The 60,948-nt window shown below is 33.1% G+C and overlaps 3 protein-coding genes and 1 long non-coding RNA gene across 10 annotated transcripts; 3 read left to right on the forward strand and 1 right to left on the reverse strand.

Annotated features, from left to right (window-relative positions):
* Positions 1-8,733: 8,733 nt before the first annotated feature.
* LOC105777536 (protein TIC 22-like, chloroplastic) lies at positions 8,734-14,220 on the forward strand. Of its 2 annotated transcripts, XR_001128318.2 has the most exons (9): positions 8,734-9,339; positions 9,792-9,866; positions 11,602-11,658; positions 12,118-12,177; positions 12,256-12,336; positions 12,479-12,514; positions 12,620-12,722; positions 13,897-13,985; positions 14,074-14,220. XR_001128318.2 is itself a non-coding variant. In XM_012600864.2 (8 exons), exons 1-7 carry the CDS (start codon positions 8,845-8,847, stop codon positions 12,704-12,706), a joined length of 891 nt encoding a protein of 296 aa, XP_012456318.1. In that variant the 5' UTR covers positions 8,734-8,844; the 3' UTR covers positions 12,707-12,722; positions 13,897-14,220. The 2 variants fall into 2 exon arrangements, 1 of the variants encoding a protein (XP_012456318.1); XM_012600864.2 differs by having other exon boundaries at positions 13,897-14,220.
* Positions 14,221-34,859: 20,639 nt separating this feature from the next.
* On the forward strand, positions 34,860-38,273 carry LOC105776567 (uncharacterized). Of its 2 annotated transcripts, XR_008190037.1 has the most exons (5): positions 34,860-35,564; positions 35,681-36,839; positions 37,116-37,303; positions 37,599-37,801; positions 37,926-38,273. It is a non-coding gene; the product is annotated as an uncharacterized LOC105776567 (long non-coding RNA). The 2 variants fall into 2 exon arrangements; XR_001128021.2 differs by having other exon boundaries at positions 34,860-36,839; positions 37,926-38,268.
* Positions 38,274-45,188: 6,915 nt separating this feature from the next.
* LOC105776559 (pentatricopeptide repeat-containing protein At1g63330) lies at positions 45,189-49,226 on the forward strand. 5 transcript variants are annotated; one of them, XM_052622609.1, is made up of 5 exons: positions 45,189-47,756; positions 47,866-47,956; positions 48,249-48,440; positions 48,718-48,895; positions 49,001-49,226. In XM_052622609.1, exon 1 carries the CDS (start codon positions 45,399-45,401, stop codon positions 47,277-47,279), a length of 1,881 nt encoding a protein of 626 aa, XP_052478569.1. In that variant the 5' UTR covers positions 45,189-45,398; the 3' UTR covers positions 47,280-47,756; positions 47,866-47,956; positions 48,249-48,440; positions 48,718-48,895; positions 49,001-49,226. The 5 variants fall into 5 exon arrangements, with proteins under 5 accessions (XP_052478569.1, XP_052478570.1, XP_012454732.2 ...); XM_052622610.1 differs by having other exon boundaries at positions 45,189-47,192; positions 47,292-47,756; positions 48,718-49,226; XM_012599278.2 differs by having other exon boundaries at positions 48,718-49,226.
* Positions 49,227-49,432: 206 nt separating this feature from the next.
* On the reverse strand, positions 49,433-51,643 carry LOC105776560 (glycerol-3-phosphate acyltransferase RAM2). The gene is made up of 2 exons (XM_012599285.2): positions 50,892-51,643; positions 49,433-50,792 (listed from the first exon to the last, which is right to left on the reverse strand). The coding sequence occupies exons 1-2, from the start codon at positions 51,504-51,506 to the stop codon at positions 49,893-49,895; spliced, it is 1,515 nt and encodes a 504-aa protein (XP_012454739.1). The 5' UTR covers positions 51,507-51,643; the 3' UTR covers positions 49,433-49,892.
* Positions 51,644-60,948: the final 9,305 nt, after the last annotated feature.

Raw genomic sequence — 60,948 nt, forward strand, 5'->3', positions numbered from 1 at the left:
TTGATACGGACTCGATGCAGGAGTAACAAGGATGAATTCTTGTCCCTAAACGACAAGCAATTGTCCAAAAAAGGTTAACTCACAGTCAAATCGCTAAAAACTAACATTCTAAAATTGAAGTAACGTCGAAGAACTTTTAACACCAGAACTTAAATCAAACTTACTGGCCAACGAATCGAACTAGTAAGGAGAAGTCAGACCCCGTATAGAATCAATGTAACATAACATAACACAAAACAAAAGAAACTTGAAACGGTGAAACTGAATCAATGTAGAAGGAAGCAAAAGGTAACATTAGAAATAAAAAAAATGAAACAATGTGAACAGAAACGGAAGTTTTGTTTTGGAAAAGTTTAGTTAACTAAAATAAACTACCCCACCAGGTAGTTTAGAAAAACAATATCTCCATAGCTTTTACCAATACTCGAACACATGACCAAATGGTGTACAAATGCTCAACCATTAAATCAGCAGACTCATTCTTGATATTAATTGCATACAATTATTTATAAACCACATGTTCTAAGGTAAGGGTTTAAGCAAAATAGCAAAATTTCCAAAGCAGGATTCAAACCCAGAACCTCACACACATACTCAAAACACTTAACCACTGAACCAGATCAATTTTCTAGTCACGCGTTTCAAAATTTTAATTCAAACCCAAAACTTAATCATTTTGTGTTTCACTAACTCACTTTCTTCTAACCTGGTTTTTGAGATGTTATAGAGTGACCAAAATGGAAGCACCCTAAAAGTTGGGTGACTAACTAAGTAGTTTACCCTAATTAAAAATGACTAACCTAAATTCATTCTAGACTCATCCATATTATTTTTAATTTTTAAAATATATTATTTATTAATTTTTTTCTTTTATTACTTTTTCTATGAATTTCTTCTATTAAAATTTAAACATAGATAACTTAGCATATTTTTTAAAGCTTACATTTATAGTATTATATATTTAATTTAATTTTATATATATTGCATACTATATAAAAATAAAATAAAATATATATTGCAAAGTAGAAAACAGATCAAGTTAGTCATTGAATATTAGAGCCCAAGCCTAACTCATGTTTTAAATGGGTCTAATTTTTTTCCAAACTCATTTTCAAGTCTTATATTTTTTTTTCTAAACCCTCCTATATATTAGGCATGCCTTTGGAGTTGGGATAGTAATCCGACCCTTGTATACGTCTATCTCTAAAAAAGTTTGTAAAAAACACATATTTTGTGACTAGAGTTTATCAAACAGGTGAAAAAATATTATATATAAGTTTATATTTTAAAAATAATAATTCATATATAAATTTTACATTTTAAGTAATAATCATATTTAAAAAAATATGGATAGCTTTTTTCTTAATAATAAGAAGTTACATTTGACAAAAACAAATGGATATGTTTAATTGACAAAATGATTTTTAGGTAGTTAATTTAAGAGTACTCTATAAAATTAATCTATTTTATAAAATAATTACATCTGAAAAGGGTTTGTGATAGTATGTCGTGGACTTTTTTTAATAGGCACCTGATAATTTTTCACAAGATGGAACAAGAGGAGGATCCACTACAAGTTCCTTTGATTTATTGGACTTTTTGGGTCTAAATTCATAATGCTCCATTAGGGTTTATGCCAGAGGGCATGGCGCGTCAATTCGGTAATTTCATTGGTACTTTTCTAGAGTATGATGCATCTTTGATTGTAAAGGGAGTTAGCAAGTTTACGCGGATAAGGTTAAGGATCGATGTTCGACTACCATTAAAGTGTAATAAAAGAATTATTTTGGATCATGAGCGCTCGATGTATACTCTCTTTCAGTACGAAAAAATAACGTTGTTTTGTTTCCTGTGTGGTAAACTAGACCATGGAGAGGGTTTCTGCCCGATTCGATTTATGTTGGGAACACAAGTACTGGAGTTTGGTTGGGATAATTCCATAAAAGCGACGCCAAGAAGGGGTTCAATAGTAGGTAATAGGTGGTTAATGGAATAAAATACATGGGTGATTTTAATGAGGGTTTTCAAGGGAGCTGGGAAGGTTAGGGAATGAGTAAATCGTCATGATGGGTCTAACGCTCAGCAAGCATATAATGGGAGGGATTTATGGGCAGAGGGGTAGATGGATTTGGGTTTCGATATGGAGGATAATCTGGTGGAGTTGGTTGATGGTAAAAAAAGACAACGTACCCAAGAAGGGAAGTTGAATGTTTCTAGTTCTCTGGAGTTGAAAGACTTGGGTTCTTCAAATGATAGATCAACAGTTGCTAGCAAGTTGGTCGACCGAAAACAATAAAAATCCTCAATTAAAATGTACGTGGATTAGGGCAGCCACAGGCAATAAGGTGTCTCAAGAATAAGTAGAGACAAATAAGGCCCCAACTTTTATTTCTGATAAAAACAAAATTAAATGTGAGACGTATGAGACGAGTTCGAGAAGGGTGTGGTTTTCAGAACGAAATTGAAGTTGTTGCGGATGGTTCTAGAGGTGGGTTATTAATGGGATGGATTGGTGAGTACGTAGTTTAATTAAGAAGTTTTTCTAGATCATATATTGGCATTAAAATTGAGAAAGGTGAAGGATTACCGAAATGGAGATTTACTGGGTTTTATGGGTCACTAGATCAGAAAGTAAGGGAAAGTTCGTGGAGCCTTTTAAAACAATTGAGAAAGGATTGTTCCTTTCCATGGTTAGTAATGGGCGATTTTACCGAAATAATATATTCATTTGAGAAACAAGGGGGACGAGTGCGGGATGAATAGAGCATGTAGAATTTTCATGATGTATTGAAAGAATGTGAGCTTAGCGATTTGGGTTTCTTCAGTCAATGGTTTACTTGGAAAAGAGGGCAGCTACCAGAAAATAATGTGTGTGCGCGACTAGATAGGGGGTGGCTAGTTCAACTTGGTGGGAGCTATTTCCCCATTATTCTGTGAGGCATTTTTCGATTGTTTTTTTTATCATTGTCCGGTACTAACTGATATAGTAGGCAAAAGATGTTTTAGGAAAACGAGGGATGATTTCCAATTAAGATTCAATACGAACTGGATTCTTGAAGAGTCTTGTGAGAGGTGTATTAAGGATTTTTGGGATTTATCAAGGCTGAGTTCGTCGATGAAATCGGAAGGGCTAGGTTTAGAGTTTAATAAATAGGCGAAGAAAAATCAGAGATGCAAAAAATAGAGGGTGGATAAATAAATTAGATATTGGAAGAGCTGGTTTTAGTTGACCCCGATGAGGATAGTTTGATGGAGTTGATGGAAGTCAAGCTTTCTTTAAATATAGAGGCCGATAAAGATGAGTTATTTTGGGAACAAAGGGAGAGAGTCAATTGGCTTAAATCTAGAGAGTCAATTGGCTTAAATCTAGAGATTGTAATACGTCATTTTTCCACAGATCTGCTTCTAGTCGCAGGAAAAAGAATAACATCAGGGGTTTGCAAAACAATGATGGAATATGGGTGTCAAAAGAAAGGGGAACGACTGAGGTTGTTGTCGATTATTTCAAAGAGTTGTTCATGGCTTCTTCGGTAAGAGATTGTGAACACGTACTGTAAAGGATTACACCTAGATTTTGGGACGTATGAATGATGAGTTGTCAGTTGTCTATATAAAGAATAAGGTGTGGGAAGCAGTTAAAGGCATGATGCCACTAAAAGCTTCAAGTATGGATGGCTTTTCAGCTTTATTTTTTCAGAAATACTGGCACATTGTGGGAAAAGAGATATACGAGTTTTGTATTCATATGTTAAATGGAGAAGGGTAGTTAGAAGACATTAATAAAACAAATATAATGCTTATTCCAAAAGTCACCAATTTGAAAACAATGTCACAGTTTCGTCCTATTAGCCTGTGTAATGTTATCTACAAAATTATTGTTACGACAATTGCGAATAGGATAAGGAAAGTGTTGGACGTTTGTATTGATGAAGCTCAATGAGTGTTTATTCCAAGGAAACAAATTTCAAATAATGTCCTCATTACTTATGAATTTTTGCACGCATGAAAAAGAGGCATTCTGCAACCACAAGGTCTTTTACGTTGAAGCTGGATATAAGCAAGGCTTATGATAGGGTGGAGTGCGGGTTTGTGGCTAAGGTGATTGAGCGCATGGGTTTTAATACGAGTTGGATTGGTTTGATTATGCGATGTATAACAATAGTTTCATACTCAGTTATTTTGAATGGAATGAGGGGAGATCATTTTTAGCCTTTTAGAGGATTGAGACAAGGGGACCCTTTAAGTCCATATTTATTTTTTATGTGTGCTGAAGGGCTTTCAAGTTTACTTCATTTGGTTAAACAGGAAGGAACAATTAGAGGAGAGAAAGTGGGAAAGAGAGGATTAATAGCGACACATTTATTTTTTGCTAACAATGGTATACTATTTAAAGAGGCAAAGGAAGAGGGAGCGATTACAATGAAAGAACTTTTATTAGAGTATGAAGGAGTTTCAGGATAGATGATCAATTTTGATAAGTCGGTGTATTTTAGTAATAATGTTGATTATGGGATGAAGGATCGAATTGGGAATATTTTAGGGGTTCATATTTCAAGTAATCTAGAAAAGTATTTAGGGTTACCAATGATTATAGGTAAGAGAAAGAAGAAGGCTTTTCTGGGATATAAGGAGAGGTTTTTGAAACGTATTGATAGTTGGAGTATACGTTATCTATCTGTAAGAGGAAAGAATGTGTTCATTAAATCCATTCTACAAGCAATCCCTATTTATGCTATGAACTATTTTTTGCTTCCAATTACTTTATGTCGTGAATTAGAGAGCATCATTAGCAAGTTTTGGAGGCGAAATAGCAGAACAAACAAGGGGATTCACTGGTGTCAATGGAAATTATTGTGTAAGTCGAAAGCCGAAGGTGGATTAGGATTTTGAGACTTGGGTTCGTTTAACATAGCTTTATTGGCGAAACAAGTGTAGAGGCCAATGATGAGACTAGATTGTTTACTGGCTCATGTTATGAAAGCCAAGTATTATCAAATGAGTGGTTTTATGAGAGCAAAGCTTGGGTCTTACCCTTATATACCTGGCGTAGCATCTTGTCTACTCATAGGGTAACTGAGGAGAGAGGCGGGTGGAAGGTGAGTAGTGGCGTGTCAATTAATATATGGCGAGATCCATGGTTGTCGGGTCCTAGACAAGCAAGAGTGATGGATCAATGCATAAATATTAATTATTCATATGTTTTTGATTTAATTGATGTGGACTCTTATACCTGGAAAGTTGATGTCTTGAATAGATTGTTTGATAACGATCAAGTAATGAGAATTTTATCCATTTTGCTGTCAAGGTTTGCTCTGAAGGATGAGTTTGTGCGGTAGGGAGATAATTGCACCAAATTAAAGTTCATTTATATAATTGTACATTAAATCAAAGTTCATGTATAATTTTGAGATTTATTCCTTTTTAAAAACCAACAAGTTTAGCCTTTTTGGTATTTTTACCAATTGAGTTGGTGTCGTTTGACTTGTGACACCAGACTTATTGAGTCATTTTATATAGTATATATAATTATCTTCTTATCATATATACTTCTATATATGAAATAGGGATCATATACATACACATCCATATATGAACTAACTTAATTTTAAATCGATCACTTATCTTTTCATTTTTTCTCTCATATAATTTTTACATCATAACATATGATGTGATCATAAATTAAACACTTAAGTATAGTGATTAAGATTTAAAATTTTCCATTAATGTTAATAAAAAGAAGTTTAATAAATTACATTTTTTTATTGAGAAGATTTTATATTAATTATATTATAAAAGAGCACTTTTATTTTTCACAATATAATGAGAGAGAGATGAAGAAAAATCACAAATTCTATCCATTTAATTTTATAGGTTATGTTGAAATTTTAAACAACATATAACAGCTCCATTTTAAATCTATTTCTTTCTTCACTTTGAAAACTTGATGTAAATTGGTAATATTATTATTGGTAAGAAAAAAAACCTCCAAACTTTAAGAAAAATCATTTATTTTGTAAAAGCCAATGAGAAACTTTGACATTGACTAACAGCTAAATTAATTTACCAAAAGTAGTGTGTAACAAATGTTGTCTTTGTCCAAAAACGGGGGCTGTTAGGTACAGAACCCAACACCAATATACAATAATTTATATTAATATGTATTTTTTATGCTTTAAGAATATTAGACCATAATTATTTGCGAAAATAAGTTAAAAAATTCTATTATTGTCGATTAAGTCTTAGTTGGATTGATATTGATATTGATATTGTTGTCAGTGTAAGAGAACGTGAGTTCAAGCACGTTAAAGCGTATTATTTTTTTTATTTAAGAGTTAAGTACATACTATAAATAATTTTAAATATTGAATTAAGAAAAACAGATAACGAAATTAGTGTTAAAAAATATTGATATTTAAAAATCATAAAAATAATGAGAAAAATATATGTGATAAAGGAATGGTGAGATGTTGGTAGGTTTCCCACATAGGACGCAATCTCCACTTTACGCTTATATTGCTTTCTTTTTCTATACAAATCCCGTTATTTGGCAACAACCACTACAACCACCTTTCACGACTAAATGACAAATACGCCTTTTTCTTGTGTGAGAATCATACACTTTTGTTTTCAAATTCCATCATTCTAATTTATAATTTGATTACTTCAATACACAATCCAACTTATTTCTATTTTTTATTTAATTTTAACCTTTTTATAACATAAAATTAAATCTTTTAAATTTAAAATAATAAATTCAAAATTTTTGAAAATTTATTTTTATACATGTTTATGACAAAAAAATTAGATGGTTCATTTTATTAAAATAAGTCTAAAATTATTTTAAAAACTAATATAAAAAATGAGATCCAAATCAAATTGAATCGAATTATGATAGACAGTTTAAAAATCTAAAAAATTGATCGAACCGAACCAATATTACCCTTAAATTTGATTATGGTTTTTTTTTTAGTCTCTTGTATTTTTTTATAAGAGAGAGAAAGATGGTTCTAGATCAACTTTATATTTGAGTGATATTTAAAATTTTTATATTAAAAGTTTTATGAAATGTAATTGTGGATTATTAAAATGTAAGATTATAATATTTAGTAAAAATGAGTAATGACAATTAAAGTCTATAAAATCAGAGATATTAAGCCTAAAGGAATGAGCCCCAAGCCAAAATATATTACCTAGCCTAAGAGAAAAGAATCTCCATAATTGATATAGTTGTCATACAATGGGCGGCTAGCAAGCACTTCTCTGGAATCAGCTACAATACTTGCCAAAGATCAAGGGGTAAGAGTAACAAGTGAATTGTAGGGCAACCTTGCCAATAAGGACAATGACCTCAACTAGTCCCAAGTACTGAACGGCTAAGCCAAGCTCCCATGATTCCTTCAGTGTAAAAGTATCGTGTATACTAGTTTGAGGTATGAGTTCACTTCTTACTCATACTCCTTTTAAATATTTTCTTGCACTTATTGTTGTTAATTACTCCGAATCAGGAGTGAAGTTAAAAATTTTGCTTAAAGAGACTGAGGTAATATTATAAAATTTGGAGAGGAGGATAAAGATAAAATTTTTGTATTGAAATTTTCAAAAAGAGCTAAAATTATGGTTTTTCCATTTAATCAAAGGTTAAAAAGAACTAAATTTTTTTTAAACTCTTCATGCCCCTGCTATGAATTAAGCATCGAAGAGCATCTTGAAGTATAAATTTGGACACCCTCATAGTTACCCTATGTCTTGCAAGCCTTCCATCATCCTCGGGGTGTGAAGAATCCTTACAGTCCATTATCATCTTAAAATGACTAAAACAATACGTTTAATTAACTAAATATTTTACTTGGAATGTGATGATATTTTTCAAAATGAAATAAAAATTTATTAATTTTAATATTTTCAATAGCATTTATTATTAAAAAGTTATTTCATTATTGACAAATATGTAATTTAATCTATTTATTTTAAAATATCATTAGTTTATTTAAAAATAATAACGCATTTATCTCAAAATAATATATGGTTAAATTTAAAATAAGTTTTAAACATTTGGTTTGTATTTAAAATAAATTTAAATTTTGATTTTATAATTATGAAAAATAGTAAATTTGTCTCAAAAGTAACTCTTTTTTTTTTTAAAATTTTCCAATGACCATGACTCAAAAAATAGCAATTTATTATTGAAAAGGATAATATTGTTATAATTGAAGAAAAAGTAAATCAAATTTTTTCTAGACTATGAGTTTTAAAATTAGAATTAGATGAATAGATTTGAGTTGTGGGAACCAAATATAACCAACTTTCCTTGATAACAGGACAGCTATCTCTAATTTCTATTTCAAAATTATTAGAGAATAAGCAGGCTTGGCCCATAAGTTGGTTGTGTCCTCAGGGTTTAGTGCTCATTTTATGTTTCCATAATTTTCATTAATCTTTTGGTATTTGGGCTGAGTTTGAGTCGGTTTAAGATTCGACTTTTTCCCTTGCTTTGGGTCACATGAAAAATCAGTCGTAATACCCAGTCCATCCGACTAACTGATCCGACCCGATTAATCATCAGTTAAATAGTGATTCAAGGTGTTGAAGAGTTTATTATTAATAGACATTAATTTGGGTCGTTCCAATCTAACTCGAGGGTTAAATAATTTTGTTTAAAGGCCCAACCCACCCGTCCGGCCCATATTTCTAAATTCTCGCTTGTCGCCGGCAAATGAATGTTTTTTCTATTTCCCTCCTTTCGGTCGCTCCCTTCTAATCCCCCAAACAGATTCCAACTACAACAGCTCACTGTTTTCTCCGATATTATCCTAAATTTTCCCGAGAACCAAAAAGGAAAGAAAGATGAACTCCCCTAGCAACTCCAAAACCCCCAAAATTTTCTCGCCATTCAAACAAACCCCTCCTCTCCAAGACCTCCAGCAAGCCTTCTCGAACATCCATACCCACTGCTCTTCTCTCTTCCGACAAACTCACAATCAGTTGATGGACGCTTTTAACTCCACCTTTTCTCACTTTAATCCGCCTTCTTTTTCTCCAAAAGGGCCGGTTTTTGCTCGAATTGCTGATTCTAGCAAGACCCAGATTGCTTTGAGTAAAAAAAACGGTGCTGCCATGCCGGCTGAGAAATTAGAAGAGAGATTGGCTGGGGTTCCGGTCTATGCCTTGAGTAACTCAGAGGAGGAATTCGTGTTGGTTTCGGGTGCTTCGACGAAAAAATCACTTGGGTTGTTGTGTTTCAAGAAGGAGGACGCTGAGGCTCTTTTGGAACAGATGAAGAGTATGGATCCTGGCATGCGAAAAGGAGGTTCTAAAGTGGTTGCTGTTGCTCTCAACAAGGTTATTCTCTTTCCTTCTTTCTTTTTATTTGGATTTTTCAAAATGCGTTTGATAGATTGAATTTGTGTAGAAAATGTACAAAGTTTTATGGACTATGGAGTCCATTGAGAGGCTAATGTCTGTTTCCCACTTGTGTTTGCCATTTTCTTAGATATAAAAGATAAAGTAACAGATTTGAAAATGTTTTACGCTTCAGCTGTTTGTTCTTGTAGTGACATAGGATTGAGCTTTTTACTTTCTGATATTTCTTTTTAGCAACATTTTGAGCAAGGAAATAGTAAGCCGCAAAAGCAAAAGACGAAATCGAGCCTGTTATTAGATTGTTAACTTACCGTGCCTTTAAATCTTAATTAATTTGGTTTTTTTTTTCATTGTGTAATTAATTGTTTGTTTGGTTTATATGAATGAGATAAATGTTGGAGGAGTCATGCTAGGATATGGGGGTTTTGCAGGTTGTCCAGCTGCAGGTTGCTGGTGTGGCACTTAGGCTGGTACCAGAGTCCACTCAGATCAAGAATGCACTTAGAGTGAGTAGTTTGTTATACAATGAGCTGATTTGTCTGTGATTCTTTGTGTTATGTGGATAGAATGAATTTTATGCTCTCTATCTTGGGTTCTTATAAGTTTCAAGATTGATGTAGGAATCCTATAACTTTTTATTGTTCTTTCTTTCATGCAAAAGATATGATATGTCTTAATAATCCTGACAAAGGAAAATGTCTGACATGAGGACTTGAGCCACACAGTATATTCAAAAGTGATTATCTTATTTATTCCTTTTGTGTGAAACTAGTTTGCATGTTCTCATTTCCTGTGAAGAGAAATGTCATAATTGGAGTCTTATCTTCTCCACTATTAGATTGTCTGGTTATAACTTTCAATATACTTCTCCTATGGGATTGTTGTAATTGTTGGGTGTGATTTTACTGTTAAATTAGCAGAGCCAAATGACAATTGCTTTTTTTATTGGGGTTCAATTAATTTATAGAAAAGTTATTTACCTGTTTGATATTCTACGACAAACTGAATGAAGCACTTATAAGTAGTTATAAGTAGCTGAAGTGTCAGTTTCTTATAGCACCAGTATTTTTTTCCCTCTTCTTAAGAAGCGTGCTAAGAAAGCTGGTGAATCACTTAAAAACTAAAATCCTTCACCTATGTGATTATTTCAAAACTTGTTAAGGTTCTACACAATGATGTAAAAATCGGACCAGACCGGCCAGTTCAACTGGGAACCAGCAGATCCAGCGGTTTATCATCTCATACATAACCGGATATTTATCAACCTGGAGAGAATTGGACAAAAAACTGGAAAACCAGACCAAGAAAGAGGGAAAAAAAAGGTAGAAAAAACTGATTTTAGGCTTTTTAACCCATTTGATTCAGACTTTTTGAACCCAATTGAAGAAGATCTTCATCTTCTCTTCTTTCCTTCTAGCAGCCATATTCGTCTCTTCTTCTTTATTTCTATCAAAGTATCTGCTAGAAAACTTGGTTTATTTTCATCAAAGTATCTTCTAGAGATCCATTACAATTCGACCAATCAGATATAACTTAGTTTGCGATGGTTGAATTTTTTTTGGTAAAATAAAAAAAGAAAGAGTTTAATTGAATGGGGGATTTGGTTTTCTTTTTGTGGATAGGCTGTGGCTTGACATGAATTGGGAATTCAGGGTTTTCTTAATTTGGTGGGTAGTAACTATAGAAGGATTCTGATATGAACCAAATTGGCTTGAAATCAAGAAAAAAGAATTTAAGGAAAAATAGATGCTAAAGTAGAGAAAACAGAGCAAGGGGAGAGAAGAACAATTGAGGGGAGATTGAGAAGTTTTAATATTTTTTTTTCTTCATATTCTCTTTAATCGAGAGGGGATCTGAATTAGGGATTTGATATCAAACCGTTTGAACTGGGGCTTAACCGGTTTAATCTTTGGTTCGGTTTCTAAAACACTGGTTATGCAGATTGATAGTAGTTATATCAGCTATGAAGTATAGAGTGAGGATTTTGGTTCAGAATTACATTTAAAGAAATCAGAGTAATTCACTCTCTGGTAGATTTTGAACGGTTCCAAGTATGGTCATAACGTTTATGAGATGGCTTTTTCTTCTCCCAGTAACAAAGGTTAATTGTTTTCTTTGTTCTTCATTCAATATAATTTTCTTTCTCCTCTTTTTTATTTCTGTTCATGCTTACCAACTTGCTTATTGTTTGTAAAATGCATGCTAAGTATGTATACAACAATTTTTTTTTTCTTTGAATAGGAACGGGAAAGAGCTGGTTTCTCTAATGATAGCTTCCCCGGTGTTCCAGTTTTCCAGGTCCTTTCTCTAATGGTTTCTTCATATGTAGCATGTATTTGTATGTGTTTGGGGCATATAGTAATCCTACTAGAATAGAATGCGATTTATAAAATTTATTAAGCCTTTTTGCTGACAATATTTGTTGCTCTTCATACTTCTTCCTTTCTGTATAATCATGTCATCTCTCAAAGCTTTGGGTTTCTGCATAATCAATTGCAACATCTTTTTTGTTGTCATATGGTATGGAATATTAAAATTAATTTGAGGTAGTCTTGACAATATTATCCAATTTCTGTCTGGGTTAATGGTTTTGGAATTTGACCCTAAGCTTTGTGGGGCCATGAAGCCTTGTGGTCTTTGTTACTAGTTAGCTGCCTTTTCTTTAAACATCACTACTTGGGAGAAAACAGCTGTGTTTCTGTAGTTTTATTTGTTAAATTTATCTCTGAGCACTACAGAGTTTTATTTGGTTTTCAGTCTAGGAGCTTGGTACTAAGAAGTCAAAATAAGAGCTATCGACCAGTTTTCTTTCGAAAGGTTGGTAAATAGATAGCCTTTTTATATGCACAATGTTCATGGATAGTCTCCAGATCTTATGTTTCAAAATTCTTTTAGGAGGATTTAGAGCAATCACTTCTGAGAGCTTCCCGTGACCAGAATCAATTGAATCCTGCTTTTAGACCTGGGGATATTCAGGTAGGCTGCTGTTTTCTTGAAAAGAATGCTTATGACTGTAATTTTTCATATTCACACACATATGCACACGTATATAGTTACGCTTTATAATTCAACGATATACTTTCTCTACAGTAATATATGTATATTATAAAATTCACAGGTTGCTGTTTTTGAGGACATAATCAAGGGAATGAAAGTAAGTTGCTGCTTTGTATTAACAGTTTTCTCATAGTGTGGAAAGTGGAGCTTTAGGGATAAGAACCATTTGCTATCCATAAAGCTTGTCAATTAAAATTTGCAGGACACTTCTACGTCGAATTGGGATGATGTTGTTTTCATTCCTCCTGGTTTTGATGTTTCAACCGATCCCACCCAACTACAACAGTAGGCAACTAAATGAGTCGGTAAGGAAATCTTTCGCTAGCATTTAATTTAGGTGAATGTATGTACCTGAGAGGTCCCTCTATTATAGGGACCTGATCAAATTAGTCCCTATACTATTAAATGGATCAATTTAGTCCTTGTATTATTAAAAGAATCAAATAAGACCAAATTGGAATAGACTTAACATTTACTTTTTAACAAAATATTTTTAAAGATTTTGTGAAGGAATTTTTTTGTTTAGAATTGAACTGCAATTGAAAAAAATTAATTTTCAATATATTTTTATACAATAAATGTTAAACTCTGTTACAATTTGGACTTATTTGATTCTTTTGAATAGTATAGGGCTAAATTAATCAATTTAATGATAGAGGGACTAATTTGATCCAGTCCCTATAATATAGAGACCTCTTAGCTACTTTAACCATTTAATTTATGTACTTGCTACTCTCTTTATATCGTTTTTCTGAGCTGAACTTACATATGCAATTTAGACAATGAAATGAAGTGTAGAGGTCTAATGTTCATTCATATGACAACTTGTCGGTAATGAAACCTTTAGGTAGTTTCTATTATTCATTCCTCTTGGTTTTGATGTTTCAACCCAACAACAATAATGGTAAATTAAACAAGTCTGTAATAATATCGTTTGCTGGAATGAAATTTATATGCTTGCACCTTGTTTATATCGATGTTCTGGGATGATGGTATGACCTGCAATACTGTTAAAAATACAATAAAAGATAACCAGCTCACACCCTAAGATTCAATAATAAACTTCAATAGAGCAGGAGAAAGTCCTTAGAAAAAGATAGAATCGGGACAGGAAGAAAGGTTTGAATACAAGATATTGAACCTGGAAAAGAAATAGCCGCAGCCACAAGGATTCTCAAGCTTTACATGAATCTTTTCCTAGGTTATCACAAATTATTTATACTCAGTATTATTGCAATAAAATTAGAAAGAAAACAGCTAATACTCCACGTAATCCTTAAGGACCACTGCGCTAATCTTCTTCTGTTAGATAACGGTAAATCAGCAGCTTCTTCAGGTAGTCCCTCTTTTCTAAGGTCTTTCATGGCATTACACGACCCCCTATATTCATCACAGATGAACACATATGTCATGCAGTATAGATAATGAAATGTTGGCGTAGAGATTTGATGTTCATTCATTCATATGACAACTTCTCAGATGGTCTACTTGATTATGCTGGCACCGGCCTCCTTCAGCCGTGGATATGAGCTTTGACTGTTTGAGTGCTGACTGCTGAGTCCATCTTCGTAGGTTCTTTTTTGATGGTTTTTTTTTTCCGAAGTAAGATGTAATATTTGTGTTATGTTACTTAGTTGCATATGCTTTACCATGTAGGTTGTAGGTTTCAATCTGCTTAAAAAGGTCAGAGGTAGACGTGTCTATGACTCGAATTTAGTGGACCTAAATATAAAATTTTGTTTGTTCAAGGTCAAATGTGTAATTTAGTATTTAAAAGTTATATTGATGTTTTATGTTTATATATATATATAGAGTTAAGATGTAATTCTGGTCAGGTTGATCGGTATTATCAAAAACATGTTATAAACCTAATCTAATCCGTGGAAACAAATAATTAACCCTTCCCACTGTCAATTTATAATTATTTTAAGCCTTCTTACAACTTATGAGAAACTAGAATTTTGCAAATCTTTTAAAGGAAAATTACTAATATATAGAGGTGGCAGAGTACATAGACAGCTTTTAATAAGAGATGCATCATTATCATCACATTCTAATTTAGACATCATAAATCAAATAAGCTTTGGTTTGAGCAACTAGTGTTTTGGAAAGAATGATAATTTTGCAAGATCTTTTAAATTTTACTCTTCTTATAGAAATAATGTTTTTTATTGTAGGTTTTATTATATATTAATATTGTTACATATGAAATTAAAAACAATGAAAATAATTGTTTACAAATTACACAATACAACATTTTCTTTTTAAATTAACTTATCTAATTGTTTTTATTACTGTTTTTAAAAGCAAATTCATGCAAGCAAAAAAAAAAAGAGCCATTTATGAACTAATAAAAATTCTCTTTTGGGATGATGTAACTTGATGATTTTTAATTTGATCCTTATTTTTTTTTCCATATTAATTCCAAATTCCATCAATTTAGTTTTTAAGTTTTTATGTAATGCAGGTAAAGTTTCTTTCATCACCTTAACTTTTTTAAAAATATATTATATACAACTTTAAAAATCTAAAATAAAAGTTTCCTTTATCCTCCTCTTTTCTATAAACTCAAGTAATGTGTGTATCATCCCTTTTGAATTAAAATGAAGAAAAATAAAATAATTCGAAATAAAAATTCAATTAATTCAAATGCCAATATGGTATAAAAGTTAGTGGGATAACACAACACATTAAAAAACAACGATGAAGTACAAACGGAAAAAGGCATCAAGATCAAAGAAGTCAAACTAAAAATAACATTACATAAAAACTCAATGGAGGAGATATATACACAACAACAAGGATAACTAAAATGGCAATACCAAACAATCATAACAGATGCTCAATCACTAATAATAACATCCCAATCCTGCCACTGTCAAATTGTGCCGACAATGAACTCTGGTGGTGTACAAACCTCCTTTGAAATTTTCCGAAAACAAAACTAAGAAAAATACTAAAAACTACAATTACTGACATCACCACCAATTTTAAAGACAACAGAGTAAATTATTGTCATCACCTGAAAAAAGACAGAATGAACTTGCTTTCACTAAGAACACTTAACGAAATTTCTTCTTAAAAAAGGATTAAAAATCAAGAGAAAAGGAGAAAAACATTACCAAACTAGATATATTTTTTAAATAGTTTGTTTAATGTATGTTAAGAGCACTCAAGTTGATTTTTTAAAAATACATATTTGGAAATCATGCTTTTATGTTTGATATTTAATTATTTCTTTAAAAGTTTTAAAAACAAAACAAAGATATGAATCAATATCCAAATTAAATAAGAGTATTTAAAAAAAAATCACTGAATTAGGTTTTTTTTTTTCTTGAAATTATGGGACTAGATTGATTTTACAAGAACACTTCTAAGCTTTTTTAAGTGATTTGCAGAAAAACACTTCCAGTTAGAAGTGTAAAAAAAAACACTTCCAGCTACAAACACTTTCTGCCACATCAGTATTAAAAGTGATAGCACCAATATTTTCTTTTTATTTTCTAGTGCCACCTATTAATGTGGAAATAAAATTTAAAGAACAAGTCTTTATATAAACTCCAAATCTCATTCCCCTTGTTTTTTAATTAATGTGGGATGTGGGACTATCTTATTTTTAAAACGATGTAAGATGTGAGATATAGAATATGAGTATATATAAACTCAATAAAAAAGAAGTTACACATATAATAACACATAATATTTTATATATAGATATTTAACTCTTGAACCATCTACCAATAACTTTTATATGAAAGAATATATAATCATTCCAAATCACATTTCTTGAATATAATTATCGTATGCATGCACTTAAATTAATATTTTTTATCTAACTAATTAACAAATGAAAATTTTCATTGAAATAAAGAAAACATAAAATAATGATGGTTGAGTATTTAACTTAAATGAAAATTGATAAGGGTAAATTTCCCTTTTTATTAATTAGAATTCAATATTTTTGTGATAAAAGAAAATCTATATTAATTAGAATTGTATTCCATCATTTATCTTCTTATATTAATTATAAATATAAATATAATATCAATTTCTATTTATATGTCAAAACTATATATTTTTATAAAACAAAAATTCATTTCACAAATGAACGGAAAATTATCATATATCTTTGAGTCTTATTTATAAATTAAAAATATATATTGATATTAATATTTAACGTGAAACTAAAAAATTATAACAAAATTAAGTATTTGGAGCAATGAGTGTGATAGATTTCAAGTTTAGATATTAAGTAGGTCCAAAAAATAAAGTGTCAATTAAGTACATGTGGCCAAGTTTGGGAGTAAAATATACGATAATAGTTGTAACACCCCTAACTCGAGCCCGTGGCCGGAACAGGGTTACAGAGCATTACCGGAGTTTACAAAACAAATAGACAGAAATTTTAAACATTTCACATCACATAATATACATGTCAGAAACCAATCAAAACTAAACATATTGTCCCTTATACGAGCCCTCGGGGCCCAAAACACACATTAGAAATAAGTCGGGACTAGATCAGGTACTCGAAATTTTTTTCGTAAAACATTGAAATTTTTTTCAAAACTGTAGGGTACACACGGCCATGTGACCAGGCCGTGTGTCACACACACAGCTGAGACCACGCCCGTGTCTCTACCTGTGTGGACGAAAATAGGCCGTTTTACAAACCATATTTCTCACCCAATTTGGTGTCAACCTACAATCAACATTGTATATATAAACAAGTCATATTATAGCATCTAAAATCAATCCCTAAGCAATACAATTATGTTTAACCATATAATCCATGTAACCAAGTAATCAACCAACTTTTATGTCTAATCGCATTAATACACAACATGTAAATCATTTACTAAAACTTACCATTTGGTACCAGTTGTACCACTTATTCAGTAGCATAAAATACATATACACTTACTATAACGTAGTACCAAATCACACCAAGTTATAAAACATACCTCATATGCATTTTCAACTACTATTTTATCTTTCATCATTCCACACATCAACATTATAAGGCAAATTATGCACATACCAAAACACAAGCCAAATATGTGACTAATCTCAACAAAACACATATAGACCAACATTTAGCCAAAATAACTTATACATGCCATTGTAACCAAAATAAAAACATTCAAAAGTACTGATAGAACCGATGGATAGTGTGATATAACTCCGACAAGCTTCCTACCCAATCGAGCTTCCGATAATCTGAAAAGTAAAGAAAAACAAATACGTAAGCAATGAATGCTTAGTGAGCTCGTATAAACTTTAATCATATCAATTCATTTCAAATATGAAATTTATACATATCAAGAATAATCCAATATCGATACCACAAGATTCATGAAGCTATATTCAACAACTCACAAGGTGGATAAATCCACATCATCACTTATACATATCATTCCTAGCATAGTAGGATCTTAAATAACTTTAAACCTTACCACTCTTTCTGGAGCTCAAGAATATTTTCATTTGAACACTTACCATTTCAATACAATTTATAATTAAACATATTACCATTCAACCAACAACTTGGCATTTACTTAAGCATCAAACAACAACACTTGTTAGCATACTTGAACATATTTCATATAAATTCAACATCGATAACTTTATTATCTCAACATGTCACACTTGAGTTTATTACTTGTCTCAACATACATATTTTCCATGTATCAACATATCAAAGATATTCGCATATGTTCATGTCATGATGCATATCATTCTCTTACCATTTTTTCATATACATATATCATCCATTTATATCAATATATCAATATATCATGTGCCACCATTTCCATGTATTTCATGTATATACCTGTATTAGTTCGTATCAAACTCATATCGTATTGTAACAGAATATTGTCCGTTGAACCATTTAGATTATCGTTGGATAACTTTCAAATTCATCAAATAAATCACTTTAACAAGACTTTCCCAAATCGAATAACGATTTACGGATAAGAGTAAATCATTAACAGAAGCTCATAAGAGCTGGGCCTTCCAGATACACCAACAGAAGCTCGAAAGCTTAACAGAAGCTCATAAGAGCTGAACAGGAGCTCGTAAAAGTTGAACAGAAGTAAAACACGAGAGTTCGTAACAAATGCTAAACCCCGGTTTACTTGGGTAATTTGTCAATATCTTCCTTCAATAGCGCCATACACCAAATAATGATTTTACTTAAATCCCGCGTTCCATTCAACTCAAATATTCAATTCAATATTATAATTCCAACAATAATTCATTTTTAACAATAAAATAACTGCATAATACCATTCATCAAATTAATACAAATATTAATTTTTAACTGTACGAACTTACCTGGATAAGTTACAGAAATACCAAGATTTAGGGGCATTTTAGTAATTTTTCATTTTCCTCGCTTTTCCACCCGATCTTGATCTAAATTAATAATTTCATTCAATATATTAATTTAGACAATAAAACAATTCATTTAATGTAATTTGGTCATTTTGACATTTTACAAAATTTCCCTAAAGTTTAAGTTTTATTCAATTTAGCCCTAAACCCAAAACATGCAAATTAACCATTTTTAATACAAATCCAAGCTAGCTGAATATTCATGGCATTTAATACAGCCCATTTTTCAATAATTTCACAACAAACCTTTGTATTTATACTATTTCAATAATTTAGTCCCTAATTGGAAAATTAATCAAAATCACTTAATAAAATACTTTTAAATAACAACTAATATCTCAAATTCATCATTTAGCATAAAAATCATATAGATTCATCAATGGAAACATCCAAAATCTTTAACAAAATCCAAAAACTAAAGTAAGATTTAGTTGGACCTAATTACAACAATCTCAAAATTATAAAAATTATAAGAAACGGGTAAAAATTGAACTCATATTAGGCAAAAATATTAAAACCAGCTTGAGCTCTCTCCTTGTCTGTTTTTAACCGAAAATTGGAGAAGAAAAGCCTAGAATGTTTTTAAATTTCAATTTGTCTTATTTAATTTCAATATAATTACAATTTTGCCATGGTTTCTTTTTATTTTATTATTTTTATTCATATGCGGCCTCATCCATTATTTAGGCATATTTATCACTTAAGTCCCTCCTTATTTATTAATCAAGCCATTTAGTCACTTATTATTATAATTAGCAAGTTTTGCACCTTTTTCAATTTAGTCATTTTAATTAATTAACTATCAAAACGTTAAAAATTGTTAACGAAAATTTAATAATACCTTAATGACACTCCGTAAATATTTATAAAAATATTTACAGCTCGGTTTATAGAAACGAGATCCCGATACCTCATTTTCTAAAATCACTTGAACTAGGGTTTTATCACTCGAATCTAATAATTCATTATAAGACATAAATTACTAATTCAAAAAAAAAACATATTTGACTCGTAAATATTAAATAATAAAATTTACGAGCTTACTCACCGGATTTGGTGGCCTCGAACCACTATTTCCAACACCACCGAAAATCAGGCTATTACAAAAGTACTATGGAGGCTATTGTAATAGTTGTCAAATTGCATTTTCCCCCTCTATTAAAAAATAGGTAAATTATTCCCTATACATTAGATAAAATAGCAAACTAACCCTTTAATTAAAAACTGATCCAAAACATCAGCATGAGGTATACAAGACACGTAATGTGTAACTGTTTGGTTCTTCCGTCAACCACACCAGTTTTTAATGGCAAAAATGTATGAAAATTTTAATAGAAAATATTATTTTGTTCTTTGATCTAACATACGTAGACTAATTTGCTCATTTTTTGAGTAAATAGGGCAAAATGCAATCTGTCTCCTAGTACAGGGGCCACTATGATATTTTTACCATCTTAACCCTTACATATTTATACTATTATTTAATCTCTTGACTGAGTTGGTGTCACCAACTACCGGGTCACCAACTCAGTTAGAAAATTATGAAAATGTCCTTTTGTAATTAAAATAAGTTATATTATTTGAGGATATTTTAGTCTTTTATTTTTAAAATCAATAAAAATATGCATATAATAGAATTTGAACCCAAACCAATTGCATTAGTAAAACCTTTAATTTACCACTTAGCTAAAGTTTTGTTTTGATATTTTTACGCACAATTTATTATGTCCATCAATTGTATGTATGTATGTATGTATGTATGTATGTATGTATGTATGTATGTATGTATGTATGTATGTATGTATGTATGTATGTATGTATGTATGTATGTATGTATGTATTTAATTGAGTTGATGCTATAAATTAAATGTATGTATGTATTTAATTGAGTTGATGCTATAAATTAACTCGACATGGACTTATAAATAATTTAATCTAATTTTTAAATTTTAATATTGTAAATATTTCATGCGTTGTTTTATTAATTTGTTTCAAACCATACATTTTATTATTTATTATATGTTATTTTCAAACACATATTTGTGTTCTATATTTGTGATTTCTACCATCGTAAAAATTCTTCAACTAAATTCTCTAGTGTGACATTTTAAAATTAAAAAAATCACTTGATAGTCATGTAATAATAAAAATAATATTAAAAATATTGATTACAATTATTTCTTAAAAACACTCAATCGAAATACTTTTTCCTATTTGTGTAATACCCACATTTTACCCGGCCTACAAAAACAGTCCAAATTACAATGGGCTTATGTGGCCTAAAACCCAAACCCAAATTACAAAAGGGCCTGTAAGGCCCAAAATAAACAACGGCCCAAACTACAGTGACCCAGGAACACCAGAAACCCTAGGGTTTCTAACCTTTGCGCCGCAGCCACCTAACTCCTCGTGCAGCCAAGACCCAATTGTACCTGCACATCAAGCAATAAACAACAAAAAAGGAAAGGAAATCAAATATTTGCAGAATCAAATCGAGCAAATTCATTATTTGATTCCTATTTCGGCTATAAAAAAGCCACCAATACACTGTAATAGAGATCCCAAAATGAAAAATCAATAAAAGAGCAAGCATTTTCACAGCATAAACAGAGCAAAAATCGATCAAAGGTGGTTACTTGTAATTTTTATTTATTTTCTTTACTGTTATAGTTTTTTTTTACAAAGATAAAACGTAAAAAAGGAAAAGATACAACCTTTTTGTTTCTGAAACGAAACTGAGGCGGTAGAGGGAGCCACCCCCAAGGATCGGTGGCCGGAAACCGAAAGGTTTCTTGCCTGCTTTGAGGATTTTTGTTGATATTTTGGTGTTTTTGAGCCCAAATTTGGGTTTAGAGGGGTCGAGAAGGCCAAATCAGGGATTTTCCTTTTTCTGGCCACCACAGACGGCGATGTCAAGGCCTGGAGATCGGCCAGCCGACGATGGCCGCCACGACCGGACAGGCGGACTAAGCGAGGAGGAGAGAGTTTTTTTCGGTTTTGGTTTTTTTTTTTGAGAAGAATGAAAAAAATGAAAGTTGTGAATTATTTTTTTGGCTTAAATAGCCTTTTAAAACGACATCGTTTCAATGGGCCTCCCCAGGCGCTAAAACGACGTCATTTTGGGGAGGCCGACCCGACTCCAACCCGACCCGGCCTAGGATCTGCTTGTTTTCGAGCGGAGGGGTAAATTGCGCTTTTAGCCCCTCCGCCTTTTAAATATTTTACAATTAGGTTTTTACTTTATTTTTTAAATTCACCCTTTAATTTATTTTCAATTTCAATCTGGTTCCTATGGAACTACGCCGTTTAGAGGAAAAGGAACAATTCCCTTTCCGGTCCCTCTGTGATTATGCGCGTGTTCAATTTAGTCCTTGTGACTGGATTTATTTGCGGATTTGCCCCAGATTTTTCATATTCAGTTCAATTTAGTTTTTGTTTAATTAATTTCCATAATGTATTTATTCTTTTTATTTTTATATGCAATTATTTGTATCTATATATATGTATATTTGTTGTTTTTATGTGCATATTTATTTATTTATTTTAACGAATATTTTTTATATTCATATATATATATATACGTATATTTATTTTTATTTTAATATTATAATTATTATTTAATATATATATTATGTACATGTATATATATTTTAAAACAAATATTCTTTTTATCTATAAATACGTATATATCTATTTTATTTTTAAAATGCCTAAATACCTATTTATATTTTTAACACATATTTTATATGTATATATTTATTTATTTATAAATACATTATATATTTTATATAAATTTTATAATCCAAAGTTTTACATGTTAATTCATATGTATGCCTTTTTTTCTTCGCAATTTCAATGTATATATTATATACCTTCTATTATTTATTTATTTTGTTTGTTTTCTTCGTTCGCTATTTACTTATGTTTACATTTATTTTTTTATTTTGCTCATTTGTTTGATATTTTATGTGTCATTAGTTATTTTTGCTTTTATATTTGTTTACTATTCATGTTATTACACCATTGATGTATTTATTGCGGTACTTGTTTTTGTAACATTTATGCATACATTCAATTTAACATTACATCATCTTTTTACTCAATTTTAAAAATAGAAAATTTTCAAAATAGAGATAATACTCGTATTTAGGATTTTCAAGGAAATTGAGCCCTAACGTATTGGGTTCCAATTTTCTTCGTAAAATCTAAAAATTGAGGATTGCTCTTTAATCAAACAAAATAAAACTTGTCATCGGGGATTCAATATGTTGTGTCCTAACGTATTGGATGTGACACGTTGATTTCTCGAGATAAAGATTTAAAAAAAAGAAGAAATATTGAATGTTTAGGGATTTTAAGAAATCGTGCCCTAACGTATTGGGCTGCGATTTCTTCATAAATTTTAAACAATTAGATATTTTCTTAAATTTTATTATACTAGTTTTTGACTAACTCATCATGAAGAGAATAAAATGTTGTGCCCTAACACATTGGGTGTGATATTTTTCTTTTTTAAAAATGAGAAGGTCTTAATAAATAATTTAATTTAATTAAGGATCGCATTTTTTTTACTCTCGACTTCAAGACATTAATTAATCAATTTGGTACCAATTTTTGGGCATTACGAGGGTGCTAATCATTCCTCGAACGTAACTGACTCCCGAACCTATTTTTCTAAAACTCATAGACCAAAGTCATTTTAGGTGATCCAATCACACCTCAATAAAAGATTGGTGGCGACTCCAAATTTTTGTTTTTTTTAAAGGTCGACCACTAAATTTTTGTTTTCAAAAAAATGGTTTCGACAGCTTGGCAACTCCACTGGGGACTTTTTTTTAAGAGAGTCGAGCCACAAAGTTGATTAATTTTTGTCTTATGGTCGAGAAAATAAATTTTAAAAATTCATAAGATCCTTTTGCATTCATTATATTATTGCTTAATTGATCTAAGTTATTTTTGCATTATACATTACATGAGTTGAATGATTTTACCCTTCTAAGTGAGTGAGAAACTATTCCTTCGTGAGGTTTTCACCACCGTATAGGATAGTGGATCGCTTTTGGAATACATCGGTACCTATGCCTTCGTGAGATTATCATCTCCATATAGTCATAGGGAAAATGTGTTCCCCTAAACCGAACTTGATCTATATGAGCCGATAATGGGTGAGGATCAAGGAATCTGCTGGTTTAGGTACCTTTACTTTAGAACCAAACCGCATATAATGAACCTTAGGAACTTGCCCTAGGTAGAACTATGCCAAACCCCTAGAGGTCACCCGAGTAGGTACTTTATTTATTTTCTTTTACTTTGTACTAACTTGTTTTTTATGTTGTTTTTATTATGATTGCATTGCATTTGCATCTTAAAAAAGAGATGTTGATTCACGTTCAGTTGCTAAATAGAGAGCTTGTCATAAGGAGATGGGTTTCTTGATAAAGGGGATGACAATATGGTTGTCTGAATATGGAGGACTATACGACTATGGCTCCGTTGCCCAAGGATTCAAGATGACAAAGATTATTCGAGAACTGCTGAACCTTTTTAAAGAGAAGCCAACGAGCATCACGAGGATGATTGAGCAACAAGTTACTGCCCGGATCGAGCAAAAAGGAGATAGAAGAGATGTTTTTTTTGAAGAGTTCGTGAGATTTATCTTAACGCTCGAATGAAGAATATGATCAAATATCTTCGCCTATGAGGGCAAGGCCGTATAAATATCCACTTTATGTAAAGAGATTTGTTTTCTAGTAAAGTTTTCTAAATGGAATTGAATCAGAATCAACATCTCTTTATGCATTCATTGCATGCATTCGCGTTACATGACATCATACGCATTAAAATCCACTAAAAGAGCCTAATCGATTAAAATCATTCTTCAGTTAATTTGGAAACCAACCAACCTGCCAAACACCATTATAGTACCTGGGCAAAGTCAGGAGGCATGGACCAAAGATTGGAAAGAATAGAGCAAATGCAAATACAGATGCAAGAGCAATTAACCAAATTCTAACAAAATATGAAGGATCATATGCTAGAATTCCAAAGCAATGTGATAAACCAGTTAACCCAGTTATTGGCTAGAGGGTTAAAAAGAGAGGAAAGCCTAGTGGTCCACTTTGGGGAGGATAATGAAGACACTAATTATCCCTCAAATTTTATCCTGATAAGTGTCCAGCCAGATATGCACCCACAAGGGGCACCCCTTACTATCAAATCCCAGCAATATCAGACCAATACCTTAACACCAATGAATCGCCCGACAGGCTCAAGATCCAATCTAAGGAATAATTTAGTCAATCCTATTGCTCTTGATAATCCAGCAGAAATAAAACAGGCGAGGGTAGAATACTCAGATACTATAAAGGCCCTAAAGAGAAAGGGGAATAAGAGGGATAATGCAGGCCGACACAACAAGGGCCACTCAAAATCAATAGCTGTGGGCCGGCCAAAGACAGAAACCACCAGCCATCAGAGTCCTTTAAAGCGAGAATCTTACACGAAGGCAAATACAGAAAAGCATCAGTTCACGCTTATACCGATGTCAGATAGCAAGCTATATCAAAGCCTATTTAATGCGTATGTGGTGTCCCCTTTCTACCAGAAACCAATGTTGCCTCTATCTCCTAAATGATATAACGCAAATGCTCAGTGTGAATACCACACAGGAATTACGGGGCACTCAATAGAGAATTGCACCGCCTTCAAGAAACTGGTTGAAAGACTCATTAACATGGGTATTGTCAGATTTGATGACTCGTCTAGCGCAGAAAATCCACTACCCAATCATATTGATAATGGGGTAGACGTGAGGGCAGGAATGAGATTAGTTATTTCTGATTCAGGAGGAAACCATGGAAAGACAAGGAACCATTGTGAGTTCCATCACGAGAAGGGGCACGAGACCCAAGAGAGTGTGAAATTCAATGCCTTAATTCAGGGCTTGATGGATGACAATGAGATGAAGCTTTGTGAGGAAATTAAAGAGGAGAAAAATATGCACATAATGATGGGAAGTGTTCACATCAATGACATATATGAGGACACAAATGAAAAGTGACCTTGTTAGATATCCGCCCTTATAAATCTGGAGTGTTCTAAGCAATTGGACTGCGAAAGAAATTCCTGTAGTTTTTAGAGCTTATTTAGAGTAATGTTCAGAACATTTTTGTTGTTTTTAGCCTAAAAATGATAGAAATTCCTTTGTGAAAAAGGCTCATGTCTGAACGTCAATATTCTAATAAAATATATCTTTGCATTTATTTTTGAGCCAATATTTTTCATTCTTTTTGAATAATTATTCTTTCATTCTTTTGGATTTTCTTATTGTACAAATAATTATTCGTAAATTCACACATTCTTTTGTATATTCTTTTGCACTTACTATGGGTCTCCAGATATCAATGACATGAGTGACGCTGCTACAGACTTAGAATCTCCTTTTAAGCGAGATATGTGTTTAGAGGGATCTCATAATTTTGAAGCTGACATAGATTGTAGCCTATTTTCGAACTTGTTAAAGATGGTAGAACAAGTCGAGAAACGGATCTTACCTTACAAAGAATCATTGGGATACATGACTTCTCCTTATGTGGGGCATGAAGGTCATTTGGTTGATCTCGCCAAAAGAATCTGACGGTTATTAATTCATCTTTGTAGTCGTAAATTATTTTACTAAATGGGTAAAAGTTGCTTCATATGCCAATGTCACCAAGTCGACAGTTAGTAAATTCGTGAAAAATCGTATGTCAGTATGGAACGCCAAAAGGATCATATTTGACAATGTATAAAATTTGCAGTCTGTTCACTATTAATGTCATATTACCCAAAAAAATGAAAAAATGATGCAATTGAAGATGAATGTTCAAAGTTATCCATCATGGTCAAATGCACCAAAAGCAAATGATGCGAGCTCACAAAAAGGAGTCCGTCCTATGGAACTCCTTGAGAGGGACTTGGTATTGAAGAAGATCTTTCCCATACAAAAAGAACTTTATCCCAAGTTGGGAAGGACTTTATGTTGAAGGTATTTGGAAAAGCGTCAATTTTAATCAGAAGGGATAACAAGGACATGCCTAATCCTATGAGTTCAGATTCAATCAAAAATATTTAAAAAAGAAAAGAAAAGAAGAAAGAAAATAGAGAGGCCAAAGTGAAAACCCGCAAAGGGCACCTTGAGACTAAAGGGGATTTGAGTTGAAAACCCGAAAAGGGTGGCTTAAATATTTATCAGAATGGGGCACGAGGTGATTAGAGCAACTCGAATTTTAACCAAATTGGGGCATGTGGTGATCTTGTTATACCTGAATTATCAAGAAAGGGTAGGCAACATCTTGGGGCATTGGCAGAGTACTGTGGATCTCTTAAACACATGTCAAACTCAGAAGGATCTTCAAAAAGTTTGTACAGAGAAGTTCAAGCTGTGATATCTGGGGCACCCAATGTTCATTCTATTTATACTGAATTTGTTATCCTTGGAATACTTCATTCTTTTCCAAGATGCACATTCCCAATCAATTTCTTTGCTATCCTTATTTACTATTTTTGATAATATATTCTTTTCGAGCTATGCTCAGAACCAATTGTATCCTCATCCATTGTTATACCCTTTTTGCAAGCATGTTGCATTGGAATAATGATTAATGGACTAATAAAACTTTCACATGAAAAGTTTGGCATATTACTTTAGAAGTTTCTAAATAATACAGGAACCTGAAATAGGACTATTGTTTAGAACGCACCAAGTTTAAAGGTTGGAAATTTAAGAAGGAAGAGTCTAATTAGAACTTTCTGGATTTTGTTGTCAAAAACATTGATTGAGCAAAGTGACAGGATGTCAGGTTGGTGACAAAGCTAAAATAAACAAGCGAGCAATGGTTACCAGATAATAGGAAGAGGTTTTCTCGGAGAAGAAATACTTCATTTGCACATGAGCCTTTGGTGCGACACCTTAGGCATTGTGTAAATGGCTAAAGGATTTTTCATTCTGTATCCTTGAATTGTGATATGAGTGGATTGAGAAGAAGCCATATATTTCTACCCTCGGGTTGCAGTGGGAGAACGATTGTACGAATTTTTGTGCCCCAATGGATTAAACTTTGAGGTTTACAGTGGGGGTAATCTGACTAAATGTTTCTTCAGAAAAGCCAGCCAAGCAAGAAGACGTTATAGCATGTCAGTGTTAAAGCCTTAATAATCTTCGAATAATGACAACCTAGGTGGGATCATTCTCGGAAAAAAACTATGCATTCATGCAAACACCATTCACACATGTCTAGTTAGGAGCATTTGATTCATGCCACCTTAATCATTAGGCATAATTAGGTTCATTATACAGGTCATGTTCCCCAGAGAGTAGATTAGTGAAGATAACAGATCTTGCCTTCCTGTACTGGCAGCGAAGCAGATCAAAGACACCAGCCTTGCCTCCTTGGGTTGCAGCGGAGCAGGTTAAAAATAATAGATCTTGCCTTCCTGCACCGATAGCGAAGCAGATCGAAGTCACCAGCCTTGCCTCCTTGGGTTGCAACGGAGCAGGCTAAAAATAACAGATCTTGCCTTCCTGTACTGGCAGCGAAGCAGATCAAAGACACCAGCCTTGCCTCCTTGGGTTGCAGCGGAGCAGGTTAAAAATAACAGATCTTGCCTTCCTGCACCGATAGCGAAGCAGATCGAAGTCACCAGCCTTGCCTCCTTGGGTTGCAACGGAGCAGGCTAAAAATAACAGATCTTGCCTTCCTGCACCGGCAATAAGCGATCGAAGACACCACCTTGCCTCCACAGGTTGCGCGAGCGAGCTAAAATAGCAAATCTTGCCTTCCTGCACCGACAACGAAGCAGATCGAAGTCACCAACCTTGCCTCCCTGAGTTGCAACAGAGCAAGCTATAAATAGCAGATCTTGCCTTCTTGCACCAACAGCGAAGCAGATTGATGACCCCAGCCCTATCTCCCTAGTCAACAGTGGAATAGGTTAAAGATTAAAGAATCCTATCTCCCTGGACAACAGTGGAATAGGTTAAAGATTGTGAATCCTATCTCCCTGGTCAGTAGTGGAATAGGTTGAAGATTGAAAATTCTATCTCCCTGGACAGCAGTGGAATAGATTAAAGAGCCCTATCTCCCTGGTCAGCAGTGGAATAGGTTAAAGATTGTGAATCCTATCTTCCTAGTCAGCAGTGGAATAGGCTGAAGATTGAGAATTTTATCTACTAGAGCAGAAATGGAATAGATTAAAGAATCCTATCTCCCTGGACAGCAGTGGAATAGGTTAAAGATTGTGAATCCTATCTCCCTGGTCAGCAGTGGAATAGGTTGAAGATTGAGAATTCTATCTTCCTGGGCAGCAGTGGAATAGATTAAAGAGCCCTATCTCCCTGGTCAGCAGTGGAATAGGTTAAAGATTGTGAATCCTATCTCCCTGGACAGCAGTGGAATAGGTTAAAGATTGTGAATCCTATCTCCCTGGTCAGCAGTTGAATAGGCTGAAGATTGAGAATTCTATCTCCCTAGGCAGCAGTGGAATAAATTAAAGAATCCTATCTCTCTGGACAGCAGTGGAATAGGTTAAAGATTGTGAATCCTATCTCCCTGGTCAGTAGTGGAATAGACTGAAGATTGAGATTCTATCTCCATGGGCAGCAGTGGAATAGATTAAAGAATCCTATCTCCCTGGACAGTAGTAGAATAGGTTAAAGATTGTGAATCCTATCTCCCTGGTCAGCAGTGGAATAGGTTGAAGATTGAGAATTCTATCTCTCTGGGCAGCAGTGGAATAGATTGAAGATTGTAGGTCATATTTCCCTGGTCAGCAGTGGAATAGGTTGAAGATCGTGAACCCTATCTCTCTGAGCAACAGTGGAGTAGGTTGAAAATAGCAGATCTTGCCTTCCTGCACCGACAGTGAAGCAGATCGAATACATCAGTCCTATCGCCTTGATGTTGCAATGGAAAAGATTGAAGCCATGATGGCGAATCTTATCTCCCTGGCGTTAAGGCTTGGATTAGCTGAAGAGGAACAGATTGAAGCTGTGGGTAGCGAATCTTATCTCTTTGGCATTACAGTGGAGCAAATTGAAGCCGCAACGGCAAATCTTACTCCCCTGGTGGTGTAGTGGAACAGATTAAAGTTACGACGAAGAATCTTGTTCCCCAAACATTGTAATTTAAAAAAATTAAAGATTGAGAATCTTATTTCCTTGAAGTTGCAGTGGAGTAGATTAAAGCCAATAATTCTATCTCTCTGAAGTTACAGTGGAGCGGATTAAAACCACAGATCTTATCTCTCTGAAGTTGCAGAGAGCAGATCGCATCTGGTCTTATCTCCTTGAAGTTGCAGTGGAGCAAACTGAGTAAGAAAGTTTTATCCCCCTGAAATTGCAGTGGGGCAGACTGAATGAACAAATCCTATCTCCCTAAAAGTTGTAGTGGAGTGGATTAGAATGATGAGTTTTATCTCTTTGAAGTTGCAGTAGAGCAGATCACATCAAATTCATCTTTAAGTGACAGCAGATCAAGTTGAAGCTATAAGTCTTATCTCCCTGAAGTTGCAGTGGAGTAGATTGAAGCACTAGTTCCTATACCTATGAAGATGCAGTAGGAAGGAATGAGGCTACTTGAAGAAGAGAAGTACCAAGGTCTAGCACGACCGGGTAAAATTGGGCATTTTTAAAGTCTTTGCTCCGTTCCCGTTACACGATAACGAGCAAAGAGGGGCAGCTGTAATACCCAAATTTTACCCGGCCTACAAAAACAGTCCAAATTACAATGGGCTTATGTGGCCCAAAACCCAAACCTAAATTACAAAATGGCCTGTAAGGCCCAAAATAAACAACGGCCCAAACTACAGTGAACCAGGAACACCAGAAACCCTAGGGTTTCTAACCTTTGCGCCACAACCACCTAACTCCTCGCGCAGCCAAGACCCGATCGTACCTGCACATCAAGCAACAAACAACAAAAAAGGAAAGGAAATCAAATATTTGCAGAATCAAATCTAATGGATTCATTATTTGATTCCTATTTCGGCTATAAAAAAGCCACTAATAAACTGTAATAGAGATCCCAAAATGAAAAATCAATAAGAGATCAAGCATTTTCACAGCATAAACAGAGCAAAAATCAATCAAAGGCGGTTACTTGTAATTTTTATTTATTTTCTTTATTGTTATAGTTTTTTTACAAAGATAAAAAGTAAAAAAGGAAAAGATACAACCTTTTTGTTTTTGAAACGAAACTGAGGCGGTATAGGGAGCCACCCTCGAGGATCGGTGGCCGGAAACCGAAAGGTTTCTTGCCTGCTTTGAGGATTTTTGTTGACATTTCGGTGTTTTTGAGCCCGGATTTGGGTTTAGAGGGGTCGAGAAGGCCAAATAGGAGATTTTCCTTTTTTCGGCCACCGTAGACGGCGATGCCGGCGCCGGAGATTGGCGGCCGACGCAGTGGCCGACGACTGGCCGACGCAGTAGCCGACGACTGGCCGACAACCAGCCGATGACCAGACCGGGGCCGGACTAACTGAGGAGGGAGAGAGTTTTTTTTCTGGTTTTCGTAATTTTTTTTTAGAAGAATGAAAAAAAATGAAAGTTTTGAATTATTTTTTTGGCTTAAATAGCCTTTTAAAACGACATCGTTTCAATGGGCCTCCCCCAGCGCTAAAACGACGTCGTTTTAGGGAGGCCAACTCGACTCCAACCCGACCCGGCCTAGGACCCGAGTGTTTTCGAGCGGAGGGGTAAATTACGCTTTTAGCCCCTCCGCCTTTTAAATATTTTACAATTAGGTTTTTATTTTATTTTTTAAATTCGCCCTTTAATTTATTTTCAATTTCAATCTGGTCCCTATAGAACTACGCCGTTTAGAGGAAAAGGAACAATTCCCTTTTCGGTTCCTCCGTGATTATGCACGTGTTCAATTTAGTCCTTGTGACTGCATTTATTTGCGGATTTGCCCCAAATTTTTCATATTCAGTTCAATTTAGTTTTTGTTTAATTAATTTCCATAATGTATTTATTCTTTTTATTTTTATATGCAATTATTTATATATATGTATATTTGTTGTTTTTATGTACATATTTATTTATTTATTTATTTTAACGAATATTTTTATATTCATATATATATATATATATGTATATTTATTTTATTTTATTTTAATATTTTAATTATTATTTAATATATATATATTATGTACATGTATATATTTTTTAAAACAAATATTCTTTTATATCTATAAATACATATATATCTATTTTATTTTTAAAATTCCTAAATACCTATTTATATTTTTAACACATATTTTATATGTATATATATATATATTTATTTATTTTATAAATACATTATATATTTTATATAAATTTTATAATGCAAAGTTTTACATGTTAATTCATATGTATGCCTTTTATTCTTCACAATTTCAATGTATATATTATATACCTTCTATTCTTTATTTATTTTGTTTGTTTTCTTCGTTCGCTATTTACTTATGTTTACATTCATTTTTTATTTTATTTATTTTGCTAATTTGTTTGATATTTTATATGTCATTAGTTATTTTTGTTTTATATTTGTTTACTATTCATGTTATTACACCATCGATGTATTTATTATGGTACTTGTTTTTGTAACATTTATGCATACATTCAATTTAACATTACATCATCTTTTTACTCAATTTAAAAATAGAAAATTTTCAAAATAGAGATAATACTCGTATTTAGGATTTTCAAGGAAATTGAGCCATAACATATTAGGTTCCGATTTTCTTCGTAAAATCTAAAAATCGAGGATTTCTCTTTAATCAAACAAAATAAAACTTGTCATCGGGAATTCAATATGTTGTGTCCTAACGTATTGGATGTGACATGTTGATTTCTCGAGATAAAAATTTAAAAAAAAAAAGAAATATTGAATGTTTGAGAATTTTAAGAAACCGTGCCCTAATGTATTGGGCTGCGATTTCTTCATAAATTTTAAACAATTAGATATTTTCTTAAATTTTATTACACTAGTTTTTGACTAACTCATCATGAAGAGAATAAAATGTTGTGCCCTAACGCATTGGGTGTGATATTTTTCTTTTTTCAAAATGAGAAGGTCTTAATAAATAATTTAATTTAATTAATGATCGCATTTTTTTACTCTCGACTTCAAGACATTAATTAATCAATTTGGTACCAATTTTTGGGCATTACGAGGGTGCTAATCCTTCCTTGAACGTAACTGACTCCCGAACCTGTTTTTCTAAAACTCGTAGACCAAAGTCATTTTAGGTGATCCAATCACACCTCAATAAAAGATTGGTTGCGACTCCAAATTTTTTTTTAAAGGTCGACAACTAAATTTTTGTTTTCAAAAAAATGGTTTTGACAATTAGAATAGTGTTGTTAAGAAAAATTCACGTCAACATTTTGTTTGAAATAATTAAAAATATCAACTATTTAAATTAACTAATGCCATTATAAAAGTAGATGAACCAAATTATGTAAGAAATTAAATCATAAAGATTAAATCTTAAATTTTAACATAGTCTAGAGGCCAAAATTAAAATTTGACCGTTGTCTTAAAATGTCAAAAAAGAAAAAGAAAAAAAAGAAAAAGTGATCAAACCTAAAAGAAATAAGAAGTCATGTGTTAATCCCCAAGGCTCTTAGAGCATTCAAATGATATATAATCACATAATGTTTTAACTAAAAATTAACGATATTAACTATTTTGACTAATTAATAACATTATAGAAATCAAATTATATTGAAAATTAAGATATATAGATTAAAGATTAAATTTAGATATATTAGAAGAACCACCATTGAAATTTAACCATTTTTGTAATATGAAAAAAATCATGAGTGTGGCACACGTCAACAATAGGAGGTCCAAAAAAAGTTTTTTTTTTAAAGAAAAGCTCGAAAGAGGGTCCTTTGATCCTTCCTCTTTCGACCTTCTTTTTATATATAGATATATAGATATGTTTTGAGTGGTTTAATTATAAAAATATAAATATTACGGTACTCATAATTAGAGATGTTCATGCGCTGAGTTGAGTTATACTTTAATTTTAAAAATTTATTAAAATTTAAATTCGTTTTGGACCAACTTGACCCATCTAAAAAATTTGTTTTGCTGTTAAAAATTAAAAAATATTTAAAAATATAATTTTAATTAATATTTTATAATTAAATTTAAATTTTAAAAATTATTTATTATTATTTAAATTAAATTCAAACCAAACCGAATGAAAATAAAAAATCTCATCTAAACTCGACACGAACCCACCTGTTGTACTCACAATTCCTTGAAATTAAAAGGAAAATAAAAGTTTAGGGTTGTTGTCAGCTGATAAAGGAGATAAAAAGACAGGAGTAACAAATTTTACAAAGGCAAATAAAGAAAAATTGAATGCCAAACATGAACAAATTTTGGCATTGGAAACCTTCAGATTCATTATTATGAAATCGGTTCAGCTGATTTTGAAACACCCTCTGTTTCTTTTTCATTCAAATATTGCACAATTTGAGCTTCTCAAAAACCCAGAACACCTTCCAAATTGAGCATCAAACATAACTTCTTCTGCTTCTGCTGCCATTTTGCTTAATTTCAACATATGCCAACCAAATATCATAAGGGAATCACAGTTAGGTCTCAGTTTTGACGGTATAGAGGTTGATGTATTAATTATTGTATATTAGATAAAAAAGTAAATTACTCATTTTGTTAAAATTTTCATCCATTTTTACTACTAAAAATTGATTGTTAATCCGTAGTATGAGGTACATATGGCATGTCACGTGTCACTATTTGATTATTCTATTAGCCACATCAAATTTTAACAAAATAAATGAATAAATTTATTCTTTAATTTAACCTATACCACTATACCTATTTATCGAGTGAATGATCTCACAATATATATATGGCTTTAAAAACCCAGCAAGAAAAAACATAAGTTCAGAAAACCCACCAAAAAAGCCCAACCTCCATCACCAAAACCAAGTTCAAACCCAGTAACAACGTAAGTTCTATCCTATCTGTACCCGCCCCAGACCTCTAAATTTCAGTATCGAATATAACTTCTTCTGGTAGTGCCACCATTCGTAGTTTCATTCCAAGCTCAGCTCTTGCTTTTCCATTTTTGCTTATTTTCAAGACATGGGTAAGCTTAATTCTTCTTTATTTCTTATAATTTCCACTCTTCTATCTCTTATTCTTTTAAAATCCTTGCTACCCACATCGATGCTTTGCGTAAAAATTCCATGTCTGTGAGGGGAAAGCGAAAAAAGTATGATAGCTTTGATAATGTATTGTCATGTATAATATAAATTGATCGATGCACATTGCAAGGACGGGATGATTGCTGACGCTGTACATATTTTTGGCACAATGAGAAAGAAGGCATTGAGTCTAATGTTGTCACATAAAATATATTGGTTGATGCGCATTGCAAGCAAAGGATGGTGTCTGAAGCTGAATATACTATTGACACAATGAGAATGCAAGGCATTGATCCTGATGTTTTTACCTATAATGCATTAATAAATGGCCATTGTTTGCAAAAGAGGATGGATAAAGCTAGAAGCATACTTCAGTTGATGATTAAGAAGGGTTGTGGACCTCATATACTTAGTTAGAACATCTTGATCAATGGATACTGCAAAGCTAAAAGGCTAGACAAAGCAATGGAACTCTTTCATGAAATATCTCAAAGAGGACCAATCCCGGATACTGTCACATACAGCACTCTTATGCAAGGTATGTATCAATTAGGGAGAACTTCATCTGCATGTGAACTTTTGAGGAAGATGCCTTGCTTCTGGACAAGTTCCAGATCTAGTGACTTGTTCGATTTTGTTGGATGGTTTTCGCAGAAGAGGTAAACTCCAAGAGGCATTGAAACTTTTTCAAGCAATGCGGAACAGCAAGTTGGAACTCAATATTGTATGTTATAACATCTTCATTGATGGCTTGTGCAAAGCTGGGCATATTGAAGCTGGAAAGGATATTTCATGAACTCTCAGTCAATGGTTTAAAGCCCGATGTTTACACATATGTTATAATGATTAATGGATTCTGTAAAGAGGGATTGCCAGATGAAGCATACCAGTTGTTTAGGAGTATGGGAGATAATGATTGTTTGCCTGATAGGCGCTGTTATAATGTAATTATCCAGGGGTATCTTTGAAACATTTACACCTCAAAGGCAACACATCTTCTTAAGTATATGGTTGGTAAGGGTTTCTCTGCAGATTTATGCACCGCCATCTTATTGATGGATCTGATCTTGCGATATGATAAATCAATTTTGATTTGAAATATTTACCTACTGTGTAAAGATCGTCACTTGCAATTGTGAATCAATTTGTCCATAACCAATTGTACTGCTGTGATAAGTTTAAAGTTTCTGGAAGTTACAATGAGCATTAAGGTTTATTTTCAGCTTAGTTGATGCACTTTGAATATTAAGGACGAAAGAAATAATTGTTCTACACCATGTTTCACTCTTCACCAGTGATCTTGTTGAGAAAATTTCTTCTCAGACCTCTGTAGTAAGTAACATATCTTGTTCATGGTAATGTTGAAATCCTAAAAATCGGGGGAACAATTGTGGACACTCTATCCTGTATGCAGTTGTAATGATAACCTCCACCTTTCTTCATTTGGATGGCTGTTTCCTGCCAATTGGAGCTTGTATTCAGCACCCATGAGACTATTTCAGACGAATCCTTGACACTTCAACACTTCAGTGCAAATGTTTAGAAAAGCTCAATGACTCACTCACCAAAAGCTGAAGCAGTTGGCTGGTCTCAATTGGCCGTATAATACTATAATTTAGGAATATATTAAGAAAACGTTACTTCTAATATCTAGTGAGTTTTTTTTGGAAATACTTAGCATTAACCTTTTTGGTGCTACATCTATGCTGGTTTTGCTTTCCAGGTTAAGCTCATTTGCTGCCAAAGTCTGCTGAGGATGTTATGTGTGGTCTTCTGCCAAAGTCTGCCTCAGCCACATCCAGCATAACAGACGGTAATACTTCTTTAAAGCTAAGTGAATTGTGATATGTATATATTTAACTTGACAAGAAAAAATGATTCGAGGAAGGTCCTCAATTCTTATCAAGTAAGACAATTTTAAACTAGTTCACCAAATTGATGGGCTTGAAACTATATACGTATATGTAGCTTATCAAATTGCTGCCAGACCTTTATTAGCATACTCGCAGATCCGTGAGGTACATATAAAATGAATTTGCTCTGATCTTGGGTATTGCTTTTGTTTACTGAGATAGACTTTCTGCTGCAGGTGGTATCATATGGGTCAGTGAATGGAATGTTCTACAACAACCTCTTGTTTGTATTATGAGAGAAATATACATCGGTTCCAGGGACAACTTGATGCAAGCAGAGATAATCATATAGCAGTGCCCTTATTGTTGGCCTCCTCTAAAGTTTGGTCACTACCTCCCATGCAGCTAAATCTTTCACCTGAAGGTACAATTAACCTTTGTATTTGATTACATATTTGTTTGTGTATGTGAAGCTGTATAAAAACCATGTTTTTTCTGCAAATTTATGCACTGTCACCTTATTTATGGATCTGATCTTACAATTTGATAAATCAATCTTGATATGAAATGTTTCACAGATAGCTTAAAGATCACTCGCGAATCTGAATTAATTTGTTGATAGCCAATTGTTGCCACACCTTTATAAGCTTACTTGCAGATCAATAAGCTACATATAAATTGAATTTGCTTTGATTGTTGGAATCGATTTTGTTTACCAGGATAGACTTTCTGCTGCAAGTGGGTATTATATGGGTCAGTGAACGGAATGCTCTGCAGCATCCTGTTATTTACGTTATGAGAGAAACATATCGGTTCCTGGAACAACTGGATGCAAGCAGAGCCAATTGTATAACAGTGCCCACATTGTTGGCCTCTCGAGTTTGGCCACTACCTGTTCTGCAGTTAAATCTTTCACCTAAAGGTACATTAGCTATGATTATATATTTGTTTCTATATGCTGTATAAAAACAATATTTTTCCTGCAACCTTTAGTTTTAAGTAGCTTGTTTTGCACAAGTAAACTCTGATTTGGCTTGCTACAACAGGAGTACTTTGAAGGAAGAAGTTCATAACTTCACTGCAAGTAGATAGTGTAATTCATTTTTATTTTCAGGTAAACAATTGCTTCGAATTTATTACTTTTTATGAAAGAAATTGCTTCGGATTTAAATTGTATGGTTTAGGGATATAGGAAAATTATAGTGCAATGTGACTACAGTTTGTTTTCATCCATTACTGATTGCTTGCTGGAATTGGATTATGGATAAATGATACTTATTTGAACTCTGATGACTGTATCAAAGTGATCATTGAAAGGAATTTCAGCATGCTTTTTCTGATAAAGCTCTTCAGAACGATTAAGTCTAACTTCTAAGGATAAAGAAGTTGCATTTTCTGCATTAACCAGTCATAAACCGAACCAAATTCAAGAAAGTAGAGAAATTTAAACTAAGTGGATATCTGCTGAAGCAAGATAGGTTGATAAAAAATGTAATAACTGATATCCATAATTCGCCCTCTTTTAAGTTGGGATCATAAGTTGTTCTTCATTTCAGTGGATTGGTTATCAAAAACAAAGAAGAGCAAAAGTTCTTCACTCATCTTTTTCACCATTTTTGTCAACCAACAGCTCCAGCAGTGTTGCTGAAATTAATCTGGGGTTGTCCAGTATGGAGCTCCTTTCATACTCAAAGATCCATATGTTTTAAGAGCTAAATTTATCTTTATGCCTGGAATATATTTATATATATATATATATATAATATTTCTCCTTTCTAATCTATTTCTCTTTACTTAAACATGAATTATTTAAAATTTGAAATATTATAATATTTTATTAATTAAAACTGATGTATTTTTAATTAGGTAATAAGTTAGAATTCTTTTTCAACTAGGTCTTAAAATGAATGATATTTATAAAAATATAAACGTTTTTACTTAATTAATTTTACAATTATAAGTATAAAGTTGTGAAAATTTTGATATTATTAAATATAATTTTTCGGGTTAGTGAATAGTAATTTTTTTATTGAGAAACATAGTCATTAATTGAGTAATATTAGCAGTGTAGAGTTAGTAATAGGAAAGGAGTAAATATGTAAAATTTTGGATATGGATTAAATTGAAAAATAAGTGATATTTGAAGGGTTAGAGTGCTGTTTTACCATTAAAAAAGGACATAAGAGCAATTTAACCGTAACACCCAAAAATTCCAATTTGAGTCCAAAAGAGAATTTTTATGGAAATTAATGGATAATGGAGATGGAAATTAATGAAGCGAATCATGGATGTGAAAATGTAGTAAAAAGGATTGGATTGTAAATTTTAAAAGTTAAAAGATTAAAATGTAATTTTGATCAAAAGAGAAAATATAAGTTCTTATTGGTTATTTGGCATGAGAATTAGTTGGAATGCGCATTGGTGTGGCAAAATCACTGTTGGATCAAATTGAAAATGATTTGAAAGTATAGAGATTAATTATAAATTTTTCATTTTGCTGAGAAAAAGGTAAAAATATAATTTAAATATTTACTTAATGTATAGAAATTATGCAAAGAGAAAAAGAAGGTAAAAGAATAATTTTACCATGTACAAGTATTTTGTCATTTTACATGAATTTTTATGATATTAATGTGATAATAAATTTATAAAATTAAATTTATTTAAAAGGAATTAGTGAGAAGGATTGAGAATAGGAAATTATGGAAAGCGAATGAAAATTGGGAATAGGAAAATTACAAACTCCAAAAAGTGCAAATATTTTATGGAATGAAAATGGATAATAAATCGTTGACCGCTCAAAAACCAAATTTACTTGGAATTATCATGATCATCAATATTAGGTTAAATTGCACCGAAGGTCTTTAAATTATTAAAAGATTTATGTTTTGGTCATTTAACATAAAAATTTTACAAAATGATCACTTAACTATTCAAAAAGTGATGTAGGGCCTTCTATGTTTGTACCACTTGCACCAATCGAAAGTCCTCTTTTCCTTTCTCTTTTATAGTTCAATTTTTTTCATAAAACAACTTTGAACGTTAAAAATCTGTGAACTAAAATCTAAATAACTTTATTCTCTGATCTCCTTAGATCGACTTAGATCTACGATATGTTTTTCTACTCATTAACGAGTACTGATCTACTGTACTGATAGTCAATCATTACTTAGAGCTTGCTAGTCAAGTTTTTTTTAAAAGAAAAAAATTAACTGTCTAGTAACTTAAATAAAAACTTCCAAATAGTTCAATTACTTAAATAAAAACTTTTTCACCATCATTAAAAGGCCAATTAGGCCACTAATTAAAATAGAAAAAGAATCATGTTTAAATCGATGGGGGTGAGAACTTTTTTTTTTTGGTGGAAATACATACAACTCAAAAATAAAAGACTAAACAAAAGACATCTGTGTGGACTCCTCCATCAACCATAAACTGGTTCTTCTATACCTTACTGCCTTAGGGATCTTGTGCGTTTATTTTCCTCTCTAGAAATATGTTGAATATTCTAGTGACTAAAAAGCTTCAATACCGTATGGATTCTCCTTACAAATGCGGAACTGGAGTTTACTTGAATGTCATCCTTGATTATGTTAATAGCTTCAATATTGTCTATCTGAATTAAAACATTTTCAAACCTCCAATCTGTCACAAGATTCAAATCGTCCAAAATACACCAAAGTTTAGAATCAAGGACAGTACAATTACCCAAGTACCTGTTAAAGCCAATAATCTATCCCCTATTATGATCTCTCAAAAGCCCTCCAGGTACAGTGAAATCATCCTCATGTCTAACCGAGCCATCTGAGTTCAAGTACACCCAACTGTTCGATGGAAAGAATCAACAATCAATCTTGAAGATTTGGAAGCTGATGCGGTCGTTGAAAGCACCAAAAATATCCTATCCCTAATAAATAATGAAAAAGAATAGTAAAAGGGAAGTAGGGTCAAATCCTCAAGGACTGGCAGAATCTTGCCTAAGAAAACCTGCATGCCTGGAAAAAAAATAAAAATAACAGAATTAAAAGTTTGGATATGGAAATGAAAAATAAAATAAAAACAGAATTAAGAATATTGAATCGAAAATTCGAGAAATTAAAAATAGAGTTGAGAGAAAGGAAATTCTTATGGGAGATTCCAGCCTCCAGTTGTCTCCTTCCGCCTTAGGTTCAATCCTTGGCTTTTAAATGATCCTTCCCAAACCGAATAAGCCAGTTATAGTGGAAGAGGACGCCTACGACCACCAGCTCCAAAGATTTAGACTTACGATTTAGTGGAACCTGACTCTAGCCAACAATCGTTTCTGTGGGATCATCTTATGCTAGATCAACGCTTCTCAATGGCGAATCCCACGCCATTTTGTCTCTTAGGCTCACCAACCTCTGACGCAGTAAGCTAACGAACCGACTGTGCAACCTTCCCAAAACATACAAAGCGACCGCCTTTGCATACGTTGAAAAGCTTACTTCTTAAGGGACATGGACAGAAGCGTCAGCTCCGTAGTGCGGAGAAATGATGAATACTCGGCAAGGAGGCTAAGTACGGACTCTAAGCCTTAAGAACCCTTTTTGGGGAATATCGACAGCTTTCGGCTAGATGAGTTTAGTGGCTCATGGTTGTGGTGGAAAAGAAAATAAATAAAATAAAAATGGAGATTTTATTGAAAGAAAATATGAGAAGAAAAAAAGCCTAGACTTTTGGGGAGAGAGTGTTTACAGAAAAAGATGGATCTCTTTGGAGTCACTTCACCCCCTATTTATAGTGCTAGGGGAGATAGTCTAATCCTACTTAAATTCCCAAAAGATAAATACATTTAATTGAAGATAAATAAAGATAAATAAAATAAAATCCTAAAATTAAATAATCCTTAATAATTATATTAATATTAATTATCCTAATATAATTAAAATAGAGTCTGATAGAATAAAATCTCTTCTTTTTGCATTTCAACCCTTGTGTCCTCCATGCTTGCACTTTTAGCACCAACTTTTCATTGTGTCGCACATTGGCCCATTGTATCTCTAAATTCACGCTTTTGGCCCTTAATTTTGCTTTTGCCTCAAATTTAGTCCCTGTGAGATAAAAGATCATAAATAGCTCAAATTAGCAGGATCATACTCAGAATAAATACATAATTAATACATAAAAATACGTTATTCTAGAGTGTTATCAGAAGCACATGAATCCGTTACAAAAGCATACTACTTAGCCCAACTAAGAGAAACTTTGATAACTAAATCTGAACTCCAAGCTAGGCCTTGGAAAATATAGAGATTTCGCTTTTTCCAAATGCGCCAAATTATGATCCTGAACAAACAATGTCAATTAACTCGTCTTGCTAAATTGACAGTTTGTTGATTTCTGAGGTTATGCTTCATCCATTCAAAGAGGGACCCAGAGTAAAAAGTAGGAAGCTCATTTGATGGGATTAAATGGTTCCAAATATCCCTTGCTGCAGTACAATCCCGAAGAGTGTGTAGCACATCTTCATACTTATGCCCACAAATTCCACACGTAGGATCAATTCTTATTCCTCTTATTATCTTTTCTGCATTGGTGAGTAACCTTTGTCTAAACGCAAGCCATAAGAAAAATCTTACCCTTTGTGGTCTTTGAAACTTCCACGGTAACTACCAAATAGCTTCTTTCGAATTCCATGAGTCTTCTCATATTTTTTCATACGCACTTTTGATGGAGAATGAACCAGATGTGGTACCTCCCTAGATAATTCTGTCAGCACCCGAGTTTGACTGGGGAAGAGGGAATCCCACAATCTTCCAAATTACATCATCTGAAACCCAAAGACGGAAGAACTCCAAATGCCAATCACCATTCTCAGTAACCATATCACTAAGTGTGCATTCCATGTCCAAAGTAGAATTAGGAGGTATCTGTTTACACAAAGTCTCAAAGTTTGGTATCTAAGGATTTCTCCAACAGTTAATACTTTTACCATTTCCAATAGACCAAAGAATATTCTCATGAAGAAGAGGCTATACATTTGAGAGTGATCTCCACAAAAAAAAAAACTTCCTCCCCTCGATAAAGTCTCTCTTAATCTCTCATGAACCTTATTTTTTAATTTGAGAACTTTAACTCACAGAGTAGACGAGCTAGAAACGATATTAAAACCTAGCTTGATCATAAATGAAGCGTTGTGATCCTGCAAGGACCTTAAACCAAGCTCACCATGTTGTTTGGGTTGACAAATCGTATCCCAACTCACCAAGGCTGTCTTTTTAGTACCATTACAAGACCCCCAAATAAACTGTCTAACCATTCGTTCAATCTCGTCGCACAAGCCCTTAAGGATCATCATCAATTGCATAAAGAAGCTTGGGATAGAAAGTAAGATTGTGCCAATGTTACTCTGCTAGCTAGGGAGAGCTGTCTAGCATCCCAACTACAAAGTTTGCTTCGCACCTTGTCCACAACAAAATGCAAGGTGTTGTTCGTCACCTTTTCGTGAAAGAGAGGGACTCCTAAATACACGTCGAGATTTTGCACCATCTGAAACCCAAACAACTTGCTAATGCACCCTCTAAAGTCTTCTTCAATGCATCTGGAGAAGAAAATGCTCGATTTTTGCATGTTGCCAATGTGCCTTGAAGAACAAAACATATCTAATACTTCTTTAATAGCCCTTGCCTGTTTTTCCTCCGTTTGACCAGAGAGAATCAAATCGTCTGCAAAAAAGAGATGAGACAAAAATGGACCTGATCTAGACAACTAGATAGGAGACCATTTACCATTATCAATGGTTGCATGAATACCATGCCCCAACTACACCATGCAAAGAATAAAAAGGTAAGGTGAAAGTGGACATCCTTGTCGAACTCCTCTTGCCGGCCTAGACTTCTGTCTTGGCACCCGATTTCAAAGAACTTGTATAGTAGAACTAGAAATAGCCGACATGATGACATTACAAAGGAAATTAGGTATACCTGCTGCCTGAAGTGAAGCTTCAATGAAATCCCAACGAACTCGATCATAAGCATTTTCAAGATTGATTTTAATGGCTATCCACCTTTTATTCTTCTGTTTGTGGGTTTGAGAACTTTGCTCTACTTTCCGATTATTGTCTTATATTTTCCTTAAATTTAAAACAAAATCCAGCCCCAAATTTTGATTTTTCACAGGATAAATATCAAAATTATATATGAAGTTTGATCTAATGTGGAATGTCGTATGTGAACTTTGATTTCGTGCAATTTTATATATGAAATTTTGATTTGATTTAATTTTCACAAATTACTGACAACATTAGCAAATTAACATAATTTTACGTTGATATATTGCATACACAAATAATTATATTAATCTAATATGTACATAAATGTATGTATTCATTTTTAAATGTATGCAGTTGAATTAAAATTAAAGTTTTATGTATACATATAAATCAAAATTTAAATTTCATATGCATAATTACACCAAATCAAAATTCATATATTAAATTATATACTAAATGAAAGTTGATGTGATTTCAATAAAATGAAGTGGAGCGTCAACTTTCAAGCTTAGTTCCTTCATTAATTACACCATTTGAAGTTTAGAGTTTTTGAATTTATTGAGAGAAACTTCATAGCGTATGTAAGATATGGTTTGTTCACTATTTCTATGGTCTACGTTTAGAGATTTTGTGAATGGATTTTAGTTTGTTAATATTTTTGAAAATTAAATTTAGATACCTAAATAAAAAATGGTTAATGCTTACAATATATATAGCTTTAAAAACCACCAAAAACCTAACCTTCATCACTAAAATTAGATTTGATTATAGATTGGACTGGATCGAATCAAGTAAAAAATTTAGGCCCGTTTTTTAGGTTCAAATTCAGTCCTACCTAAAAATTGAATTTAAATTTTACCTAAATCCGATTCAAATAAAAATATTAAAAACCTTAGCTTAGCTCGGCCCGCTCATATTAAAATTTTATATATAAAAATAAATTTAAAAAATATAATACATCAAATATACGAAACACAATAAATAAATGTTTCCCAACAAATGAAAAAAATTTAAAAATAAACTTAAATAACACTAAAATAAGCTCAATTTAACAAATAAATACCTATAAAATAGTAGTAAAATTAATAATAATTACCAAATTAATAAAAATAAGAGTTATACAATAAAATAGTAATAATATAATAAAAAATTGATGCAAAACAATAAAAAACCGTAACAGATTTTTTTCAAATTTGGACTAAATTGAGTCCGGGTCAAAAAAAATTTTACCCGAGTCTCGGTCCCTTTAAAAAATGAATTTTATTTTATTTTTCCCAAAATAAAATTTCAGTATATACTTTTTCCAAAACCGTCTCATGTTTGACATGATGATGATGAGGTCCAACCAAAACTAGTTCAAACCAGTAACAACAAAGTTCCATCCGATCCGTACCCGCTCCAGACCTCTAAATTTGAGTATCGAACACAACTTCTTCTGGTAGTGCCGCCATTCGTTGTTTCATTCCAAGCTCAGCTCTTTCTTTTTCATTTTGCTTATTTTCAAGATATGGGTAAGCTTAATTCTTCTTTATTTCTTCGCTCTATTGTTAATGGTGGAAAGAATCTTTATAATTTTCACTCTTCTATTTCTTATTCTTTTAAAACCCTTGCTACCCACATCGATGCTTTGAGTAAGAACTCCATGTCTGTGAGGGGAAAGCGAAAAAAGTATGATAGCTTTGATAATGTTGATGATGCTTTCACTTTATTTAATAAGATGATTGAGAAGCACCCAAAGCCTTCCATTGTGGAATTCACTCAATTATTAGGAGCCATTGTTAGAATGAAACGTTATGCCACTGTTGTTTTTATGTGTAGCCAGATGGAATTATTAGGAGTTCCCCATAATGTTTATTCTTTGAGCATCTTGATTAATTGCTTTTGTCAATTAGGTCATATTGATTTTGGGTTTTCTGTTTTGGGGAAAATGCTGAAGTTAGGGGTTGAGCCTAGTGTTGTAACTTTGTCCACTTTGATTAATGGGCTTTGTAGGCAAAATAAGATTTCTCAGGCTGTGCAATTGTTTGATGAAATGGTTGAAAAAGGTTATCAACTTAATTTAATTGTTTACAGTACAATACTTAATGGGTTGTGTAAAACCGGGTCCGGGAATACTGATCGAGCTGTTAGGTTTCTAAGAATGATGGAAGAAAGAGGTTTTGAACCCAATATTGTAGCATTTAACACTGTCATTGACTGTCTTTGTAAGAAGGGATCACTAAATGAGGCTCTTGATCTTTTCTCTCATGTGACGGTTAAGGGCATTAGACCAAATACCATTACCTACAATTGCTTAATTCATGCTATGTGTAATTCGGGCCAGCAGAGGGAGGCAACAAGGTTTTTGAATGAAATGGTGGATAACAATATTTCACTTAATATTGTCACGTATAATATATTGATCAATGCACATTGCAAGGATGGGATGATTGTTGATGCTGTAAATATTGTTGGCACAATGAGAAAGCGAGGCATTGAGCCTGATGTTATCACGTATAATATATTGGTTGATGCGCATTGCAGAGAAGGGATGGTTTCTGAAGCTGAAAATATTGTTGACACAATGAGAAAGCAAGGCATTGAGCCAAATGTTGTTACCTATAATACATTAATAAAAGACCATTGCTTGCGAGATAGAATGGACGAAGCTAGAGAAGTATTACAGTTGATGATTGAGAAGGGTTGTGCACCTGATATACGTAGTTACAACATCATGATCAACGGATATTGCAAAGCTGAAAGGTTTGATGAAGCAATGGAACTCTTTCATGAAATATCTCGAAAAGGACCAGTCCCAGATACTGTCACATACAACACTCTTATGCAAGGTATGTGTAAATTAGGGAGAGTTTTAACTGCATATGAACTTTTCAGAAAGATGATTGCTTCTAGACAATTTCCAGATATAGTGACCTTTCATATTTTGCTGGATGGTTTATGCAAAAGAGGTAAACTCGAAGAGGCATTGAAACTTTTTCAAGCAATGTGGAACAGCGAGTTGGAACTCAGTATTGTCTGTTATAATATACTAATTGATGGCTTGTGCAAAGCTGGGCATATTGAAGTTGGAAAGGAATTGTTTCATAAACTCTCGGTGAATGGTTTAAAGCCCGATGTTTACACATATGCTATAATGGTTAATGGATTTTGCAATGAGGGATTGGCAGATGAAGCATACCAGTTATTTAGGAGCATGGGAGATAATGATTGTTTGCCTAATAGCTGTTGTTATAATGTAATGATCCAAGGATTTCTTCGAAACAGCTATACCTTAAAGGCAACACAACTTCTTACGGAAATGGTCAGTAAGGGCTTTTCTGCAGATTTATGCACTGCTACCTTGTTTTTGGATCTGATCTTACGATCTGATAAATCAATATTGATCTGAATTGTTCCACAGATAGTGTAAAGATCGTCACTTGTGAATTTGAATAAATTTGTTCGTAGCCAACTTGGACTGTTGTGATAAGTTAAAAGTTTTGGAAAGTACAATGAGTGTTAAGATCTATTTTCAGTTTAGCCGATGTACTGTAAACATGTTTCACTTTTCACCAGTGATCTTTTTGAGTAGAATTTCTTCTCAAACCTCTCAAGTGAAAATGTTGCTGCTGGTAACGTTGAAAACCTAAAAATCAGGGGGAAAATTGTGGAGACTCTATTCTATCTGCAGCTGTAATCTGTACCTCCACCTTTCTTCATTGGGATGGTTGTTTTCTGCTTACTGGAGCCTGTATTCAGCACCAATGAGAATATTGTGGGAAAATCCTCAACACTTCAACGCTTCACTCAAAAGTTCCAAAAAACTTAACACTTCACCTGCCAAAAGCTGGAGCAGTTGGCTGGTCTCAATCAGCAACTCCAGCAGGTGCCTCTTTGATTCTCTCTTTTCTTAAAATGCTTATGCTTTAGTTATGTAGTTTAGGAATATATGAAGAAAGGATTACTTCTAATGTCTGGTGAGTTTTTGTTTCCAGGTTAAGCTTATTTGCTGCCAGTCTGCCAAGGATGTTACATGTGGTCTCCTGCCAAAGTCTCCCTCAGCCGCATCCAGCATCATATTGGACGGTAAGTCTTCTTTAAAGCTAAGTGAAATGGATTCATATTTGTGTTATGTAGATCTTAAATTTGACAAAGAGAAATGGTTCAAAGAAAGTTTTTTAATCCTTATCAGGTAAAACAATTTTAAGCTAGTTTACCAAATTGGTGGGTTTGAGATTAAATACAGTATGTCTAGTTTACGAAATTCATACCTAATGGTCTAAAATATTGCTGCTACACCTTTATGAGCACACTCACAGATTACCAAGCTACACAAACTGAATTTGCTCTGATCTATGGTATCGGTTCTGTTTACCAGGATATACTTTCTGCTGTAGGTGGTATTATGTGGGTCAGTGAATGGACAGCTCTGCAGAATCCTGTTGCTCAGCAGTTTTAGCTACTCTTTACAGTGATTACATGCTTGCGTCTTAGACTGCAAAGATAACCCGTCAGGATGATTCATTCAAACCATGGTCCATCAGATCTTAGAAATTTTGCCGAATGACAGGTATGGTGTTTCCTTTATAAGAGAAATATGTTTGCAAGTTCCGTTTCATTCTTTAGGCAAGTAGGGTCATCTTAGGCAAAGGGATTTTGCCACAGGGTCTTTGACTAGTTTGCCTAGTCGTCTATTCTTGCAAGGAAGTGGGCTTTTCCATTGTTTTGTTTGAAGTAAAGGCTTGTTCATGTAAAAGATGCAGCTAAGAATTAGTAGTCATGTTAATCATTCCCACTTGAAAGTAGTATAATAATCTTTGCTTTCTGGCTGATTATGTCTTGGGCAGTAACTTGCAATATGTTGCATCACAGAGAGGAGCTTCAATTCCAGGTGGTGCAGCAGCTGCTTGCACTGATGGCTTCAAGTTTCTTAATTTAGCTAAATCCAATCCTAACGTAGCTCTTGGAGGCCTTGTGTATAGGCCTTTCCTTAATGAAACATACATGTAAATCTTTCACCTAAAGGTACAAGCAACCATAGTGCATATTGTTGGTTTATTTGAAGCTGTATAAAAAGTAAAAACCATGTTTTTCCTGCAAATTTTAGTTTAAGTAGTTTGTTCTACACAGGTGAACTCCAGTGCGGCTCACCTGCACCAAGGAAGAAGTAATGTGGCTAGAACTTGGGTACTTTGAAGAGTAAAGTTGTTAAGTTCATTAATTCATTTTTGGCTTCATGTAAAACAATTGCTTTGAGTTTGGTTGTATGGTTTAGGGATACAGGAATGACTGCATTTTTTTTCAATGAACACTAATTGCTTGTTGGAATTTAACTATGGATAAGACATACGCATTTCATGCAATTGCTTTGAATTTGAAAATGAGATCCTTTTATTCATTCTCGGACAGGTTAAAATTATAAAATTTCTGACGAATACTGATTATTGTATTTTGTTGTATTATCAAAGTGATGATTAACAGGAAAAGGATGGCTATGATTTCAGCATGGTTCTAATAAAGCTTTGCACAAGGATATCGATGTTGCATTTTCTGCATTAACCATTACGAAAAGTTGGCTCACACAATTCAATTCATACCATTACAAAAATTTCTACATGGTTCTAGTAAGGTTCGCTTAGCATCATAATGAAAAGTTGAATCACTGAAACATTCAATGCATACCATTACGAAAGATGGCTCACATTCAACCAGCCTTGAACAGATAATGAACCAAATTTCTAGAGAGCTCCACTCGCTATGCATACTAGTTTCTTGCAATCTCATCAGATTCACTTGTTCACTGCAATACATAAATAATTTCTTTCTTATTCTCCATTTTGACTATATAAATGGAGTAAACGACTCGAATAATTTGACTTCATCTTGAGCAGAATCGAGCTTAGAAAATCATACTCAATTGAGCTCTAGCTGAATATCAAACTAGGAGTATTGAACTGAGCTTTAGGTCAAGATTCTCATCAGCATGACTCGGATATAAATCACTTGGAAACAACATATAAGATTAACATCCCATCACTTTATTGGCTGGAAGCTTAGGTTTCTCAACCACAGTGCCATCGTTTCCAGCCAGGGCCCGGTACTTATCTTTCCTGGTAAAATTTGTGCACTCGTATGAAAGAGTTGCAGCAATCACCCTTTGGATGTAATTGGCAACCTCATGGCTGGACTTTCCTGAGCTGCACGTTAGCTCCGGTGGCAACTTGTTTAAGAAGGTTACTTCATATGCTGGGGTAGGGTTCATGAAGAAGTAGAAGGGGTCCATCCCTTTCCATCCTCTGGCTGTGGTGCCATGAAACATGCTCATACGGTTCACCATGGCAACCGGCACAAGCTGGTCAGTTAATTCAGCAAACAGAGATGAAAACCTAAGAAGGAATGGTTCACGGCAGGTGGTTCCTTCGGGGCAGATAGCTAGGTCACCCTCTTGAAGCAGCTTCTTAATCATGGCGGCATCCGTGGCTCGGTCTCTGCTTAGTTTAACAAGTTTGATGGGTGAGATGATCTCGGAGAGGCGAGAAATGGAGTAGGTGACTGCAGAGATAGGGCGTCCAAGAGCAGTACAAAGAAAGATTGGGTCAAGTAAGGTTCTATGTGAGCAAATGAAGAGGACACCAGATTGACCGGTTGATTTTTTGACTGGTGGAGGCGGGGTTCCCTTGACAGTGACTCGAACTCCAAGTGCCCAGAAAGCATAGTAGACTATCGACATTGGGAGGAGCGACCCTGCTGCAATGCGCAAGCAGGCCAGGGGGAAACCAATTGGGGTCCACAGAATTATCAGAAGAACCATCAGAGGTGTTGGCTTTTGAACAAGCCGTCCATCATGAAAAATTACAGGTTTTGGGAGCTTCTCGATTGCAACTGCCTTTGTTTCTGGATTTGGTGGCACAAGGTAACCTTCCTGCAATATTTTTCCATGTATTGGATAGTTGATCGTGTGCATGTATATATATATGTATATATATGTATATTTGAAAACTTGTTTTTGCTAATTACATACTTTGCACATTGCCATGAAGGGAATATCAGTGTGCCTATCTCCAAGTCCAACATCTGGCTCCGTCTCGCCGAAAGCCTTTTTAAGAGCATCCGCCTTGTTCTTCCCAACGAGTACCCCTGGCTTACAAACAAATCCTGTAGCTCTACCTTTGTAAGTTCCTATCTCAGTGCCTAAAACCATATCAACCCCTAACAGATCTTTCAAGAATGCTTCCACCATAATCCTAGGATTCGCAGTAAGGACGCAACGTTTCCCGCACGAGGTAAAAACTCTCCACGACTCGGGGTGCAGATCACTGGAGTAGAACTTGGGCAGCACTGCTCGTGCCACTGACTCTATGTCGCTCACTTTCATCCCAACAAACGTTGCGAATATAAGAACTTGGATGCCGGCGGACTCGGACACAAAGTAGTAAAGAAGTCCGGCAAGCGGTGAAGCTAAGAGCAAGAAAAGGAGCCTCAAGACTCCACTAACTTCGAAGGCAACCAAAGCGAAATAAGGGAAAGAGCTACGGCCTATGAGCAAGGTGCCGTCCATGTCAGCCACCACAGTGTGCTTTTCTCGGCCTACAGATGGACATTTTTCAACGGTAGGGAAAGGGTTAGAGGTAACCATGTTTTATAAAAACCAAATCAACCAAGGTGGAAAAAACTTGATGCATGTGTTGCAGAGGTGAAGCTGCATTATATAGAGTGGAAAGGGACGAAGAGGGATGTTAAAGGACAAGAAAGGGAGTGGTTTGTGAGAAAAAATAGGACAGGCGCCGTAATTAGCAGGCAGCAATGGAAGAACCGAGGGGAAGGCTTTGTTGTGGTTTGTGTGGCGGGTAAGAAATAAAAAATTATGGGGAGTTAGGTGCTCGGTTTGCATCGCCAACCCAAATGTTTGTCAAGCCTTTTTGTCTGTATTATAAGTTTAGTCCAAGGATGCTGTAGTCTTGTATTTTACTGGTTCAGCAAACCATTTCTCTTTTGAAGCTGCCGAATCTTAGGGACTTTCAATCCTCATTTTCCATTTAATACTTCCAAGGGTTAATATATTCCAATGTTAGGAGTTTATACATATTTCTTGTTAAATTTGTTAAACTTCAAAAGGGTAAGTATTTTTTTTTTAGATAATTGTTGGAATACGTTGATATAACATTCACGACAAATAGTACCGTGACACGTTTTATTTTTGTCACATATCAAAATGTGAGGTTATTATGTGTCACCACGCTATTGGTCACTAGTGTCATATCTACATATTTAAACATGTTAGTCAAATATTTAAGAAAAGTATCAAGTTGGCTTACAATTTACATGTTTAAGTACTAGTTAGATTACTGTATGTACTTTAACCTTATAAGTAAGGATAGGTTCAGTATAAAAATTAATTTTCTAGAAAAAACTTATAATTATTATTGTTGCTTATATATATATATATATATATATATATATATATATAACTTTTACTAGTTTTTTTGTTGAATATGAATATACACATTTATTTTTAATATAATTTTTATTTTATGTGATTAATATAAATAACTATTATAAAATATAATTAAACTTATAAAATATTCTAAAAGAATAAAATATTTTCAAATTATAACTAATGTAATTATATAATATTTAAAAATAATAGAAACAAAAACATGCTCAAGCATATTTAAAATTGCAATGGATCATCATCTCCTACTCAAATTCACATTTTGTATTGCATGGATTCTATTGGTTAAAACTTCTTTCTAGTCTCTTTCAATTTCAAAATTTAGTAAATTAGTCCTCTAAAAAATCAAAGTAATTTAATCCCATCAATTTCAAAAGTGAAAACTAAGGACAATTAATTATGACGCTAACATTTTCCATCAATTATACATGATTTTAATTAATAATAAATTTAGTCCTCAAAGTTTACATATTCGTCAATTTGGTCCTAATTTAAAAAATTATCCTGCAACATTTGTGTAAATGAAGAGGCTGAATTAGTTAAACTTTTTAGAATTAAGGCAAAATGACAAAAAAATGTAAACATCGAAGGCTAGATTTATTATTATACCAATCGAAATTATGTACAATTGAATAATAGAAAACATTAACTCTATGATTAATTGTCCTTAGTTGCTTGCTTTCAAAATTGATAGGGATTAAATTATTTAATTTTTAAAAATGACCAATTTGTTCAATTTCAAAATTGAAAGAAACTAATTTTCAATAAAATTCTTTTGTTTCAATTTATCATAACTTTCATCATCTTCAATCTTGATCTTTTTAAGAAGGATTTTTTAATAATAATAATAATTATTATTATTATTGAATTCAACTAAATCACAATACATGTGAAATTAGTGATGTAAATTATAGATGTTGAACTATAAATAAATATTATCCTTATAATCTTACATTCTATATGGACATACCATCCATCCTAAAACCGATTTCCATCCCACCACTAAAATGTTCCACCCTTTAAACCTCGTTTCATACTCATGGAATTGCATGAATAAAGTTGATATTATTTAAATGCTATTATTTAGTATATATAATATAAATCTTAATTTTATTTTGTATATGAATAATAATTAATCTATACTATTTATAAAATTTTTATTGAGTTAGTGTCACCCATCAATCGAATCCCAACTCGGATAGGAAAAATTACTTTAATGTCTTTTCTCATTTTAAATAAATTATATTATAAAAAATCATTAAAATTGAGTTAACAAAACCTTAAATTTACCACTTAATCAATTTTATTTTGATTTTTTATTATCTTATTTTTTTTATACATTTTAATTTTATTATGCACACTTAATTACATAATATTGTTTATAACGCCTGACTTCTTAAATTTTGTTTTTCCAAACTTTGTCATAATTAAGTATTTGTATCAATGGTTAAGTGCCTTAATTCTGTGTTGGAAGTCTTAGGTCCGATTCTCATTTCAAGTGTATTGTTCCTATGCCTAAGTCATGCCACAATTGGGATTTTCAAAGAAAAAAAGAAATTTTGCTTTTTGGTGTTCTTCCATTCATCTGTCCCTTCAATTGTGTTTTGGAAATTTTTCTTCAAATATTGGATTGCTGTTCGTGGGTCTTCCTTTTTGCTTCTATTAGGTAACATATTAATTAGTTTTTGATTGTTTTATTTGGGGGGTTTTGAGGTGCGATAGGTGTTGTGAAATTTGGTTATTGATGGTAATTAGTTTGTTGTGTTTAGGAGAGAGTCGAGGGACATTGGGAACTTCTGCAATATCGTAATTTTGAGGGGTTGCGATTCAATTATAGGTAAGAGTGTGGAAGGGTGTTAGCGTTATTAATGAGTTCGATTCTTGGCTATTTTGTGCCTAAGTGCTGCAATTAATCGTTTTGTTTGACATATTTAGATCTAGGGAGTTCTGTGGTTGCATTTTTGTCGAAATCGAGCTAGGTGTGTAACGAGAAACTCAAAAAATAGAGATCGATGAAAGCCAAAAATTGGGCCTCTTGATGCCACATGGCCAACACACGGCTTCGACCATTTTGGGCCGTGTGGCCACACGGATGTGTGGGCCGTGTGCCAGGCCGTGTGGGCCCACATGGGCATGTGGGCTCAAATTTTAAAAATTTTTCCTAGGATTGTACATGTCATCTCGATCGACGTGGGCCTTCCCTAGGATCGGTATGTGTGGTATAAGCCTAAAAGCATGAAATCTGCTACACTGTTAGATTGAAATTGATGTAAATAACATCAATATGAGTATTATGAAATACAGTATGTATGATCTGTTATGTTATGTATAAGCATGTGTAATATCTATTATACGAGCATGCATGATATCTGTGAATATATTTTGTTTGATATTCTGTCTGTACCTGACTATGGGGTGGGATTTGTATTATGAGGAGGAAGTGTTTTGTGTGAGGCGATATCTCGCCATTATACTCGCAGCATTGCTGCGATTATTCTGAAAAGTCTCGTATAGACACTATGTGGTGTGTAGGGTTGGATGGGTGTTTTATACCCCACATGGTGTGATAGGATGACTGGAGTTGGTTTGTAGAGGATTGTGGTAGGATTCTTCATATTTGCATTTGTATAATTTTGATTTTATAAAAGGTTTACATCTATATCTGTTCTAAATGAGATTGAATCTGAATTTCTATTTATATACGCATTACACACTGAGTTTCAAAACTCACTCTCTGTTTGTTTGTTCTGCTCAGGTAACCCTCAGATTTAGGCGGGTCGGTGCGACGGAAGCTCAATGGTGACCACATTTCCGTAAAATTTCATTCTTTTAAAATTAGTTTAAACTTTTCTGTTTTTGAGAGTTTTGTAATTTTGAGACTCTCCGGATTTTTTGGGACTATTTTTGGTTTTGAATTTTATTTTGGTTTTCTAAGCATAACAACTGATAAAATGGTTTTTCTGAAAACGACAACTTTTCTAAAATAACGGTTTTCAAGAAACAATTTGATTTGCCAAAATATGACATTTTAAAGAAACTCCGTTGCAAAACATTCGATTTAATAGAAAGACATAAACGAGCAACGATTTTAAATCAAATAAGTATATCAATAAGTTTTCCAAACAAATCAGACATACTAAGTAACAACAGTTACGGTGATTTGCGAATAACGAATAAGCTGTTTTAAAATTTTCTTCGTAACACTTCCAAATTCGGCCATAACGTCTAGGCCAGGTTTGGGGTGTTACATTGTTGATTGAGATGGTGTTACAAATGAACTCAACACCATGATAAATAATTGTATTCATTTAGTAATATTAATTTGTGTATTCATGTGTTTAGATTTCATTTTACTTACTATTTCATGTGTTATTATTATTAACTAATTTAAAATCATACATTTTATTATTTATTGTATGTTATTGTTAAACACAAATCTATATTCTAAATATGTAGTTTTTACATGCATACGCGTGTGATAAAATTTCTACTTTAAAATAACATCCTTTTATTAATAATTAATATAGTCAATTGTTAAGTTCAAACAAATATACACACACAAAAAACACTATTATATGATTTTATCTATCATTACTAATTAATTAATATTATTTTTTAATATGTTGAATTCAATTTAACTCAATTGCATAGTTTAATTGAATAAAAATTTTATTATTAAAAAGCTTATTTTTAATGTTAATTTAGTAATATAATGAATAATAAAGTATATTTTGTTGATTCAAAAGTTTCTTCAAACTCGTGTTTTTATATATATATACTTTTTTTGTGCATCGTATTATTCAATTACATTTTAATTAGTAATATGTTGAAAAACAATGCAGCATATTATAAACAAATAACTTCAAATAGATAAAACTATATTTATATTTTGATATAAAAGAATGATTGAAAATGTTATAATTTTACTTCATTTACAAGCTTTTATTTATATTTTTTATGAAAAATTAAATCAATTATTTTAATCAATGAAAATTGAAAATATAAAATTTGAAATTAATATAAAATTTAAACTTGAAATATTTAAAGTATAAAAATATTGTGAGAAAATACTCAATACTTCAATACTTCACTGAAAAAGTTTGAAAAAAGCTCTTCACTCAAGGATGAGTCGGGAAATTTGGCAGGGTCCGATCCCCTAAAATAAAAGATTTTTCAATTACACTCTTTTATAATTTATGAAATTTTAAATTAGTAATAATAAAATTTTACTTTAAACCTCAAAATAATAAAAATTTAATTTAGTGTTCCTTTACATAGAAGATGCAACTAAACATAAGAAATATTTGTCTTCAAGTGTCATTCCCACTTAAAATAGCGGGGTATGGAGATAAATACCCACAATATATGCATAACGGATAGGAGCTTCAGATCCAGCTCGTGCAATATTGATGGCTTAAAGTGGCTTGATTCAACTAAACCCAATGCTATTGTAGCTTGATTCATACGTCGATTCTGATGCTAGCAGTGCCATCTTTGTGGCCCTTATTAGAGTTTGTTAAAATAATTAAGCAGTTGTGGCTATTTGTAATCTGTTAGAAATTGTTAGTAGTCAGTTAGTAGCAATTATCTACTAAGAGTTGTATAAATACATATATTGAGATTCTAATGAAAACAAGAATAGATTCACACAAAATTTAGTATTAAGTTTGATTTCCTTTGCTGTTATTAGTTCTTTGTTGTTAAGCATCATACTCATCTTGAACCACCATTCGCCACTCTTTATGTGCAAATACTTCACAGAGCGATGTTCTCTCTCCCATCATTTACTTTACGAAAAAGACATTTACTGGTGGATGCTTCTTCCGGTGTAATTCCAACTGTTTTTCATTCTTCGCAGTGGTAGGCATAATGATTCCAATAGAAAATCTAGAATAACAAAAGAGAGCAACTGAAGCTAGTGTTATCCCCATGTTAGTTCAACTGTTGGATTCCATAACCACCTTGACCAAAAACCATATGGCCGCTTCTCTGTCTTGTTTTCCACAGAGTTCACATAAATTAAACCAACCGTCAGTACCAAAGCAGAAGGGGTTCTGATGTTTATCAACTCCACCAGAGACCTGTTGCTAGGTTCATGCAGGAATCTATTTTGTTCAATCATCGTTTTTCCTTGTTGAGACTGATGAGTTGAGATCACTTGCAAGGGTTCTTGAAAAAATAGATGCTAGAGTGTCTGAAGCATCTTGAGGAAAAAGCTCTACATACTTTGGATAGGAATTTTCGGATGCCTAAGATCAAGCAGAAGCATGTTTTATCAGCTTAGATGACTTTAGTGGATTTAACTCAATGAGGCTATAGTAGTATGAAGTCTCTTTTAGCCAGAATACGTACTCACTTGAATGGGCTTCATGGCCAGTCTACTTATTTGTAGACAATTCAATGGCTATAGTAGTATCAAATTTGTGTTTTTTCTGTTTCGGAGAAGAGATTTTTCGAGTGGCAGATATTAAAAGCACACTGTTGGTGATATAGCTTGGAATTGAATTGTTTCGTTATAACCTCTGTGGTTAGTTTTTCCTTTCCCACTGTCTAGTAAATACTTTACCTGTAGCTTCTGTGATTCTCCTCTATTGGATAAATAGTTGAGAAAATTTTGAACTGATGGTCTTGAATTCATTAGCTTAATAACCAAAGAGTGAATGTTTAGCATGCCTCTTTGTACGTGACATATGGAAATCTGAAAGATGAAACCAATGGCTTCCATTTCCTGCCATGCATTCAGCAAAAGTTTATTAGTAGTTTTAGCTTTGAACGTAAAGTCTGAAGCATGAAACTACAACGACATCTCATCGGGAAGTATGATAGGTATTGAGATTAAAACCACCAATAATGGAACACCACCAATGATCAAACATATTTGCCCAGAATGGAACATAGGGTATAAGAAAATGGAGTCCAAATGAGATTGACATGGCAACGTTAGCAGGCTGCTGTTCAGGAAATTGAACATTTCGACAGCTACTAATACTAATAGTGTTGCCTTCACTCCTAAAAATGCTCATCTAGTAGGCCATGTAACACCCCTAACCCGTATCTTTCGCCAGAATAGAGTTACGGAGTATTATCAGAGTTTACATTTCAAACTATCAAAAATTTAAACCATGTGTTTCACAACATCAATCATAGCAAAATCAATCAATAACATACATATTGTCCCTTATACGAGCCCTCAAAGCCTTAAAAACACATTAGAAATGAATAAAAACTAAATCGAAAACATATGAAATTGTTAAGAAAAAGATGAAAATTTTCAAACTGTAGGAGTTACACGACCATGTGGCCAGGCTGTGTGACTCACACGGCTGAGACACACGTCCGTGTCTCAGGCCGTATGGACATTCAAAGTAGGGACACATGACCGTGTCCTGGCCTGTGTCCGTGCCCGTGTAACTCTCTGACTTGAGTCAAACGGCCAAGCCACTCTCCCTTGTGCCAGGCCGTGCACCCTTCAAAATGGCCTCACACGCTCGTGTCTCAGGTCGTGTGCTAGGCCGTGTAACTACCTGACTTGCAATCCTATATAAGCTACAAGGGACACACAGCGGTGTCACATGGCCGTGTATCACACACGGCTGAGACACAGGCCCATGTCTTTGGTCGTGTGGATGAAAAATAGACCATTTCCAAGCCATTTTTCTCACCCAAGCATGCATACACCTACAACCACTTTTCTGCATATAATCAAGCATTCAAAATGCACCAAACAAAGCATCAACAAGCTAAATCAATAATGTATATATTCAAATAACCAATATGCCCAAAAGGCACCTCAATCACAATGATCATACATGTATTACAGATTTGCATAGTTAAGCCAAAATTCAACCAATCTTATAACTAATTTTATGCCAAAACTTACCACTAAGTTCACATATCAAAGTCACACTCAAAATACCAAATTGTCCATTTAACATATATCAACTAATCATTTACACAATTGATCATATATGCCAACTATCACCAATAGACCTTAATAACCACATTCAAGCAAATCAAAGAACAACTCATTGCTAACATCTTAATTACCATTTCAAACTCTCATCATTTAGGTACCATAAACACCATATTAATAACCATTACAAGACCAAGTATATACATGCAAACATAACACCATTTCATCACCTAGAAGACCATAATTACAAGCCAACACAAATGGTTATATCATCAAACAAAAGCACCTATACATGTGCATATTTAACTAATTATCAATTAACTTGTTTCCATACCAAAACATAACATAATTGATACATAACAACCATACCATATTAGATTCATGCCATATATGGTTCAAAACCTTCCCAAAGTAAACTATATCTTAACCATGTTTAGATCAATTTATCACATACCATTTTGGTCATTTCAAAATATGCATCAATTTGACCATATTAACCACAACCAACAAGATATCAATAGTACTTCAAATCCAATGCAACATGTCATGCCATAATTATCAACCAAAATGACGTACACACTAAACTCATCAATTAAACATTAGACATAGTCCACATATACATGCAATTATAACCACGACCAAAGCATTTAAACTCTACCGATAAAATTGATAGATAGTGTGATGGATCTCCGACTAATTTCCAACCCGATTAAGCTTCCAATAATCTGAAAAGTAAAGGAAAAACAACTACGTAAGCAATGAATGCTTAGTAAGCTCGTATAAAATTTGGTCATATTAATCCATTTCAAATATGAAATTTATACATATCAATAATAATCCTATACTAATACTGCACGATTCATGAAACCATATTCAACAACTCACAAAATGAATAAATCCACAGCATCACATATACATATCATCTCTAGCATAGTAGGATTTTATAAAACTTTAAACCCTTTCAAATTTTCTTACTTTCATTTACATTTTGTTACTTTCCATTTTATTTACTTTCTTTAGCTTAAATAACACATTAATTCAACTCATCTTTCCTTTTTTCATCATTTTACACTTCAAGTATGAACTTACTATTTCATTACCTTTCCACACCAGTTCATATGCAAACACACAAGACATAAGCATATCATCAACCATAGCCATAAGCTAGTGCATTTAAACATAGCTCTTTTGGAATTACCCACATGATAAACCATTTCATAAGAAATTATATAATTTAAACCTTACCATTATTTCATGAACACAAGCATATTCTATTTGGACACTTACCATTTCAATGCATAACTTATAAGTAAGCATAATACAATCCAACCAATAGTTTGGCACATGCCTAAGCATCAAACAACAATACATGTTAGAATACTTGAACATATTTTACATGAATTCAACATGGATAACCATTATACTTGAATATAATTCAATTGGATATAACATCCTTCATAACATAACATGCTCAAGCATATAACATAAGCAATTAATCATGGATGATCACAACATTTAATTATGTATCATATGCATATATCATCCATCTCAACTTTTATTTTACCATGTATCACCAATTCAATGTAATTCACATGTGTTCATGTCTTAGTTCGTATCGAACTCTTACCATTCTTTTTCAAATCATGTCCGTTGAACCATTTAGAATACCGTTGGATACCCGGGATAGCTTACACATAGTGTGCTAGTTCATAT

This window comes from Gossypium raimondii, chromosome 10 (assembly GCF_025698545.1).
Source record: "Gossypium raimondii isolate GPD5lz chromosome 10, ASM2569854v1, whole genome shotgun sequence".
NCBI lineage: Eukaryota > Viridiplantae > Streptophyta > Magnoliopsida > Malvales > Malvaceae > Gossypium > Gossypium raimondii.

What these genes read in the sequence shown, in the direction of transcription:
- LOC105777536 (XM_012600864.2), top strand. Translation starts at nt 8,845, where the DNA reads ATGAACTCCCCTAGCAACTCCAAAACCCCCAAAATTTTCTCGCCATTC. An exon ending in AGATCAAGAATGCACTTAGA is followed by an intron (nt 9,867 to 11,601) that starts GTGAGTAGTTTG and finishes TTCTTTGAATAG; the next exon opens with GAACGGGAAAGAGCTGGTTT. An exon ending in TTAGACCTGGGGATATTCAG is followed by an intron (nt 12,337 to 12,478) that starts GTAGGCTGCTGT and finishes TAAAATTCACAG; the next exon opens with GTTGCTGTTTTTGAGGACAT.
- LOC105776559 (XM_012599278.2), top strand. Translation starts at nt 45,399, where the DNA reads ATGGGTAAGCTTAATTCTTCTTTATTTCTTCGCTCTATTGTTAATGGT.
- LOC105776560 (XM_012599285.2), bottom strand. Translation starts at nt 51,506, where the DNA reads ATGGTTACCTCTAACCCTTTCCCTACCGTTGAAAAATGTCCATCTGTA. An exon ending in CCTTCATGGCAATGTGCAAA is followed by an intron (nt 50,793 to 50,891) that starts GTATGTAATTAG and finishes AAAATATTGCAG; the next exon opens with GAAGGTTACCTTGTGCCACC.